At 39.0% G+C, this 72,089-nt stretch overlaps 1 long non-coding RNA gene across 1 annotated transcript; it reads right to left on the reverse strand.

Moving 5' to 3' along the window:
* Positions 1-20,352: 20,352 nt before the first annotated feature.
* Positions 20,353-59,261, reverse strand: LOC126912139 (uncharacterized). The gene is made up of 2 exons (XR_007706783.1): positions 59,113-59,261; positions 20,353-21,214 (listed from the first exon to the last, which is right to left on the reverse strand). It is a non-coding gene; the product is annotated as an uncharacterized LOC126912139 (long non-coding RNA).
* Between the last annotated feature and the right edge of the window lie 12,828 nt (positions 59,262-72,089).

Raw genomic sequence — 72,089 nt, forward strand, 5'->3', positions numbered from 1 at the left:
AGTGATGCAGTTCAGTCTAACAGAACTACATCATTACAGTGTTAGACCAGAACCCGTGACGTACATCAAGTCACAGCAGATAAAGAACGTGAAGAAAAGTAGGCGACATACATAAACAACGTGTGGCGAAGTAACAATGACTATAAGACCGAATTAAGACAATGATACACAGATGTCATGTTCAGACAATACCCTGTTTAATATCGCCAACTAACATAATAAAGACATCAGAAATGCTGTAAAAAGCTAAAGAAATTTATGAGAAAATTAACGGACCTGAGTAGCAGAGAGATAGATAGATTCTACAACGAGCCTTACTTGTTCTACAGGGCATCAATATAAGAATAGAAGTCAAGGAAACACTTGAAGCCGCGTGCCTCACTACAACTGCATAGAATAAAAGCTATCAACTCACACATGAGACAGCACATCAAGGATATTACTAACGAACAGCACATCAAGGTGATACATATATCAAAGTAATTCGTACTAAGTCATAGTGTACACGAAATATCTTTGATGTAGAAATGAACATAAAGAAAGAGTCTGTAACTCCCATCAAACCATCGTTGACAAAAACGGTACACTCAAGAACGAACTGGCTGAATTGCATGTCCAGTATATGGACGTGCTCGACCAACACAGTCGGCTGCAGTATACGATCTCAACATTCCAAGATTGCAGTAACACACATAAAGCTAATCTTCAAAGAATTACTGAAATTAGAGTCTGAATGGTGCGATGCCCATAGGATAATATCTTGCTCGCAGTCAACTCAAGTTGATACACAACACATTGACACGAACACACTGTATGACGAGTTAATTGGTAGTGGACTCCGGTGTAGGAAGCCAGTAACTATAGATTTGACTGGTGATGGTACCGTACACGTCTTCCCCTTTAGAATTTACACTAGCAAGTATGAAAATGTATACAAAAATTAAAAAAAATAATTTAAAAAACGAAATGACGAGTGATGCGTTTCTAATAGAAATGAAAAAACCCTAAAACAAGAAAGTAATCGTAAAATAAGTACAGTCGGGACGACATTCTGAATATAAAGAATTACGGTGTGAGGGCAGACGGACTTGCCAACTGTTTCAACAGCAATCAAAGTAAAATTAAAGTACGACATAATTTCATTTTAGTACATGTATAAATAAATCGCAGATAATTTTAAGACAACTTGGACTGCTTCCCGGTATGTCAATATTATGTTTAGTTATATTACAACTCATTTTGATATATCTACTGTCACTCTAGTAAATACAAATCAAACGAGATAATTATTAAACGGAAATCCATCGAGTCGAACAGGCTAGAGATGATGCAATATATGAACTGGCTACCAAACATCCGTTGTACTGTTTTTTATTATTTCAATATGTCCAGTGACTCTCACAGTAAACACGAATCTAACGAAGCTCTCAAGTCAAAATCCGTCAAGCCGTTTACTAGAGAGTAGAATATTCGAATTTTGCGCCAAAAATCCGCCATTGTTTTTTTTTTAAATCTTGATATATCCAGTGTCACTCTCAAGTTGATACGAATCTAACGACACCTCTCACGTCAAAATGTTGAAGCCGTTAATAGGTGCAGAGCGTGTAAACAATTAACATACATTTACATACATACATGTACATACATACATACATAACTAAATACATACAGACACTCGAAAAACATAACCCTCCTTATGGCGCAGTTAATAAACTAATTAAACGAATTCAGAAATCAAAAATAATTGTTAGTTTATACAAATAAACATCACGATTGCATCAACGGGTTACGGACCTGAGCAGCAGTAGCCTGTTACACTATAACACTAGTATTCGTGCAACCACAACACGGGGAGGTGCAGAGTAAATTAAAACAACGTCAAGTCTACTTACACTAATCTAATTATGTAGCACAACTGTATAGCACAGAGCGTACGAATCGATTGACATAAAAGCACATCAAGTATGTACATATACACCACAAGAGGTTATAATAGTCATTTGCCAGGTGAAACTCAAAGACGTTAAAATGACTGAATAAAGATAGAACAGCAGTAGATGCCAAATTCCAGGAATAAGTGACCTGAGTAGCAAGGGAGACTAGTATAGCTTACAGCTGACGAGTCACCCGTGGCGGTGAAACACCAGAAAAGATGCGGAACTCCATATAGACCACGTCGTCACCTTGACGTGCTGTAGACTGAAGAAGACTCTGCCAGCCGACGTCAGCTGTTCCCTCATCTTGAGTATCACTTGTAGGACGATGTGGTTTTCTATACAGTCTATAGAGTTCCGCAACTTTCTCTAGTATTCCACCGCGTGACTCTTTGGCTGTCAAGTCCCGTAGTACCTCAGTTAACTATAACCAAAAACGTCAAAACGCATTCCGAAACAATAGCCATTCCAGCAAAAAGGATAAAGCAAGATCTGTCAGTGCCAATAGACAGACCTAAGTAGCAGAAAGATAAACAAGAATGAAAACCATCACTGTTCTAAAGGGCATCAATAAAAGTCAAGGAGACATTTGAAGCAAAGTCCCTCAAGAGCAGAGAGTAACCAAACTGCACAGAGAGAAAGCACAGGGACTTTAGTTGTACGCGAGCGGGATACATACAATAGGAGCCGGTGTCTCACGTATATACAAGATACTTTTTTATATTGTCAAGCGCCCACAGTTCTACCAATATATATTATCAGAAGCAAAGACTGCGAAGATAACATGAGAAGACGACGGACCTGAGCAGCAAGGAGACAAGCTACCTCTATAGCCAGTTGACGCTGACAATGCCACGAGTCGTTTGGCAAAACGAGTGATTGTGGCGAGTACTTAAAAGGTATTAGTCTTTTTATGAAGAATGCTTGCTATTGGCAATCTACAGGTACAATAGTACTGTCAACACTAGACCGGTGATCAAAGGATTTACCGTAAAAGCGACAAACAGACGATGAACTATCACCAACAGCACGTCAAGGAGTGTGACTCAAGTTAAAAAGTCTTTTATAGATAAATTCAGTTACATTGGAGATACTCAAGATATGGGAACTGTACACCAGTAATACAGTGCAAGCTATGATTTACAGCATCACATACAAGTGCTACCAGAATCTGGTGTACCAAAATTGTGTTTTGAACTTTTTAATAATAAGCCGAGGTCCTCAAGAGTAGATAGTAACACGGTTACAATTATTACATGCACAAGATCAATGCTAGAATATTAACGATGCCGGTCATAAGACCTGAACCTGCAGTAAAAACATCCAGATTATGTAGAAATTCGATACGACAGAAAGTAAAGTAACGTCTGTACTCATGACAGATTCAAGTGATCGTTTGGCAGTGCCACAGCACGTCAAGGTTAAGTCTGTAAACGAAATGTGATATTCTACACATAATTGGAGTTGTTATTCAGGGCATTTAATTCTAGAAATTGAATTGTTAAAAGAAAAACTGACAGATGCAGTACTGGCGAATAATTATTATTAACACTTTAAAGTGTAAACACGAATGTTCTATGGATGGACCTGAGTAGGAGGAAATAGATTCATGTAGCACCCAGTTTGGACGCAGCGCTAGCAGTCGTGGAGGGCACAAGGGCACTTCTAAATATATAAAACGCGTGGTAGAGCAGATACGTTCTGATATATCAAAGACAATGGAACGGTTGCTGAACCTGTCAAGTGGACTAAATGGATGTAGTACAGCACGTAAAGGTGACATGCCACTAGCATTATGTAGTGGACGTCTGAACTTGTAATGAAGTCTAGGAACCACTGCGGGAGCTCCTGCAAATGTAATTTTGTTCCAAATTGTGAAATTGATTGTCAAACCAAGCGCACGACAAAGACCCACCAATTCTGGTCACCTGGATCTAATGTTCAGGTATCAAGCGCGAGACATAAAAAGTATCTACTTACTAGACCTTACAGCCGACGAGGCACCCGTGTCGGTGAAATACCAGAAAAGATGCGGAACTCCATATAGACCACGTCGTCACCTTGACGTGCTGTTAGACTGAAGAAGACTCTGCCAGCCGACGTCAGCTGTTCCCTCATCTTGAATATCACTTGTAGGACGATGTGGTTTTCTATACAGTCTATAAGTTCCGCAACTTTCTCTAGTATTCCACCGCGTCACTCTTTGGCTGTCGAGTCTCTTAACACCTCGGTTTACCTTTAACCAGAATGTTTTAAATTAAAAAGTAAGACAATAGAGACAACCTCTTGCAAATCTTAACGATCGCAACAAAACTAAACACAAGCTACTACGGACCTGAGTATTATAATCTAGAGATACAATTTATAGTACTGTCAATGTTAGATCAGTGTGTAGCTAAAAATGAAGGCACCTGATGGACCTGAGTAACAGGGAAGATAAACGATGTTTCATCACGCTATGAAACTTCAGGATACGGTTATTGCTGCGAATGTCAAGGAATACGGATCTGAGAGCAGTGAGACAGGTCAACACAGTGATCTCAGTGACTAAAGTTTAACAGTATAGTATGCAACTTTGATGACAAAAAATTACAGCACGTAAAGAGTTCGACTGTACTGACATCATCATGAGAATGACTGCCTGATTTGGCAAAATATATATTGTGATTTGAAAGACACAGCACATCAAGACAACGAATTATACTACTTAAACCTTAAATAGAAACTGCGGGCTACTCTTAAGGAACTGAACAAGTCAAAACAGCTGTGTAGTCAATTACTCCAGGAACGAGATGATAGTGAATTTATAAACAACAGTAATCCAACTTATTTTGACAAACATCTAATAGACAGATAATAATTGAAACAAAGATATTAATAACTTGAAAGATATACCATAAGTAACAAACACAGCACATCAAGGCTCAAACCCAAGACCGACTCTATAAGTAAAGCAACATCCTACACATGTCAACTAAAACTTACGTACGCAACTTAGACGACCAATCTGTGGCGCCGTATTAAAACTTAAAGCAAAATAAAACCTGGGACATACACTCTCCGACCCCGACACAACTCTATAACAAAAATGGAACATTCAACGAAGAAGAAGATCAGTTCAGACACTAAAATACCTGAAACAGACCTGAGTAGGTAGAGATAGATGCGCGCACGAAACTTTACTGTATACGATAACTCCAGTAAGTGACGTTTGTAAACGAGTACTTCGTATTTGACTTACAGCACGTTAAGGTACTAACACATAGTACGCGACATACATTGTACATGTGTAATGGTTAAGGCAAAATGTGGAGAAACTGTAAACTTCGTTAACACCTATATTTCTGTACCCATGTTTGCAATTGAATAAATTAATTTGAATTTAAGCAGCGATGTATGGACATCATGTAGTACAACCACTTACAAAATGACTCACGAGTGATTAGTTCTGTCTAATAGAACATATGTACTTTATTTAGGGACATTGAGTGGTAAAATAAGTACAGGTGGGTCGTTTTTTGAACACATCAGAATTTCCTGAGCTAGTCGCGAAAGGCGGTCGGACGGTGGTCGCGCAAGATCGACTTGCCAACTGTAATACCAACAGCACATCAAAGTACAAATCTAAAGTAAGCGACATACATAAAACATCTGTAACGTAGAAATAAATCTAGATAATTATAAGACGGAATGGAAGCAGTGATACACGTTGTGTAGGGAAGTTCCGCAGTACTGGCAATACAACTACGCGTCCGTATATGTGGGTAGTTGAATCACAAAAATAGTGCAAACAATGGTTTCATTCAACGGATCTGAGTAGCCTTGTCAATTAAGTGCCAGATACAACCACCTATTGTTATATTATTGATATATAGACAATGACATAGTAACAAACAGCACGTCAAGACGTTCGAACAAAGTGGGAAAAGCACTCCATTACTATCCACTACATATCAGTGAATAATGACGACGAATAGTAAGGAGCAAACTCTATTCAGCGACAAGAGAAACAGTTTCTCAAACCTTGATCACTCAATGTACACACTACCGACACTCAAACTGTGGGAACAACTGGTCAGTGCTTACAGAGTTTGCTTCGAGTCACACCAGATAAAGAACGTGAAGAAAAGTAGGCGACATACATAAACAACGTGTGGCGAAGTAACAATGACTATACGACCGAATTAAGACAATGATACACAGATGTCATGTTCAGACAATACCCTGTTTAATATCGCCAACTAACATAATAAAGACATCAGAAATGCTGTAAAAAGCTAAAGACATTTATGAGAAAATTAACGGACCTGAGTAGCAGAGAGATAGATAGATTCTACAACGAGCCTTACTTGTTCTACAGGGCATCAATATAAGAATAGAAGTCAAGGAAACACTTGAAGCCGCGTGCCTCAATACAACTGCGAGTATAGATAGTAAAAGCTATCAACTCACACATGAGAGCCCACACTCGACAACTGACGACTATGGTGGACATCATGACATGAACACGTGCCACTAACATTGATGACAGTTACAAGAAGCAAACAAAACTAAACACAACTACAAAATTGGTTTTACGAACAGCACATCAAGGTGATATATAAGTAATTCGTACTAAGTCATAGTGTACACGAAATATCTTTCAAGTAGAAATTAACATAAAGAAAGAGTCTGTAACCTCCAATCCACATTTCACAATTTCTGTAGAAGTTCCTTATTGTACGAATGAAAGGTGTTACTGACTCGCGCCATTTTGTTAAACGTACAAAAACAGTTGTGAAGATAGTGCCTAATGTAAACAACTTGAGGAGCAATACACGACAAAGAGCCACCTCCACCATTAATTGTGATGAGGAAAAATACTCCAGGAAGGGTAGCAGGTGGACAGACATTGCAAATATTGCACGGAATATTGTCTACGTACCTATTAACAAACATACGTCTCACAATATGTGTGGCACACTCAGCATAAAAGTGTGAAATAATAGCTTTAATAGCACCGCTAGACCTAACAAAAATAGAGGACATAATATTAAAACAAGATGTGGACTATGTTCAGTGTTGTACAGCATGTCAAGGTGTTAGACACAAGTCTAAGTCCGTAAATGGAAAGTAAGATTCCACACATGAACCAAACAGAATATATAAAGCGTTTCAATAGAAAACCCTGTCGTTCTCGAGTGATCCAGACAAGAGGGAATGACTGATTGACGTAGTGCGAGTACAATATTTACATAAACATAATGCTGAAATAATATTGATTGTGAGAACCAAGAAGAAAGAAAGACAAATGGGACGGATTCCCAACAAAAGTTAAGCTAACGTCTGCTTGAGGCCTCGGAGTAAACAATTAAACACAAATACCAAATACAAATGACACTCAAGATATGGGAATGACGAGTGATGCAGTTCAGTCTAACAGAACTACATCATTACAGTGTTAGACCAGAACCCGTGACGTACATCAAGGATCTAAGACGTAAGTCCAAGCAACCAAAATCTGAATACTAGGTATGGCAGAAGGAACATGTATAAATGCGGTAGAAATGAGTTTCTTGAGAATTATGAGTGGAGACACTTTGACAGATTACATGAACGTGTCAACATTTGGATAACGAAATTAGAAAAGATAGATTGCTTGGATTTCCACCTTAGGATACTTGAAATGTATATCAATATAAGAAAGTAAAGGCATAATGTAAGGGATATAAAGATGTTTATATTATTATGAAACAAAAAGTGTCTTGCGCTGGACCTCGAGTGCAGACACACGGAGAAGAATTCAGCAAACAGATAAACAATCTGTAAGTACGTATTACGACGCTGCTGGAGACGTAATGGGTTATATGTTGGCTCAACCAAGACGGTGGAATGGAGATGTCGACATAGCACAGTGCCACTAACATTGACGACAGATACAAGAAACACAGCACGTAAAGGTGACATGCCACTAGCATTATGTAGTGGACGTCTGAACTTGTAATGAAGTCTAGGAACCACTGCGGGAGCTCCTGCTGATGTAATTTTGTTCAAAATTATAAAATTGATTGTCAAACCAAGCGCACGACAAAGACCCACCGATTCTGGTCATCTGGATCTGATGGTCAGGCATCAAGCACGAGACATAAATGAAAAATCTACTTACTAGACCTTACAGCTGACGAGTCACCCGTGGCGGTGAAACACCAGAAAAGATGCGGAACTCCATATAGACCACGTCGTCACCTTGACGTGCTGTAGACTGAAGAAGACTCTGCCAGCCGACGTCAGCTGTTCCCTCATCTTGAGTATCACTTGTAGGACGATGTGGTTTTCTATACAGTCTATAGAGTTCCGCAACTTTCTCTAGTATTCCACCGTGTGACTCTTTGGCTGTCAAGTCTCTTAACACCTCGGTTAACATTTAACCAAAAATGCCTAAAAGCGCAAATAAACGCTATCTCACAATATGTGTGGAACACATAGCATGTCGACGTTTATGATAAATGCTGGCTATTGGCAATCTTCTGGTACAATAGTACTGTCGACACTAGACCGGCGATCAAATGAGTAAATCACTGGTAAAAGCGACCATCCACAACTAATTATCATCAACAGCACGTCAAGAAGTGTGACTAAAGTTTAAAACTCTATTATTGGAGAATTCAGTTACATTAGTGATAAAGAAATTGCCGGGAAACTATATCTATTAACGAGATGGAAAATCAAAGGACCCAAGGAAACATAGATGGAAGACAAAGTGGTGCAAATAGATGAATCAAACTCGTTGAAAAAGGAGAATCAAGTTACGGAGCTGAGTAGCAGGGAGACAGCATAGCTGATGGTTCACATTGCTGAAGACACCAAGAGGTGTTCTGAACGGCAGGAGTAGGAGGAACAAACACTTAAATAAAAATATATTTAAAATACATTTCTACGAATATAATAGATATATTAAACGCAGACCCATTCAAACATCGCAATGTACCCTCATTAGATGTAAGTGCACGACCAAGAGCCACCGATGCCGGTCAAAAGAAATCTGAACCTGAATTAAAAACATCCAGATTAATCGAAATTCAATTAAAGAAAATTAAAGAGAGTAACGTCTGTACTCATGACAGATTTAAGTGAAGGTTTCTCAGAGCTACAGCATGTCAAGGTCTTAGACACAAGACCAAGTCCGTAAACGAAAAGCGACATCCTACATATAATTGAAGTCGTTATTTGGGGCATTTTATCGAAATCACTAGAAAATAAAGGGTTAAATGAACTCAAGATGAGGGAATGACTGACAGATGCAACAAAAGCTAGTGATAGTTTTGGCACTTTAAAGTAGTAACATAAAAGTACCCTTGGACAGACCTGAGTAGAACAGGTCATACTGGATCTACAACAGATCATGTCATTAGAAAATAATGATAACTAACTTATGATCCCAAGAGATCTGTGTTTTTGGAGGAAGCGACATAAGCGAATGATTTAAAAACTCAATTATTGGAGAATTCAGTTATATCGGAGATATACTCAAGATATGGGAACTGTACACCAGTAATACAGTGCAAGCTATGATTTACAGCATCACATACAAGTGCTACCAGAATCTGGTGTACCAAAATTGTGCTTTGAACTTTTTAATAATAAACCGGGCACACCATGAGAGCTCACACTCGAGAACTGACCACTATGGTGGACATCATGACATGAACACGTGCCACTAAGTTGATGACAGTTACAAGAAGCAAACAAAACTATACAACTACACAATTGGTTCTATGAACAGCACATCAAGGTGATATATAAGTAATTCGTACTAAGTTATAAACCAAGATCAGTAAGCATCTCTATAAAATTGTACACGAAATATCTTTTATGTAGAAATGAACATAAAGAAAGAGTCTGTAACTTCCAATCCACATTTCACAATTTCTGTGGAAGTTCCTTATTGTACGAATGGAAGGTATTACTGACTCGCACCATTTTGTTAAACGTACACAAACAGTTGTAAAGACGATAACCAATCTAAAGGACATCACTGGGGAGCATAGCTATTGCCAAAGTGCACGACAAAGAGCAAATAAGAAACGCAAATATAAAACAATGTAAGAAAGTAAAGGCATAATGTAAGGGATATAAAGATGTTTATATTATTATGAAACAAAAAGTGTCTTGCGCTGGACCTCGAGTGCAGACACACGGAGAAGAATCCAGCAAACAGATAAACAATCTGTAAGTACGTATTACGACGCTGCTGGAGGCACTATGGGATATATGTTGGCTCAACTAAGACGGTGGAATGGAGATGTCGACATAGCACTGCTACAAACGACTAATGTCGATGTCAGAATATTAAAACAAGATGTGGAATCTGTTCAGTGTTGTACAGCATGTCAAGGTCCAAACATGTTGACTGAGGACACACAAATGTGGGAATGACAGACGCAGACGTACGTATCAAGTACAAAATACACAGTACAGTTAAACCAAGATCAGTAAGTTCCAGGAGTAAGTTGGAAATATAAACGAACACCTACAGATGGTCATTAACAAGCCAGAAGATCATCTGACACTAAAATACCTGAAACAGACCTGAGTAGAGTCATAAATGAAATTTACTTACTAGAGCTTACAGCTGACGAGTCACTAGAGACAGTGAAACACCAGAAAAGATGCGGAACTCCATATAGACCACGTCGTCACCTTGACGTGCTGTAGACTGAAGAAGACTCTGCCAGCCGACGTCAGCTGTTCCCTCATCTTGAGTATCACTTGTAGGACGATGTGGTTTTCTATACAGTCTATAGAGTTCCGCAACTTTCTCTAGTATTCCACCGCGTGACTCTTTGGCTGTCGAGTCTCTTAACACCTCGGTTTACCTTTAATCAAGAATGCTTAAAAGCGCAAGATATCGTTGCGTTTGTGGTACAGCATGTCAAGGTCTTAGACACAAGACCAAGTCAGTAAACGAAAAGCGACATTCAACACATGTATACAATCCTGTACTGGAGATATTTTAAAGGCTCTCACACCAAAAATTAGTACATATTACTAACGATAAGAGGGACGGGCAGATAAAGTTGTCGCGAAGAAAAGTAGGCGACATACATAAACAACGTGTGGCGAAGTAACAATGACTATAAGACCGAATTAAGACAGTGATACACAGATGTCATGTTCAGACAATACCCTGTTTAATATCGCCAACTAACATAATAAAGACATCAGAAATGCTGTAAACAGCCAAGGAAATTTATGAAAAAATTAACGGACCTGAGTAGCAGAGAGATAGATAGATTCTACAACGAGCCTTACTTGTTCTACATCAATATAAGAATAGAAGTCAAGGAAACACTTAAAGCCGCGTGGCTCACTACAACTGCGAGTATAGATAGTGGAAGCTATCAACTCACACATGAGAGCCCACACTCGACAACTGACGACTATGGTGGACATCATGACATGAACACGTGCCACTAACATTGATGACAGTTACAAGAAGCAAACAAAACTATACAACTACAAAATTGGTTTTACGAACAGCACATCAAGGTGATATATAAGTAATTCGTACTAAGTCATAGTGTACACGAAATATCTTTGATGTAGAAATGAACATAAAGAAAGAGTCTGTAACTTCCAATCCACATTTCACAATGTCTGTGGAAGTTCCTTATTGTACGAATGGAAGGTATTACTGACTCGCGCCATTTTGTTAAACGTACACAAACAGTTGTAAAGATGATAACCAATCTAAAGGACATCAGAACCAAGTATCCCTATTGCGATACTGCACGACAAAGAGCCACCTATACCAATAATTACCAGAAGAGAAAACATACTCCAGAAAGGGTAGCAGGTGGAAAGACATTGCAAATATTGCACGGAATATTGTCTACGTACCTATTAACAAACATACGTCTCACAATATGTGTGGCACACTCAGCATAAAAGTGTGAAATAATAGCTTAAATAGCATCGCTAGACCCAACAAAAATAGAGGATATAATATTAAACCAAGATATGGACTATGTTCAGTGTTGTACAGCATGTCAAGGTGTTAGACACAAATCCAAGTCCGTAAATGGAAAGTAAGATTCCACACATGAACCAAACAGAATATATAAAGCGTTTCAATAGAAAACCCTGTCGTTCTCAAGTGATCCAGACAAGAGGGAATACAAGACTGACGTAGTGCGAGTACAATATTTACATATACATAATGCTGAAATAATATTTATTGTGAGTACCAAGAAGAAAGAAAGACAAATATTCCCAACAAAAGTTAAGCGAACGCCTGCTTGAAGCCTCGGAGTAAATAATTAAACACAAATATCAAATACAAATGATACTCAAGATATGGGAATGACGAGTGATGCAGTTCAGTCTAACAGAACTACATCATTACAGTGTTAGACCAGAAACTAGGACGACCAAAATCTGAATACTAGGTATGGCAGAAGAAACATGTATAAATGCGGTAGAAATGAGTTTCTTTGACAGATTACATTAACGTGTCAACATTTGGATAACGAAATAAGCAATGATAGATTGCGTGGTGTAACGTTACACGTTATTTTCTGAACAAAGAAATAATAAATATCACAGCTACCCTATCTAAACAGAGAAAAAAAATAATCTTTACAATATACCTAAATACCCGCGCGCCGCGCGCTGCGATAGCTACCTACCGCGCCACGGTAACCGGTTTGGCAAACGATCCCCTCCACCTAGACTGCGACTCGCCGCGCTAGTACGTATTATTCTGTGGCGCTGGCGAGGAGCTATATTAGACAACCGAGTGGAATCATACCAGCTACCACGCAACCGCGAACAGAAGATAGTCACCTATCGTAACAGTGTCTCTAATTACGATTATTTTAATTAATTTAATTTATAAATTCAAACAAGTATCCTATTTTGTGGATTACCACCTTAGGATACTTGAAATGTATATCAATATAAGAAAGTAAAGGCATAATGTAAGGGATATAAAGATGTTTATATTATTATGAAACAAAAAGTGTCTTGCGCTGGACCGCGAGTGCAGACACACGGAGAAGAATTCAGCAAACAGATAAACAATCTGTAAGTACGTATTACGACGCTGCTGGAGACGTAATGGGTTATATGTTGGCTCAACCAAGACGGTGGAATGGAGATGTCGACATAGCACTGCTACAAACGACTAATGTTAGACACAAGACCACATTTTAATAAATGTCAAATCGTATGTTTTGGACTGGCATTAAGGAATAATAATAATCATATTTACTTACATACACAACTTTAAATCTCAATGGATATTATGAAATAGGTGCGTCAAGCACTGAGTAGTGGTTTATTATAAAACTACATCGTCCTACAAGTGACACCCACGATGTGGGACTAATAATATGTTTATATAATAAAGATTATCTGCAAATAACTTTCCCATAATGCTTACATATCGGGGGAAGGCATGGCTATACAGGTTACTTGTAACCTTTTTAGAAAGTCAGCAGTAAGTAGCGTTTGATATGTTGTTAGCCCCGGTATGTGTGTCGCAAGGAGCTGAACCAGTACCAGCCGGAGTCCCTGCTGTGCCGCGAGCGCACCTCCCCCTACACCAAGTAGCACGAGGAATCAAAACAGCGAGCTATTATTCACGTGAAAAATGTTCTCAAACGGACCTGAGCAGCAGTAGCGTGTTACACTATAACACTATATTCGTGCAACCACAACACGGGGAGGTGCAGAGTAAATTAAAACAACGTCAATCCTACTTACACCTTACACTAATATAATTATGTAGCACAAATCGTATAGCACAGAGCGTACGAATCGATGGACATAAACAGCACATCAAGTATGTACATATACACCACAAGACGTTACAATACATCACTTGATGCCAGGTGAAACCAAAGACGTTGAAATTACTGAATGAAGAAGAACAGCAGTAGATGCCACAATGCCAAAATGTTAAGTGACCTGAGTAGCAAGGGAGACAGAATAGCTTACAGCTGACGAGTCACCCGTGGCAGTGAAACACCAGAAAAGATGCGGAACTCCATATAGACCACGTCGTCACCTTGACGTGCTGTAGACTGAAGAAGACTCTGCCAGCCGACGTCAGCTGTTCCCTCATCTTGAGTATCACTTGTAGGACGATGTGGTTTTCTATACAGTCTATAGAGTTCCGCAACTTTCTCTAGTATTCCACCGCGTGACTCTTTGGCTGTCAAGTCTCTTAACACCTCGGTTTACCTTTAACCAAGAATGTTTAAAAATTAAAAGTAAGACAATAGAGACTTGCAAATCTAACGACCGAAACAAAACTATTAACAAGATACGGACCTGGGTATTGTAATCTAGAAATACAATTTGTAGTACTGTCAATACTAGATCAATGAGTAACGGCTAAAAATGGAGGCACCTAATGGACCTGAGTAGCAGGGAGATAAAATAGCTCATCACGCTATATCTTCAGGATACGGTTATTGCTGCGAATGTCGCCAAGATACGGATCTGAGTAGCAGTGAGACAGGCAACTCAGGGTCAGTGACTAAAGTTTCGACAAGACAACAAACAAGTCGACAGCAGGTCAAAGAGTTCGACTATACTGACATCATCATGAGAATGACTGCCTGATTTGGCAAAATGTATGTTGTGACTTGGAAGACACAGCACATCAAGACAACGAAATATACTTCTTAAATCTTAAATAGAAACTGCGGACTACTCTTAAGGAACTGAACAGGTCAAAACAGCTGTGCAGCCAATTACTCCAGGATCGAGATGACAGTGAAGTTGAAACAACAGTAATCCAACTTATTTTAAAGATTTTGTAAGCAAATTATTGGAAATACATAACATCTAATAGACAGATAATAATTGAAACAAAAATTAAAAACTTGAAAGATATACCATATCGAGTCAACACACACAGCACATCAAGGCTCAAAACCAAGACCGATTCTATAAGTAATGAGCAACATCCTAAACATGTCAACTAAGAACTTACGTACACAACTTAGACGAAAATCTGTAGCGCCGTATTAAAACTTAAAGCAAAATAAAACCTGGAACATACACTCTCCGACCCCGACACAACTCTATAACAAAAATGGAACATTCAACGAAGAAGAAGATCATCAGACACTAAAATACCTGAAACAGACCTGAGTAGGTAGAGATAGATGCGCGCACGAAACTTTACTGTATACGATAACTCCAGTAAGTGACGTTTGTAAACGAGTACTTCGTGTTCGAATTACAGCACGTTAAGGTACTAACACATAGTACGCGACATACATTGTACATGTGTAATGGTTAAGGCAAAATGTGGAGAAACTGTAAACTTCGTTAACAGATATATTTCTCATATTATTATTATTCTTCGTTAACACATAAAAGAAATAAAAACAAGTTCAGTTATAAACGAACACCTACAGGTGCTCGTTAACATAAATGATGAGAGGATTCATGGGAGCCACAGACCTGAGTAGGTAGAGATAGATGCGCGCACGAAACTGCTGCAAGCTTCGAGGACATGAAGGCGCTCTTACTTTGAGGATGACTGCCCATGAAGAGAAGCTCGAGGAAGCCACAGCCACAAATGCAGCCCTCGCCTGATATCGCAGAGTTGCAGTCTGAGTACTACGGGCTTTTCATTTAGAATGAATCAATATTAAAACATCCACTTCTGCAACGGCAGGAAGCAAATATTGCACAACACATTCCTACGTGTATTAAACGCATGGTATACGTAGGTACAAATCATACGATGCATGCAGTGAATGCATTGAGTGTAGCGCGCGAAGAACAACTGCGTCTAGTCATCTGAAAGCTTTATTCACAGTAATAAAGGTGACTAAAACCTTTCAAATTATAAACATCAAGTGTCACTTCTAAAGGGAAGATTACTTCTCTCACTCGGAATATAACGTAAACAATCCATGGATATTTCAAACGTACCGAAATTTTTCAATAACGGAACTGAGTAGCAAGGAGACAAGCTACCTCCATAGCCAGTTGACGCTGACGACGACACAAGACGTTGCGCGAAGCGGGTGATAGTGCAGTAGCTCGCTTATGACAAATGTTGACTATTGGCAATCTGGTGGTACAGTACTACTGTCAACCTTACGCCAGTGATCTAAGGACTAACAGTGAAATTGTGTAACATTGATGAAGATCACGTTGTGGAATTCGTCTAAAGTTAAAAACTATATTATAGGTAAATTCAGTTATATCGGAGATAAACTCAAGATATGGGAACTGTACACCAGTAATACAGTGCAAGCTATGATATACAGCATCACATAAAAGTGCTAAAAAAATGTATCATGTCCTGCCCTAATACGTTTTTATCGCTACAAAAAGCTAAACTTGACTATGAGGTTACTTTTCGTGGCGGTACTGGTGGAGATTCGGTTAACGAACTACGGAAACAGATAGTTAAATTATCTTCTATTTGACCTCCTGAGGACATTTTAGAATCTCATTTAGAGTCAACAGCGGAGCTATTCTTGGTTGCCATCATACTTAATTGTCGGGGGAAGGCATGGCTATACAGGTCACTTGTAACCTTTTTAGAAAGTCAGCAGTAAGTAGCGTTTGATATGTTGTCAGCCCCGGTATGTGTGTCGCAAGGAGCTGAACCAGTACCAGCCGGAGTCCCTGCTGTGCCGCGAGCGCACCTCCCCCTACACCAAGTAGCACGAGGAATCAAAACAGCGAGCTATTGTTGACGTAAAAAGGTCGACAAACGTTGTTAGTTTATACAAATAAACATCACGATTGCATCAACGGGTTACGGACCTGAGCAGCAGTAGCGTGTTACACTATAACACTATATTCGTGCAACCACAACACGGGGAGGTGCAGAGTAAATTTAAACAACGTCAATTCTACTTACACTAATCTAATTATGTAGCACAAATCGTATAGCAGAGAGCGCGCTAGGATACTGGTCTGGCAAATGTATACGAAATCCATCAACAGCACATCAAGTATGTACATATTGTACATATACACCACAAGACATTAAAATACGTAATTTGATGCCAGGTGAAACCAATGACGTAGGAATGACTGAATGAAGAAGAACAGCAGTAGATGCCACGTTAATATCGGAAGTAAGTGACCTGAGTAGCAAGGGAGACAGAATAGCTTACAGCTGACGAGTCACCCGTGGCGGTGAAACACCAGAAAAGATGCGGAACTCCATATAGACCACGTCGTCACCTTGACGTGCTGTAGACTGAAGAAGACTCTGCCAGCCGACGTCAGCTGTTCCCTCATCTTGAGTATCACTTGTAGGACGATGTGGTTTTCTATACAGTCTATAGAGTTCCGCAACTTTCTCTAGTATTCCACCGCGTGACTCTTTGGCTGTCGAGTCTCTTAACATCTCGGTTTACCTTTAACCAAGGATACAAAAAACAAGTAAACCCTATCTCACAAAATGTATGGACGATTGATACCAAAGTATCAAAGTGGCTTGCTCAGTACTACAGCATGTCAAGGTATTGAACACAAGTCCAAGTCTGTAAACACAGACATACAGACAATGTATACAGACTACTCAATCCAGTAAAGCAGGGACTGAGCTGAGTAGTAACATTTTGTCTTGTGCCGCTTCGCAAACCAGGCGATAGAGGTGTCTACTACAACGGCCAGCGAATATTATTTGAAATCTGATAAAACATTCGTAAATTGAAACATTACAGAGCAGATGGGGAACACATAAAACATGTTGTGGAATCATAATGGGATGGGAATGACGAGTGATGCAATTCAGTCTAATAGAACTACATCATTACAGTGTTATGTTATATGGATTACCACCTTAGGATACTTGAAATGTATATCAATATAAGAAAGTAGAGGCATAATGTAAGGGATATAAAGATGTTTATATTATTATGAAACAAAAAGTGTCTTGCGCTGGACCTCGAGTGCAGACACACGGAGAAGAATTCAGCAAACAGGTAAAAAATCTGTAAGTACGTATCACGACGCTGGAGACACGACAGACAGAACGACTGTCGACATCAACCATAGCAACAATTGTGACGATTATGTTTGGACATCGCACAACAGAACTACATCATCACAGTGTCACGTCACAGTAGAAATCTACTAATATATCTACTAATATATACTAATATATCTAATCTAACCTATTTAACGAATATTTCACAACAGTTGGATTAAACCCCAATGACACAAACCAAAGCCACAACAAAAAAGGTAGGCCGGTAGTCAACCCGCCCGAGTGTTCGATGTACCTACGTCCTGTAGACCGGAAGGAAATTATTAACATAATTAGCTCAATTAAAAATAAACACAGCTGCGGGGTAGACGATATCCCTCCAATCCTATTAAAACAATGCGCTATTCAATTATCTATCCCACTAACATATTTAATCAATCAAAGTTTTCAAGATGGTCAATTCCCCGACGCTTTGAAAATCTCTCTAGTAAAACCCATTCACAAAAAAGGCGACACAGACACCCCTAGTAATTACAGACCCATAGCCCTATTACCTACATTTTCCAAAATATTTGAAAAAGCAATGTGTAACCGCCTATATAACTTTTTAGAAAAATTTAACATCCTGGATGATTCCCAAAACGGTTTTAGACGCTCCAGATCCACCACGCTAGCTGTTTACAAGTATGTGCAAACCGCCCTTCAGTATATTAATGACAAGAAGTATGTGATTGGCGTCTTACTTGACATGACGAAGGCCTATGACAAAGTACTGTATCCCATACTTCTTGACAAACTACATGGCTCGGGCATTCGTGGCCCGGCCCACTCGTGGTTTAAATCTTACCTACAAAACAGATCCCAAATTGTTCAAATAGAAAATTACGACACAAAAACAAATGAAATAAAAACAATCCGATCGCAAGAAATAAAAATAACATGCTCAATACCACAAGGTAGTGTCCTGGGATGTATACTATTTCTATTATACATCAATGATCTACCAAAAATTCTAAATAAAGACCTAACCCTACCAGTATTGTTTGCAGATGACATATCCATTTTAATAAAATATGACAAATTAGAATTACCCACACCTATTTTGCAAGAAACCTTAGAATCAGTAACACGTTGGCTTGATGATCACAACTTAGAGATAAATTACACAAAAACAAAAACAATACAATTCAGATCTTATAAAACTCCTCCCCTTACAATAAACACTTCATTTAGAAATACAACACTGCAAAACGTAGACACATTTAACCTACTCGGCATAAACATAGACACCCATATAAATTGGAAAACCCACATAGAACATATAAAATCAAAATTATCCAAATTCACTTACGCTCTTTTTCAAATTAAATGCAGTACTAATGTTGAAACAGCACTATCAGCTTACTTCGCATATGCGTACTCCTGGTTGAGATACGGCATTATGTTATGGGGAGATAGTGTAAATATTCACGACCTATTTATATTACAAAAAAAAATGCGTACGAATCATAGCCCAAATAAATAACCAAGATAGCTGCAGGCCCTATTTCATCAAATACAATCTGCTAACACTTCCATCCATATATATCTATGATATATGTAAGTTTGTATTTAAAAACAAAAATAGTTTCACAAAAGTAGAAGACACCCACAATGTAAATACCCGACATAAAAACAGACTGTACCTACCACCATCTAGAATTAAAATGCTCAACCAAAGTCCCTACTACATGGCAGTCAAGATATTTAATAAATTACCTAAAGATCTACAAAATGAAACCAAAGAAACAATATTTACCAGAAAATTAAAAAAAATCCTGATACAAAAATGCTTCTACTCAATAAAAGAATTCTTCGAAGAAAAACAGAACAACAATATTAAATGCCAAAATTAAATGCCAACATAATAACATAATACACCCATACATAACCGCTTACACCTATAATTATAAATAAATACTACCCACCTATTTTTCACTAACCCACATAACATATTATAAGATTTACATACTACTATTATATATATATATACATATACTCACTACATATCAGATATACATACTACTATATATACATGCTCACTACATAATATACTACAATATATACACATAAGAAATTAATATTACTTTTAAGTTTATATTAAGTCCTAGGTTAAGGAAATGTAATCTAGGATAAGTTTGCCCTCAAATTTGCAACGCCTGAAAAAGGCAGTTAAGATGTACTTAACATTTAAACTAAGACCTGTAATACCTACCTTAACGTGCAAATAAATATTTTGAGTTTGAGTTTGAGTTTGAAATCATGAACTACAAAATGCTAGGTTTGGCAGAGGACGCAAAAAAATAAAATAAAAGAAATAAAAACAAGTTCAGTTATAAACGAACAGGTCCTGGTTAACGAGCCGACAAGAGCTTGAAACATAAAGAGACCCCAACATAAGCATTTCGGAACAGACCTGAGTAGGTAGAGATAGATGCGCGCACGAAACTTTACTGTATACGATAACTCCAGTAAGTGACGTTTGTAAACGAGTACTTCGTATTTGACTTACAGCACGTTAAGGTACTAACACATAGTACGCGACATATATAAAACTATCTGAGAGAATGCAGCGATATATAATGGAATACGTGCCTCATGAAGTGTACAATATAATACTTACAGTAATAGCTTGCCACAGGAAGAAAACAACCTTAGATATAACTTATGCAATATTTCAAATATTCATATTATTGATACCAACAATTATGTTGGTAAAAATGTATATATGACGAAAGATAGGTACTATCTTTCTCGTTATTATTTAAGACGAATAGCAGTGTCGCTATCATATTTTATTAGAATAACAGCCAAGAACTTGGCTAAACAGGTTGCTCCTATTGAGCAACCTTCTAATATTGACTTTAATAATAATGCAACATTAAATGTTGATATCTCTAATAATTTAAATTAAAAAGCAAGACAATAGAGACATCCTCTTGCATATTTAACAGTAATATCAATCTGGTACACCAAAATATTCAAGGTTTTATGAGTAAGGAATTAGAAATAGAATTATTTTTAAACTGTAATAATGTTGACATTTTGTGCATTACTGAGCATTGGCTGAAATCCCATCAGCTAATGTTCAATTTTGGTAATCATCAGATTGGTAGCTCGTTCAGCAGAGAAAACGCTATACATGGTGGTTCACTAATTTTAATAAATAACAAACTTAAATTTAAAGAACGCAAGGATATAGTTAGTTACTCTGTTGAACGTACTGTTGAAATAGCCTGTGTGGAATTAGAGCGGTTTATTGTTTTAAGTGTGTATAGACCACCTACTGGTTTGTATGACTGTTTTGAAACAGTATTAGATGAAGTATTAAATAAACTCAGCAGTTCAAATAAATTCATCATTACTTGTGGCGATTTTAATGTAACTTTGTTGGAAAATTCTAGTTTACTGAATAAATATCTGATGTTTATGCATGTGAGAATAGCTAAGGCAAAATGTGGAGAAACTGTAAACTTCGTTAACACCTATATTTCTGTACCCATGTTTGCAATTGAATAAATTAATTTGTATTTAAGCAGCGATGTATGGACATCATGTAGCACAAACTACAAGTGATACTCAAGATAGTATTAAGAAGCTAGTCGCGGCAGGGAGTACGGTGGACGCGCAAGATCGACTTGCCAACTGTAATTCCACTACAACACATCAAAGTACAAATCTAAAGTAAAGTAAACGACATATATAAAACTCGAGTGTGGTTTACAGTTCATGATACAGAGCCGTGGTAGTGGTGTAGTGCCAAAGTTCACGCAAATCAAGCCTGTAAAGTGCATTCGGGGTTACGAGAAATTCTTCCGCGTCGCGAGCGAGAAACTCCTACGTCACGCAATCTCGGACTACCGGCGCAAACTAGTGTTTACTAATAATCGTGTGTACGAGTTACACCTGCAGTTATCGCGGGCGTTGGATGTTGGGTTATGGAATGTGTTGGATGCGATGACGTACAACCGTAGACAAAGCATCGGGGAAAGCACTACAAGTAGGCAAAATGATAAAAAAAATGTCACTGCCGAGAAACTGTATCTATTATCGAGCTGGAAAATCAAAGACCCCAAGGAAATATAGATGGCTCTAATAAAGTGGTGTAGATACTCGAATCGAAATTCGGTAAAATATAGTACATTGTGTACACAGGTTTAAGTAAAGGTTTCTCAGAGCTACAGCATGTCAAGGTCTTAGACACAAGACCAAGTCTGTAAACGAAATGTGACGTGCCACACATAATTGGAGTCGTTATTCAGGACATTTCATTCTAGAAATTGAATTGTTGAAAGAAGAAATGGAATCTCAATATATTCAAAGAGACACAATAAGACTTTCCAGATTATAGAAACTTAAGGAGCAGTTGGAGACTTTGTCTCACCTCGCTTTATCTTTAAGAACGGATATACCTGCGTATGTCGCCAAGAAACGGATCTGAGTAGCAGTGAGACAGGCAACTCAGGGTAGGTGACTAAAGGTTTAACAGTTTCAGTGTACGACAACGAGGAAACCAAGTCGAGAGCACGACAATAGCACGTCAAGGACTTCGACTATAGTTAAAAACTCTATTATTGGAATATTCAGTTATGTAGAAAACATACTCAAGCAATGTACGTAGTAGTAATATAATATTTGCTGTCGAATCAAGTGAGTGAGGGAAAAAAAATTAACAGCTGACAGCACGTTAAGGTACTAACACATAGTACGCGACATACATTGTACATGTGTAATGGTTAAGGAAAAATGTGGAGAAACTGTAAACTTCGTTAACACCTATATTTCTATACCCATGTTTGCAATTGAATAAATTATTTTTATTTAAGCAGCGATGTATGGACATCATTCACTCTCGAGGTGTTCTAAGTGAAAGACATAGGGAAAGCGTCTCTCCCAAAATAAATAATTTATTTAAAATTTTTAAATTTTAATTTACAAAATAAGTACTTATTAAAAGGCACTACCTGCTGGTTTAGTGTGTCATATCTCCTATATACAATATCACAATATCAACAACATGGAGCCAGTGGAGGCAGTTAATGGAACGCTGGCGCAGATGAGGGCAGCGTTCCAGGAAAGGATGGATGTAGAATAAACCTCCTAATGATACTCAAGATATGGGAACGACGAGTGATGCAGTTCCGACTGATAGAACTACTTACAGTGAAGTATAAAAACATATACAAAGCACAAATCGTATTTAGCACAGAGCTATGCTATGCGATACTCTTGCTATGCACAAAAAATACCAAAAATACAGCTGACACTATAATGTGGGAACGACTGTCGACATCAACCACAGCAACAATTGTAACGATTATGTTTGGACATCGCACAACAGAACTACATCATCACAGTGTTACAGTAGAAATCATTTATTATCAATAAAATGCTAGGTTTGGTGGAAAACGCATAAAAATAAAATAAAAACAAGTTTAGTTATAAACGAACAGGTCCTGGTTAACAAGCCGACAAGAGCTTGAAACATTAAGAGACCCTAAAAGAAAAGTGACAGCAACAGACCCGAGTAGGTAGAGATAGATGCGCGCGCGAAACTGCTGCAAGCTTCGAGGACATGAAGGTGCTCTTACTTTGAAGTGTTTAGAGTTCCGATACTTTCTCTAGTATTTCACTGCATGACTCTGGGACTGGTATGAATACTAAACGTCATAGAAGAAACACTGAAGAGGTGGGACCGTCAGTATCAGAGTAAACAGCACATCAAGGTGTAAAATCTAAAGTAGACGAAATTACATAAAATAATCCTTACTAGAGATCTATTTAAGAGAAAAAGTATATATACATACCGTATATATGTAGGCATGTTCGTTGAAACAACTGGCATGCTGCGAATTCGTTGAAACAACCGACTATAATACTGGCAGAATTTTCTTCGATCTACATCATATCAAAGTGTAGAAATCTAAAACAGAAATAATTATAAGACAGAATGGAAGCAGTGATACACGCTTGCATATCTACATATATAGTTGAATCACAGAAACCACAATCGAAAAAAAGAAGATAAGACGGATCTAAGTAACCTTGTCAATTGTATCCATCGCGACTGTTTCCAACTACAGTTTGAGTTACAACAATAATTTCTGTGGGAGCTATGTGCTAGGCAACCTACATACAAAGAGAACCTACAAAAATTAAGATGCAATATGAAGAAGTAAAAAGAACGGTATTCACAAAATTTTAAGGTGTTGAGACCTAGAGAGAGATAACTTTCCCATAATGCTTACATATCGGGGGAAGGCATGGCTATACAGGTCACTTGTAACCTTTTTAGAAAGTCAGCAGTAAGTAGCGTTTGATATGTTGTCAGCCCCGGTATGTGTGTCGCAAGGAGCTGAACCAGTACCAGCCGGAGTCCCTGCTGTGCCGCGAGCGCACCTCCCCCTACACCAAGTAGCACGAGGAATCAAAACAGCGAGCTATTATTCACGTGAAAAATGTTCTCAAACGGACCTGAGCAGCAGTAGCGTGTTACACTATAACACTATATTCGTGCAACCACAACACGGGGAGGTGCAGAGTAAATTAAAACAACGTCAATTCTACTTACACTAATCTAATTATGTAGCACAAATCGTATAGCACAGAGCGTACGAATCGATGGACATAAACAGCACATCAAGTATGTACATATACACCACAAGACGTTACAATACGTCACTTGATGCCAGGTGAAACCAAAGACGTTAAAATGACTGAATAAAGAAGAACAGCAGTAGATGCCACAATGCCAAAGTATTAAGTGACCTGAGTAGCAAGGGAGACAGAATAGCTTACAGCTGACGAGTCACCCGTGGCGGTGAAACACCAGAAAAGATGCGGAACTCCATATAGACCACGTCGTCACCTTGACGTGCTGTAGACTGAAGAAGACTCTGCCAGCCGACGTCAGCTGTTCCCTCATCTTGAGTATCACTTGTAGGACGATGTGGTTTTCTATACAGTCTATAGAGTTCCGCAACTTTCTCTAGTATTCCACCGCGTGACTCTTTGGCTGTCAAGTCTCTTAACACCTCGGTTTACCTTTAACCAAAGATACTAAAAGCAACTAAACCTACAAAATCAAATGAAAAAAACCAAACACAAAACCTCAAATGTTGCAAGCAGAAGATTAATACAGTAAGACTCGACATTTCTGGACTAAAAGCTTAAAAATTATGTACTTTAAACTTGAGAACCATGACGCCATGATAATGAAGAACCATGACGGATCTGAGTAACAAGGTACTAGATTAACAGATTCATAACCAAAGGGTTGGTTTTTCGTACCTACTACAAGTATACCGTATTCGGTGCTCTGATTGGCTAGCTCCAGTGAAGGAACCAATAGTACGAAAAACAAATTCATACTTAGCATAGAACAGAATCAGATCTTTGCGTACGGCGTGTCGCGTTCCGCGCGCGCCTCAAGCCATGAGAGCCAGTCCGGCTGATCTCTGATATGGTTTTTAGTCAGTTAAGAGTCTGAAACTCCCTCTCACCTCACCCAAGGCGGGAGAAGACATTAGAGAAAATTCTGTATGCATTCACCATTTACTTCACCAACTAATCAGACTTCACACCGAAATGTTGGCAATAATGAACACAAAAAACCTTAAATTTTATTCCAGTGCACGACAAAGAGCCACCACTAACTTAGACTCTTCTGATCTCCGAGAACTGCTCGACGAAGAGCCACCTATGCAAGTACCTATATAAAATACAGGGAAACACACTCATCATTTTAGCCGTAATAGGGGGTGAGCCTTTTGCCATAATACTGGGCACACTTTTAGACTCCGTGCTACTACTGAGAATTTTTTACGAAAATCCGTAAAAAGCCCAGCATTACTTTGCCCGACCCAGGAAACGAATGAAATAGTACTTGATTCCCGGATGGCTACAGGCAACAAAACCACGATAGTTGAATTAACCCAGCAAGTCACAGGAATTGTCACGATTTTGGCCGTGAAATCGTCTTGCGTCGAAACTAAATTGTCGAACACGGAACGTGAGTTGGACAGGTGTAAATCATCATCTTGTGTGACAGTGGACAATAATAGGGTTTCTTCTCTATCCCCCACTACCATGGGCTCAGCAGACATCCGAGTACTGCGCGACAAAGAGCCACCGATGCAAGTACCTGAATAAAAACAGCGAAAAACACTCGTCATGTTAGCCAAGACGGCTAGCAAGGGTATTGCGTTCCGCGCGCGCCTCAAAGAGGCATCAGACCCAGTACAGGTGATCCCCAGGGCAATAACGGGAACTCAGCAGGAGTAGAAACGGGTCAACAAAACCACGATAGTTGAGTTAACCCAGCGAGTCACAGGAATTGTCGCGATTTTGGAAGTGAAATCGTCCTGCGTCGAGACAAAATTGTCGAACACGGAACGCGAGTTGGATAAATATAAGACGTCATCATGTGTGATAGCGTAAAATAAGCCTGTCAATAATAAAATCTCATATGCCGAATCATTAAAACTGCGTTTGCCCAAGATCGCGCCCGCGATGGAATCCCGCGCGCCGCTGCCGTGTGTTGTCGCCTACCCCACAACCGAGCGCTCGGCTGATTTCGCGTCGTCGTCGGCGACTAAACATCCGCTTATTGAAGGACCGCAAGACTTACACCATGTATAGCAGATTATATTTATGTTTCTTGGAAATCCAAATAAACAAAATAAAATAAAATTTACTGTTACATACGTGGTATAGAAATGAATGCTAGGTTTGGCTTAAAACATAAAAGTACTTAGAATAAATGCAAAGCAAATGCCTCACTTGAGAAGTAGGTGTAACCTACCTATGTGTGGTATTAGTGTAATTTCGTAAGGCGTCGAAAGTAAGAGAAGTGGTACAGCATGTCAAGGTGTTAGACACAAGTCCAAGTCAGTAAACGAAATGTGACATTCTACACATGTACACAATCCTGTACTGGAGATATTATAAAAGGACTCACACCTAAGTTCGAGCACATTACAAACGCTGACAGAGTTTTCTTCAATCTACAGCATATCAAAGTGTAAATCCAACATAAGCGACATGTTTAAACAATGTGTTACGTAGAAATAAATCTGGAAAATTATAAGACGGAATGGAAGCAGTGATACACGTTGTGTGGGGAAACATAATATTGACAATACAACTACGAGCCCGCTACTGGATAGTAGAATAACAAATGTCTTACTGCTTGAAGTGGCCAGTGTATTACGGACCTGAGTAATGTTTTCAATTATAACTATCGTGACCGTTTTAAACTACAGTCTGAGCCGTAGGACGAGTCGTGAGACATGAAGCTGCTATTGCAGAGATCAAGACTGGTGCTGTTCTATAGGATCATAGGAAGAACAAGATACAAGAAATACTATGAAACAGCTTTATACAGACTACTCAATCCAGTAAAGCAGAGACTGAGCTGAGTAGCAGGGTCTTGTCTTGCGCTGCACCTCGAGTGCAGACACACACGGAGAAGAATCCAGCAAACAGGTAGAAAATCTACATCAGTGAGTTCCAGAACTAAGAAATGTAAGGGATCTACAACAGATCATGTCATTAGAAAATAAAGATTATTAACTTATGATCAGACCACACTAAATAGGACTGGATTGACGGACCTGAGTACGTATCACGACACTGGAGACGCTATGAGTGACAGTTTCATGACGATGAAATACCAGAAACCATAGCATGTCGACATAGCACTGCTACTAAGGACTAATGTCTATGCCACAATATTAAACCAAGATGTGGATTCTGTTCAGTGTTGTACAGCATGCCAAGGTCCAAACATGTTGACTGAGGACACACAAATGTGGGAATGACAGACGCAGACGTACGTATCAAGTACAAAATACACAGTACAGTTAAACCAAGATCAGTAAGTTCCAGGAGTAAGTTGGAAATATAAACGAACACCTACAGATGGTCATTAACAAGCCAGAAGATTATCTGACACTCAAATACCTGATACAGACCTGAGTAGGTAGAGATAGATGCGCGCACGAAACTTTGTGCAGAGTGCCGTACAATATCTATGCGGCAACGATATTTTACACCGGGATCTCAAAACGACCAACATTCTACATTCTTCTAAAGGTGGCAGATTTTGGGATGATACTCAAGATATGGGAATGACGAGTGATGCAGTTCCGACTAACAGAACTACATCATTACAGTGTTAGACCAGAACCCGTGACGTAGACAGAACTACATATCTCCGGTATGTGGACGACAGTACACATTTGGGAATAACTGGAATTACAAATAAATGCCAGATTTGGCAGAAGGAGCATAAAGAAATACTACATACAAATAATTGACCCACCCCGAGGTTTCAATATAGAACTCAGTATGTAAACATTATATCCAGGACTACCGACTCCAACAGCACAGTAAGGTCGACGGGAAGAAAAGGTCTAAAACAGAAAATAAACCGACACAGCGGAATACAAACTGCACCAACGTATATAGCGCAGTGCTCGCTAGGACTAATACTGGTCTATAACATCGTTAACATTAAGAGATACTTACTGAGATATTGTCAAACCTGATAAAGAACCGGAAAACTCCGTTGGTTCAACGTGTTTATGATAGCCTGGCCAACAATTGACATTCCACGGACGGACCTAAGTAGCAGGGAGGTAGACTAGTTCACGGTTTCCCCCACACCCTTTCACGAGTCACCCGTGGCGGTGAAACACCAGAAAAGATGCGGAACTCCATATAGACCACGTCGTCACCTTGACGTGCTGTAGACTGAAGAAGACTCTGCCAGCCGACGTCAGCTGTTCCCTCATCTTGAGTATCACTTGTAGGACGATGTGGTTTTCTATACAGTCTATAGAGTTCCGCAACTTTCTCTAGTATTCCACCGCGTGACTCTTTGGTTGTCAAGTCTCCTTAACACTTCGGTTTACCTTTAACCAAGGATGCTTAAAAGCGCAAGAAAATATTGTTCTAGTCCAACAGCATGTCAAGGTGTCAGACACAAGTCCAAGTCAGTAAACGAAACGCGACATTCCACACATGTACACAATCCTGTACTGGAGATATTTTAAAAGGACTCACACCTAAATTCGAGCACATTACAAACGCTGACAGAGTTTTCTTCAATCTACAGCATATCAAAGTGTAAATCCAAAATAAGCGACATGCTTAAAGAATGTGTAACGTAGAAATAAATCTAGATAATTATAAGACGGAATAAAAGCAGTGATACACGTTGCGTGGGGAAATTACACAGTACTGGCAATATAACTACGTGCCTGTATGTCTCGATAGTTGAATGATAAATGTCATATTGGAAAGAACATAGTCATAGAGGAAATTTCACGGATCTGAGTAAACTTCAATTATAACCATCGCGACCGTTTTAAACTACAGCCTGAGCTGTAGGGCTAGTCAAGAAACATCAAACCGCTGTTGCGGAGTTCAAGACTGACGCTGCTCTATAGCAACATAGGAAGAACAAATCATAAGAAAGGCTCTATACAGACTACTCAATCCAGTAAAGCAGAGACTGAGCTGAGTAGTAGGGTCTTGTCTTGTGTCGCTTCGCAAACCAGGCGATAGTGGTGTATACTACAACGGTCAGCGAATACTATTTTCAATCTGATGAAACGAGTACTTCGTGTTCGATTTGCAGCACGTTAAGTACGTTACGTTACTAAAACAGATTACGCGACATATATAAATATACCTGATAGACTTAATTTGGTTAAAATAACTAAAATCTTGCTCTAACGAACTAGATATGAGTAGGATTACATTTGCTCATGGCATTAAGTCCACCTTATGTACAAGTTTTTGTGCACGGTTTGTGCATGAATGGTCAAAAATAACCTATAATGGAAAATAATAAAACACAAATACCAAATACAAATGATACTCAAGATATGGGAATGACGAGTGATGCAGTTCAGTCTAATAGAACTACATCATTACAGTGTTAGACCAGAACCAGAGCCGAAGAATATGCTGATACCGTTGACAGCACATCAAAGTAACCTGTGGTAATACAAAGTATAGAAACAAACGTAGACGAATTTAAGCAGCGATGTATGGACATCATGTAGTACAAACGATAAATTATACTCAAGATATGGGAACGACGAGTGATGCAGTTCCGACTAACAGAACTACTTACAGTGAAGTATAAAAACATATATTTTTTGCTGTGGCAACACTGGGGTAAACAGCTGGTTTGTTGCTGTCCGTGTTATTTTTTTAATAATTAATGTTTATTTGCATATTATTCCCTAAATCCATCTCAACACTGAGGAAATATAAAATATATAGTGTATACTATAAAGTTTTCCCATTTTTAAAGTAATTTTTGTGAAATTGGTGAAGTTACCGGCGTAAGGAATTTGCTAAACTGTCATCTCAATATCAGGTAAAATATTGTATAATTTGAACGAAATAGGCTATTTTGCGTTATAATAATCGTATTTACAACGATATCACTAAATAAAACTCAAGTATAAGGCCTGATAAGTTAAAAATATTTTGCGGTTGCTGACACAACTCCTTTATTTGAAACTACTTAACTTTTCTAGCAGTTTTCTTCAATTTCTCATATTATTAATATAATTTCCATCTTACTGTCTCTTTCTCTAACTTCCAATATGATTCTCACTCGCAAAGCCCCCGGTCTCCAAGAGAAGTCAAAACTCAACCTGGCTTTGAGTGAACTGAAGGCTTCAAAGGAGTTGTGTGATCAACTACTGAAGGAAAGAAATGACAATGAGAGGGAATTCTTAGACGTTTTAAATAGTAATAGAAAGCTGAAATGTGAAATGGTTCAGTTACATATTCAACACACTAAAGCCATTGAGGATAGGGATAGGCTCCAATTCGTTGTGGACAATTATGTTAGACTGGCCAACAAATGACATTCGAAGTAGCAGGACGGACCTAAGTAGCAGGGAGGTAGACTAGTTGACGATTTCCCCGCACTCTTTCACTTAACATTTAGCATAAATGTAAAGCTTTACTTTAGATGAGGAAATGGAGTTTACATAGATATACGAAAATAATCGGTAAAGTACAAGGACCTTTGGGCTTGTCACTTCGGGACAACTTAATACATACTTTTTAACATCGGAAACCACCTACATATGCATATATGTAAGTACCTAATCCAAATGCTAAAGAATTCATCGGACCTGAGAAGCAATCTAGTTCTGCAAATATTACACGTAACTATTAACACTGGGAGGTTCGGTTTGATGGGACTGGTAATCACAACGGTGACGATGACGTAGACACAAACTGCATCACATGCAGAGGTATGGACGATACTCAAGATATCAAATTAAAGTTAATCTATAGTCTATCCACTTCTGCATTATAGAAGCAGGCGTTGTAAATGAGTACTTCGTATTTGACTTACAGCACGTTAAGGTACTAACACATAGTACGCGACATATATAAAACTATCTGAGAGAATGCAGGGATATATAATGGAATACGTGCCTCATGAAGTGTACAATATAATACTTACAGTAAAAGCTTGCCACAGGAAGAAAACAACCTCAGATATAACTTATGCAATATTTCAAATATTAATATTATTGATACCAACAATTATGTTGGTAAAAATGTATTATATGACGAAAGATAGGTATTATCTTTCTCGTTATTATTTAAGACGAATAGCAGTGTCGCTATCATATTTTATTAGAATAACAGCCAAGAACTTGGCTAAACAGGTTGCTCCTATTGAGCAACCTTCTAATATTGACTTAAATAATAATGCAACATCAAATGTTGATATCTCTAATAATTTAAATTAAAAAGCAAGACAATAGAGACATCCTCTTGCATATTTAACAGTAATATCAATCTGGTACACCAAAATATTCAAGGTTTTATGAGTAAGGAATTAGAAATATAATTATTTTTAAACTGTAATAATGTTGACATTTGTGCATTACTGAGCATTGGCTGAAATCCCATCAGCTAATGTTCAATTTTGGTAATCATCAGATTGGTAGCTCGTTCAGCAGAGAAAACGCTATACATGGTGGTTCACTAATTTTAATAAATAACAAACTTAAATTTAAAGAACGCAAGGATACGAGTATAGTTAGTTACTCTGTTGATGTACTATTGAAATAGCCTGTGTGGAATTAGAGCGGTTTATTGTTTTAAGTGTATATAGACCACCTACTGATTTGTATGACTGTTTTGAAACAGTATTAGATGAAGTATTAAATAAACTCAGCAGTTCAAATAAATTCATCATTACTTGTGGCGATTTTAATGTAACTTTGTTGGAAAATTCTAGTTTACTGAATAAATATCTGATGTTTATGCATGTGAGAATAGCTAAGGCAAAATGTGGAGAAACTGTAAACTTCGTTAACACCTATATTTCTGTACCCATGTTTGCAATTGAATAAATTAATTTAATTTAAGTAGCGATGTATGGACATCGTGTAGCACAAACTACAAGTGATACTCAAGATAGTATTAAGAAGCTAGTCGCGGCAGGGAGTACGGTGGACGCGCAGGATCGACTTGCCAACTGTTAATCCACTACAGCACATCAAAGTACAAATCTAAAGTAAAGTAAACGACATACACAAAACTCGAGTGTGGTTTGCAGTTCATGATACAGAGCCGTGATAGTGGTGTAGTGCCAAAGTTCGCGCAAATCAAGCCTGTAAAGTGCATTCGGGGTTACGAGAAATTCTTCCGCGTCGCGAGCGAGAAACTCCTACGTCACGCAATCTCGGACTACCGGCGCAAACTAGTGTTTACTAATAATCGTGTGTACGAGTTACACCTGCAGTTATCGCGGGCGTTGGATGTTGGGTTATGGAATGTGTTGGATGCGATGACGTACAACCGTAGACAAAGCATCGGGGAAAGCACTACACGTAGGCAAAATGATAAAAAAAAATGTAACTGCCGAGAAACTGCATCTATTATCGAGCTGGAAAATCAAAGAGCCCAAAGAAATATAGATGGCTCTAATAAAGTGGTGTAGATAGTCGAACCGAAATTCGGTAAAATATAGTCCATGTGTACACAGGTTTAAGTGAAGGTTTCTCAGAGCTACAACATGTCAAGGTCTTAGACACAAGTCCAAGTCTGTAAACGAAATGTGACGTTCTACACATAATTGGAGTCGTTATTCAGGGCATTTCATTATAGATATTTTAAATCTGATAAAACAGTTGTAAATTGAAACCATTAGAAACACATTGTCTTACTAAAATAAACGGAATATTGAAATAATATTTATTGTGAGAACCAAGAAGAAAGAAAGATGTATTTGTTTCATCATGTTGTTGTAAACGACAACTGAAATGTACTGATAGGTATATTATACATGTACAAATGCGACGGAGCTGAGTACGTACCACGACACTGGAGACGCCACTGTGTGACTGTGACGGACCTGAGTAGCACGCTAGTTCTGCAAATATTACACGTAACTATTTCTACGTGAAACGACAACTGAAACAGGAAAAATTACTTAAACGGATCTAAGGAAAATCAATGCATCGTGATTGTTTAAACCTTCCGACAGCCGTCGTTACAGGTACAATTGGGAACGACAATGAAAATGAAAGGACTCAAGGAGAGAAAGGTGACCCTAATAAAGTGATGCAAATAGATAAATCGAAATTTGGTAAAAGAAAGTACACAGGTGTGGTGTTTGATCAGATTACAGCACGTCAATGTCTTAGCTATATTGTAAGGGATATAAAGATGTTTATATTATTATGAAAAAAAAATTGCGCTGGACCTCGAGCCGCTAACTAGGGGTAATGCACTGCAGCAGACACACGGAGAAGAATTCAGCAAACAGATAAAAAATGTACATCAGTGAGTTCCAGAACTAAGAAATGTAAGGGATCTACAACAGATCATGTCATTAGAAAATAAGGATTATTAACTTATGATCCCAAGAGATCTCAGTGTTTTCGGTGCAAGCGACATAAGCGAATGATTCAAAAACTAAATTATTGGAGAATTCAGTTATATCGGAGATATACTCAAGATATGGGAACTGTACACCAGTAATACAGTGCAAGCTATGATTTACAGCATCACATACAAGTGCTACCAGAATCTGGTGTACCAAAATTGTGCTTTGAACTTTTTAATAATAAGCTTAATAAGTGGCTTGCTCAGTACTACAGCATGTCAAGGTCTTGAACACAAGTCCAAGTCTGTAAACACAGTAATGGGTGCGCAGATATGCGGAGACGGGTGGAATTGAAAATTGCCGAGCTGGGCCGAAACCGAAGGCAAATTCATCTGCTCGGCACTACGACATCGTAGCCAGGCACAAGGCTGATCCGTTTCTTTCAACGTGCACTACAGCAACGGCACTCGATGTCTGCACGCAAACTATAAGGAGGCACCTGCATTTTGCTGGTTTAAGGTGCAGGAAGCCAGCCAAAAAGATACTTTTATCAAGAATGCACCAGGAACAGCGATTAAATTTTGCCAGAAATTTTATAAATTTTGATTGGGAAAATAATGTAGTCATATTTACCGACGAAAAGACTTTCAAGTCGGATAAGGATGGGCGTAAAATATTGTGGAGAAAGATACAAAAAATGCAACCTCCTTGCAGGACCAGTGGTCGTATTACTGTTACCGGTATTGCCGAGCTGGGCCGAAACCGAAGGCAAATTCATCTGCTCGGCACTACGACATCGTAGCCAGGCACAAGGCTGATCCGTTTCTTTCAACGTGCACTACAGCAACGGCACTCGATGTCTCCACGCAAACTATAAGGAGGCACCTGCATTTTGCTGGTTTAAAACAAAACAGAAACATTACAGAGCAGATGGGGAACACATAAAACATGTTGTGGAATCAAGCTACGGAGCTGAGTAGCAGGGAGACACCAAGAGGTGTTTTGAACGGCAGGAGTGGGAGGTAAGTGCACGACCAAGAGCCACCGATGCCGGTCAAAAGAAATCTGAACCTGAATTAAAAACATCCAGATTAAAGAAAATTAAAGAGAGCAACGTCTGTACTCATGACAGATTCAAGTGACAGAGTCTCAGAGCTACAGCATGTCAAGGTCTTAGACGAAGTCCATAAACGAAGCGACATCCTACATATAATTGAAGTCGTTATTTGGGGTGTGGCGACCTATTCTTCTTCTAAGGCATACTCTGGTCCACACAAGGTCATCGAGCGAGGGGACAAGGTGTACAAGATTGTGGTAAACGGTAAACAGGTTACAGTATCGATAGACCGTATTAAGCCGGCCTTCATACTGCGTGACCCAGACACTCCATACACACCACCTACCACAAACATGGGCAGATAAAGTTGTCGCGAAGAAAAGTAGGCGACATACATAAACTTTGTTTGGCTTTTTTGGCTGGTAGAAAATACCTACGGCATTAAGCCCACCTTTGTACACATTGATGTGCATAAAGAGTATAATAAATAATAAATAAATAAACAACGTGTGGCGAAGTAACACTGACTATAAGACCGAATTAAGACAACGATACACAGATGTCATGTTCAGACAATACCCTGTTTAATATCGCCAACTAACATGATAAAGACATCAGAAATGCTGTAAAAAGCTAAGGATATTTATGAGAAAATTAACGGACCTGAGTAGCAGAGAGATAGATAGATTCTACAACGAGCCTTACTTGTTCTACAGGGCATCAATATAAGAATAGAAGTCAAGGAAACACTTAAACCGCGTGCCTCACTACAACTGCGAGTATAGATAGTGGAAGCTATCAATTCACACATGAGAGCCCACACTCGACAACTGACGACTATGGTGGACATCATGACATGAACTCGTGCCACTAACATTGGTGACAGTTACAAGAAGCAAACAAAACGAAAATCAACTACAAATGGGTTCTACAGCACATCAAGGTGATATATAAGTAATTCGTACTAAGTCATAGTGTACACGAAATATCTTTGATGTAGAAATGAACATAAAGAAAGAGTCTGTAACTTCCAATCCACATTTCACAATTTCTGTGGAAGTTCCTTATTGTACGAATGGAAGGTATTACTGACTCGCACCATTTTGTTAAACGTACAAAAACAGTTGTGAGGATAGTGCCTAATGTAAACAACTTGAGGAGCAATACACGACAAAGAGCCACCTATACCATTAATAACCAGAAGAGGAAAAATACTCCAGGAAGGGTAGCAGGTGGAAAGACATAGCAAATATTGCACGGAATATTGTCTACGTACCTATTAACAAACATACGTCTCACAATATGTGTGGCACACTCAGCATAAAAGTGTGAAATAATAGCTTAAATAGCACCGCTAGACCCAATCAAAATAAACTACATAATATTAAACCAAGATATGGACTATGTTCAGTGTTGTACAGCATGTCAAGGTGTTAGACACAAGTCCAAGTCCGTAAATGGAAAGTAAGATTCCACACATGAACCAAACAGAATATATAAAGCGTTTCAATAGAAAACCCTGTCGTTCTCAAGTGATCCATCTGTGATGAACAATTTTTTTTTTGCTTTGGCAACACTGGGAGCCGGTTGTATTAGAAACTTCCTCCTAGATAATTTAATAAAATTAATTAATTGTAATTGTTTAAACCCAATAACTTATTGTTAATTAGTTAAATATAGTAATTAATTATTGTGTGTAAGTATTTTAGTGGAATTTTACGGCAAAAATAAACAAATAAATGTTAATTGTGATCACGATTTGACAACCTGTCAAAGGAACAACGACGGTGGATTTGAAATCATAAAACCAGGGGAGTATTGTGTTTTTCTTGTATTTATACTGTTAGAATTATAGTTAACGAAGTACTGTGTGGCTGTAATTGTAATACAAACCCCGCATACAAGTTTACCCTACTCAATTCTTTGAGTAAGGTTCCGTACACATCGGCACCGTTTATGTCTCCACATACATAAAACATCTGTAACGTAGAAATAAATCTAGATAATTATAAGACGGAATGGAAGCAGTGATACACGTTGTGTAGGGAAGTTCCGCAGTACTGGCAATACAACTACGTGTCCGTATATGTGGGTAGTTGAATCACAGAAACAGTATTACCGACATCATCGCAGAGCGGATCTGAGTAACTTTGTCAATTAAATCTATTGTGAATCTGTCATGGAAACAAGACAAACGACTGAAACGGATCTAAGTAACGTTGAAAATCAAATGCATCGTGATTGTTTAAACCTTGCAACAGCCGTCGTTACAGGTAATACTAAACAAGTGGGAACGACTGTCTACATCAACCACAGCAACAATGTTGTACACGTGTGGACACGGACAGATCATGACGAAGAACTAAAACTCTGTAGTAGTCATAAGTGTTTAGAGTTCCGAAACTTTCTCTAGTATTTCACTAGAAAACTCCGTTGGTTCAACGTGTTTATGATAGACTGGCCAACAATTGACATTCCACGGACGGACCTAAGTAGCAGGGAGGTAGACTAGTTCACGGTTTCACCTGCACTCTGCACCTCATCTCTTCGTCATCTTCATACAGCACATCAAGGTGTAAAATCTAAAGTAGACGAAATTACATAAAATAATCCTTACTAAAGATCTATTTAAGAGAACCAGTATACATACATACCGTATATATGTAGGCATGTTCGTTGAAACAACTGACATGCTGCGAATTCGTGGAAACAACCGACTATAATACTGGCAGAATTTTCTTCGATCTACATCACGTCAAAGTGTAGAAATCTAAAACACATGCTTTAATATTGTCAGAAATCATTATAAGGCACTTTAAAAGCTGAACTTGACTATGAGGTTACTGTTCGCGGCGATACTAGTGGAGATTCGGTTAACGAACTACGGAAACAAATAGGCTATCTTCTATTTTACCTGCCGAGGACATTTTGGAATCTCATTTAGAGTCGAGAGCGGAGCCATTCTTGGTTGCCACTTACTTACTTATCGGGGGAAGGCATGGCTATACAGGTCACTTCTAACCTTTTTAGAAAGTCAGCAGTAAGTAGCGTTTGATATGTTGTCAGCCCCGGTATGTGTGTCGCAAGGAGCTGAACCAGTACCAGCCGGAGTCCCTGCTGTGCCGCGAGCGCACCTCCCCCTACACCAAGTAGCACGAGGAATCAAAACAGCGAGCTATTATTCACGTGAAAAATGTTCTCAAACGGACCTGAGCAGCAGTAGCGTGTTACACTATAACACTATATTCGTGCAACCACAACACGGGGAGGTGCAGAGTAAATTAAAACAACGTCAATCCTACCTACACTAATCTAATTATGTAGCACAAATCGTATAGCACAGAGCGTACGAATCGATGGACATAAACAGCACATCAAGTATGTACATATACACCACAAGACGTTACAATACATCACTTGATGCCAGGTGAAACCAAAGACGTTGAAATTACTGAATGAAGAAGAACAGCAGTAGATGCCACAATGCCAAAGGAGTAAGTGACCTGAGTAGCAAGGGAGACAGAATAGCTTACAGCTGACGAGTCACCCGTGGCGGTGAAACACCAGAAAAGATGCGGAACTCCATATAGACCACGTCGTCACCTTGACGTGCTGTAGACTGAAGAAGACTCTGCCAGCCGACGTCAGCTGTTCCCTCATCTTGAGTATCACTTGTAGGACGATGTGGTTTTCTATACAGTCTATAGAGTTCCGCAACTTTCTCTAGTATTCCACCGCGTCACTCTTTGGCTGTCAAGTCCCGTAGTACCTCAGTTAACCTATAACCAAGAATGCTTAAAAGCGCAAGATATCGTTGTCTCAGAGCTACAGCATGTCTAAAGATATCAGAAGACATCGCAAGATATCGTTGCGTTTGTGGTACAGCATGTCAAGGTCTTAGACACAAGACCAAGTCAGGTAACGAAAAGCGACATTCAACACATGTATACAATCCTGTACTGGAGATATTTTAAAGGCTCTCACACCAAAAATTAGTACATATTACTAACGATAAGAGGGACGGGCAGATAAAGTTGTCGCGAAGAAAAGTAGGCGACATACATAAACAACGTGTGGCGAAGTAACAATGACTATAAGACCGAATTAAGACAATGATACACAGATGTCATGTTCAGACAATACCCTGTTTAATATCGCCAACTAACATAATAAAGACATCAGAAATGCTGTAAACAGCCAAGGAAATTTATGAGAAAATTAACGGACCTGAGTAGCAGAGAGATAGATAGATTCTACAACGAGCCTTACTTGTTCTACATCAATATAAGAATAGAAGTCAAGGAAACACTTAAAGCCGCGTGGCTCACTACAACTGCGAGTATAGATAGTGGAAGCTATCAACTCACACATGAGAGCCCACACTCGACAACTGACGACTATGGTGGACATCATGACATGAACACGTGCCACTAACATTGACGACAGTTACAAGAAGCAAACAAAACTATACAACTACAAAATCAGTTTTACTAACAGCACATCAAGGTGATATAATATAAGTAATTCGTACTAAGTCATAGTGTACACGAAATATCTTTGATGCAGAAATGAACATAAAGAAAGAGTCTGTAACTTCCAATCCACATTTCACAATTTCTGTGGAAGTTCCTTATTGTACGAATGGAAGGTATTACTGACTCGCACCATTTTGTTAAACGTACACAAACAGTTGTAAAGACGATAACCAATCTAAAGGACATCACTGGGGAGCATAGCAATTGCTAAAGTGCATGACAAAGAGCAAATAAGAAACTCAAATATACAACAATATAAGAAAGTAAAGGCTTAATGTAAGGGATATAAAGATGTTTATGTACAGATGTATGGTCATTAACAAGCCAGAAGATCATCTGACACTAAAATACCTGAAACAGACCTGAGTAGGTAGAGATAGATGCGCGCACGAAACTTTACTGTATACGATAACTCCAGTAAGTGACGTTTGTAAACGAGTACTTCGTATTTGACTTACAGCACGTTAAGGTACTAACACATAGTACGCGACATATATAAAACTATCTGAGAGAATGCAGGGATATATAATGGAATACGTGCCTCATGAAGTGTACAATATAGTGCAGGCAAGGCGTAGCAACAGACAAATATTTGGCCCCGAACACGTAAACTGTCTAATGACACAACTGCAGAGTGCCGTACAATATCTATACGGCAACGATGTTTTACACCGGGATCTCAAAACGACCAACATTCTACATTCTTCTGAAGGTGGCAGATTTTGGAATGGCCCAAGAATATGCTGGTACCGTCCGCCTGAACTACTGCTACTTAGCAACACATGCGGCACTCCTATACACATGTACAGTGTTGGATGTATATTTGCAGAATTTATCAATTTCCAGCCACTGCTTCCCGGTACATCTCAGTCGAATCAGTTGATAATCCGAAATAAATCGGTTTATAAAATTGATTGATCAGTCGACAGCACATTAAAGTAACCTGTGGTAGTACAAAGTACAGAAATACACGTAGATAATGGAATTGAAGCAGCGATGTATGGACGTCATGTAGTTACCACCAACAAATGATACTCAAGATATGGAAATGACGAGTGATGTAGTTCTGTCTAACAGAACATTATGTACTCTATTAGCACAAGGGACATTGAGTGGTAAAATAAGTACAGGTGGGTCGTTTTTTGAATACATCAGAATTTCCTGTGCTAGTCGCGACAGGCGGTCGGACGGTGGTCGCGCAAGATCGACTTGCCAACTGTTATTCCACTACAGCACATCAAAGTACAAATCTAAAGTAAGCGACATACACAAAACTCGAGTGTGGTTTGCAGTTCATGATACAGAGCCGTGATAGTGGTGTAGTGCCAAAGTTCGCGCAAATCAAGCCTGTAAAGTGCATTCGGGGTTACGAAAAATTCTTCCGCGTCGCGAGCGAGAAACTTCTACGTCACGCAATCTCGGACTACCGGCGCAAACTAGTGTTTGCTAATAATCGTGTGTACGAGTTACACCTACAGTTATCGCGGACGTTGGATGTTAGGCTATGGAATGTTTTGGATGCGATGACCTACAACCGTACAGAAAGCATCGGGGAAAGCACTACACGTAGGTAAAATGATAAAAAAAATGTAACAGCCGAGAAACTGCATCTATTAACGAGATGGAAAATCAAAGAGCCCAAAGAAATATAAATGGCTCTAATAAAGTGGTGTAGATATTCGAACTGAAAATCGGTAAAATATAGTACATTGTGTACACAGGTTTAAGTAAAGGTTTCTCAGAGCTACAGCATGTCAAGGTCTTAGACACAAGACCAAGTCTGTAAACGAAATGTGACGTTCCACACATAATTGGAGTCGTCATTTAGGGCATTTCATTCTAGAAATTGAATTGTTGAAAGAAGAAATGGAATCGCAATAAACTCAAAGAGACACAATAAGACTTTCCAGATTATAGAACATTAAGGAGCAGTTAGAGACTTTGACTCACCTCGCTATATCTTTAAGAACGGATATACGTGCGTATGTCGCCAAGATACGGATCTGAGTAGCAGTGAGACAGGCAACTCAGGGTCAGTCACTAAAGGTTTAACAGTATAGTATGCGACTTCGATGACAACAAATCCACAGTACGTTGAGTTCGACTATACTGACGTCATCATAAGAATGACTGCCTGATTCGGCAAAATATATATTGCGATTTGGAGGACACAGCACATCAAGACAACGAAATATACTACTTAAACCTTAAATAGAAACTGCGGGCTACTCTTAAGGAACTGAACAGGTCAAAACAGCTGTGTAGCCAATTACTCCAGGAACGAGATGATAATGAAGTAGAAACAACAGTAATCCAACTTATTTTAAAGATTTTTTAAGGAAATTATTGGAAATACATAACATCTTATAGACATTGAAACAAAAATTAAAAACTTGAAAGATGTACCATATCGAGACAGCACATCAAGGTCCTAAACCCAAGACTGACTCTATAAGTAATTATCGACATCCTACACATGTCAACTAAATACTGACGTATGCATCTTTGACGACAAATCTGTGGCGCCGTATTAAAACTTAAACCTGGGTCCCGGTGAGCTCGTGGAAATAGCGAGTCTCAGTAACAGGCATGATTACTTGGACATTTTACAAAATGTCATGTTGCCGACTGTGCGGGTTGCTTATCAGCACGAACATATTTATTTCGTGCAGGATAATAGCGCAGTCCACCGCGCACGGATCGTGCAAAACTGGTTCCAAAACCAAGTAAACATGACTGTTATTGATTGGCCAGCAAAAAGCCCCGATTTAAACCCCATAGAAAATCTGTGGGGTCATATGGTGCTAAACTGGGACTAATCGGAAATTAAATCTAAAGCCAATTTGGACGACGTAGTAATGTCGACCTGGGAGTCATTACGCGGTAGCAACATTTGCGCGAACATGGTACAAAGCATGAGCAGAAGCTTGCAAGAGGTAATAGACCGAGAGGGTTTACCCACTCACTACTAAACTTAATTCAGATTTAGACAGGCTCAGTAACTGATTCAGAAATCGAAACAAGTCAGCGCTGACCCAAAACATTCGTGTAGGAATTTAATGCTAGCAGCATGAAGTTCAAATTTATTTGTATTGTTTTTTTTTGGGTCAGTGCTGACTTATATCGATTTCTGAATCAGTTACTGAGCCAAATTATATACAGTCCAAATTGACTACAATGTTAATATTTTTAAAATAATATTAAAATGCAGTCTAGACAAAACCTGTGATAAAACGGTAAAGTGATTATATTGTTATGCGGTTAGAAATTGTTATAATTTCACAATCTGAATACAAGCAATGATATACATATGTAGCACAGGGATATGACATATTACTACAAAACATGGACAAAGTGCTACTGGCTCAGGGCATGGGGAGGTCCACTTACAGTTGTCATAGGCTAAAATACGTAGCAGTGTGAAGTACAATGTGTTTTATTTGATTGCAAAAGACATGGTTGACAGATACAACCATCGATTGATACGTAGAGAGTCACAAACAGCACGTCAAGACGTTCGAACAAAGTGGGAAAAGCACTCCATTACTATCCATTACATATCAGTGAATAATGACGACGAATAGTAAGGAGCAAACTCTATTCAGCGACAAGAGAAACAGTTTCTCAAACCTTGATCACTCAATGTACACACTACCGACACTCAAACTGTGGGAACAACTGGTCAGTGCTTACAGAGTTGTGCTTCGAGTCACAGCAGATAAAGGTCACGAAGAAAAGTAGGCGACATACATAAACAACGTGTGGCGAAGTAACAATGACTATAAGACCGAATTAAGACAATGATACACAGATGTCATGTTCAGACAATACCCTGTTTAATATCGCCAACTAACATAATAAAGACATCAGAAATGCTGTAAAAAGCTAAAGAAATTTATGAGAAAATTAACGGACCTGAGTAGCAGAGAGATAGATAGATTCTACAACGAGCCTTACTTGTTCTACAGGGCATCAATATAAGAATAGAAGTCAAGGAAACACTTGAAGCCGCGTGCCTCACTACAACTGCGAGTATAGATAGTGGAAGCTATCAATTCACACATGAGAGCCCACACTCGGCAACGAATGACTACGGTCAACAGCACATCAAGGTGATATATTAAAGTAATTCGTACTAAGTCATAGTGTACACGAAATATCTTTGATGTAGAAATGAACATAAAGAAAGAGTCTGTAACTTCCAATCCACATTTCACAATTTCTGTGGAAGTTCCTTATTGTACGAATGGAAGGTATTACTGACTCGCACCATTTTGTTAAACGTACACAAACAGTTGTGAGGATAATAACCAATCTAAAGGACATCACTGGGGAGCATAGCAATTGCTAAAGTGCATGACAAAGAGCAAATAAGAAACTCAAATATAAAACAATATAAGAAAGTAAAGGCATAATGTAAGGGATATAAAGATGTTTATATTATTATGAAACAAAAAGTGTCTTGCGCTGGACCTCGAGTGCAGACACACGGAGAAGAATTCAGCAAACAGATAAACAATCTGTAAGTACGTATTACGACGCTGCTGGAGACGTAATGGGATATATGATGGCTCAACCAAGACGGTGGAATGGAGATGTCGACATAGCACTGCTACAAACGACTAATGTCGATGCCAGAATATTAAAACAAGATGTGAACTATGTGCAGTGTCGTACAGCATGCCAAGGTCCAAACATGTTGACTGAGGACACACAAATGTGGGAATGACAGACGCAGACGTACGTATCAAGTACAAAATACACAGTACAGTTAAACCAAGATCAGTAAGTTCCAGGAGTAAGTTGGAAATATAAACGAACACCTACAGATGATCAATAACAAGCCAGAAGATTATCTGACACTCAAATACCTGATACAGACCTGAGTAGGTGGAGATAGACGATTATGTTTGGACATCGCACAACAGAACTACATCATCACAGTGTTAGGCTAGAAACATCAACTACAAATCAAATGCTAGGTTTGGCAGAGGACGCATAAAAACAAAATAAAAGAAATAAAAACAAGTTCAGTTATAAACGAACAGGTCCTGGTTAACGAGCCGACAAGAGCTTGAAACATAAAGAGACCCCAACATAAGCATTTCGGAACAGACCTGAGTAGGTAGAGATAGATGCGCGCACGAAACTTTACTGTATACGATAACTCCAGTAAGTGACGTTTGTAAACGAGTACTTCGTGTTCGAATTACAGCACGTTAAGGTACTAACACATAGTACGCGACATATATAAAACTATCTGAGAGAATGCAGGGATATATAATGGAATACGTGGCTTATGAAGTGTACAATATAGTGCAGGCAAGGCGTAGCAACAGACAAATATTTGGCCCCGAACACGTAAACTGTCTAATGACACAACTGCAGAGTGCCGTACAATATCTATACGATGTTTTACACCGGGATCTCAAAACGACCAACATTCTACATTCTTCTGAAGGTGGCAGATTTCGGAATGGCCCAAGAATATGCTGGTACCGTCCGCCTGAACTACTGCTACTTAGCAACACATGCGGCACTCCTATACACATGTACAGTGTTGGATGTATATTTGCAGAATTTATCAATTTCCAGCCACTGCTTCCCGGTACATCTCAGTCGAATCAGTTGATAATCCGAATTAAATCGGTTTATAAAATTGATTGATCAGTCGACAGCACATTAAAGTAACCTGTGGTACTACAAAGTATAGAAATAAACGTAGATAATGGAATTGAAGCAGCGATGTATGGGCATCGTGTCGTTACCAACAACAAATGATACTCAAGATATGGAAATGACGAGTGATGTAGTTCCGACTAACAGAACATTATGTACTCTATTTGCACAAGGGACATTGAGTGGTAAAATAAGTACAGGTGGGTCGTTTTTTGAATACATCAGAATTTCCTGTGCTAGTCGCGACAGGTGTTGCCAACTGTTAATGCACTACAGCACATCAAAGTACAAATCTAAAGTAAAGTAAACGACATATATAAAACTCGAGTGTGGTTTGCAGTTCATGATACAGAGCCGTGATAGTGGTGAAGTGCCAAAGTTTGCGCAAATCAAGCCTGTAAAGTGCATTCGGGGTTACGAGAAATTCTTCCGCGTCGCGAGCGAGAAACTCCTACGTCACGCAATCTCGGACTACCGGCGCAAACTAGTGTTTACTAATAATCGTGTGTACGAGTTACACCTGCAGTTATCGCGGGCGTTGGATGTTGGGTTATGGAATGTGTTGGATGCGATGACGTACAACCGTAGACAAAGCATCGGGGAAAGCACTACACGTAGGCAAAATGATAAAAACAAATGTAACTGTCGAGAAACTGCATCTATTATCGAGCGGGAAAATCAAAGAGCCCAAGGAAATATAGATGGCTCTTATAAACTGGTGTAGATAGTCGAACCGAAATTCGGTAAAATATAGTCCATGTGTACACAGGTTTAAGTGAAGGTTTCTCAGAGCTACAGCATGTCAAGGTCTTAGACACAAGACCAAGTCTCTAAACGAAATGTGACATCCTACATATAATTGAAGTCGTTATTCAGGGCATTTTATTCTAGAAATTGTATTGTTGAAAGAAGAAATGGAAGCTTAGGACACTCAAAGAGACACAAAAAGACTTTCCAGATTATAGACCATTAAGGAGCAGTTGGAGACTTTGACTCACCTCACTATATCTTTAAGAAACGGATATACCTGCGTATGTCACCAGGATCTGAGTAGCAGTGAGACAGGCATCTCAGGGTCAGTGACTAAAGGTTTAACAGTTTCAGTGTACGACAACGAGGAAACCAAGTCGAAAGCACGACAATAGCACGTCAAGGACTTCGACTATAGTTAAAAACTATTATTGGAATATTCAGCTATATAGGAGATATACTCAAGACATGTAGGTAGTAGTAATATCATTTTTGAATCAAGTGAGTGAGGAAAACATACAAAATTATCAGCTGACAGCACGTTAAGGTACTAACACATAGTACGCGACATACATTGTACATGTGTAATGGTTAAGGCAAAATGTGGAGAAACTGTAAACTTCGTTAACACCTCCAGCCGACGTCAGCTGTTCCAGTGTAAAAGGTACATACATACATACATACATACATAACCTCACGCCTGTCTCCCATGGGGGTAGGCAGAGACAATGAACGCCAATTGCCACGGTTCTTACACACTTCTTTCGCTTCATCAACAGTCATCAGTCTTTTCATGCATTTCATGTAAAAGGTATTAGTCTTTTTATGATGAATGCTAGCTATTTTTTTTTTTTTTTTTTTTTAAATAAACAAACAATCCGCAGACATGTCGTCCGCGCCCTTTTTCATGCATTTATTAGAATTATAATTGCGTTGGTTACAAAATTATTGTGTTCGGCTCTTTTTCTTAAAATTAAACTTATTAATCTACGTGAGTCCATTTTTTTTTTTTTTTTTTTTTTTTTTTTTTTTTAAAACTTTATTTCATGCTTATACTACCACTAAAAATACCACTTCTTAATTCTAGAGGACAATGTCTGCGTGGCAGAGAGTGTCGTTCACATCCTCGAATGAGTGCGATCGACAAACTCTGCGGCGCAGTTACAATTTGATTTTATACTAAAGAGGAGGAGAAAGGATGTCAAGTTGTTTGTCTTTTTGCCAGGGACTCAGCCAGCTTCAGCAGAGGTTCTATGACGCTGGCGTCCCGATGTTGCATGGCCGTTTTTAAGTTGTATTCGACGACCGTTTTCGTCGGCAATGCTTGCTATTGGCAATTTACAGATACAATAGTACTGTCAACACTAGGTCGGTGATCAAAGGATTTACCGTAAAAGCGACAAAACGCGCTGTTCTTTCACCAACAGCACGTCAAGGAGTGTGACTCAAGTTAAAAACTATATTATAGGTAAATTCAGTTACATAGGGGATATACTCAAGATATGGGAACTGTACACCAGTAATACAGTGCAAGCTATGATTTACAGCATCACATACAAGTGCTACCAGAATCACCAGATTCTGGTAGCACTTGGTACTCTGGTACACCAGTACCAAAATTGTGCTTTGAACTTTTTAATAATAAGCCGAGGCCCTCAAGAGTAGATGTAATAATTTACAATTATTACATGTACAAAATCAATGTTAGAATATTAAAGAAAGATGTGGAATCTGTTCAGTGTTGTACAGCATGTCAAGGTGTTAGACACAAGTACAAGTCCGTAAACGAAACGCGACATTCCACACATGTTAACTGAGGATCCACAAAATGTACGAACGGCAGAGATGAACAATGTATGGCACAGAATGATATACATATGTAGCACAGGGATATGACATATTACTACAAAACATGGACAAAGTGCTACTGGCTCAGGGCATGGGGAGGTACACTTACAGTTGTCATAGGCTAAAATACGTAGCAGTGTGAAGTACAATGTGTTTTATTTGATTGCAAAAGACATGGTTGACAGATACAACCATCGATTGATACGTAGAGAGTCATAAACAGCACGTCAAGACGTTCGAACAAAGTGGGAAAAGCACTCCATTACTATCCATTACATATCAGTGAATAATGACGACGAATAGTAAGGAGCAAACTCTATTCAGCGACAAGAGAAACAGTTTCTCAAACCTTGATCACTCAATGTACACACTACCGACACTCAAACTGTGGGAACAACTGGTCAGTGCTTACAGAGTTGTGCTTCGAGTCACAGCAGATAAAGGCCGCGAAGAAAAGTAGGCGACATACATAAACAACGTGTGGCGAAGTAACAATGACTATAAGACCGAATTAAGACAATGATACACAGATGTCATGTTCAGACAATACCCTGTTTAATATCGCCAACTAACATAATAAAGACATCAGAAATGCTGTAAAAAGCTAGAGAGATTTATGAGAAAATTAACGGACCTGAGTAGCAGAGAGATAGATAGATTCTACAACGAGCCTTACTTGTTCTACAGGGCATCAATATAAGAATAGAAGTCAAGGAAACACTTGAAGCCGCGTGCCTCACTACAACTGCGTGTATAGATAGTGGAAGCTATCAACTCACACATGAGAGCCCACACCCGGTAACTAACGACAGTGGTCTACAGCGCATCAAGGTGATATATTAAAGTAATTCGTACTAAGTCATAGTGTACACGAAATATCTTTGATGTAGAAATGAACATAAAGAAAGAGTCTGTAACTTCCAATCCACATTTAATAACAGATAAAAATAAAAGCAACATATTGTTGCAGGATAATAATATTTCACAGTACCTGAGATAAAACACAAACCGATCGACAAAGAGCTACGTAGAAATACATACATATATATCGCCATGCCTGTCTCCCATCAGGGTACGTAGAGACAACGGAACGGTTGCTGAACCTGTCAAGTGGACCAAATGGATGTAGTACAGCACGTAAAGGTGACATGCCACTAGCATTATGTAGTGGACGTCTGAACTTGTAATGAAGTCTAGGAACCACTGCGGGAGCTCCTGCTGATGTAGTTTTGTTCAAAATTGTAAAATTGATTGTCAAACCAAGCGCACGACAAAGAGCCACCGATTCTGGTCACCTGGATCTGATGTTCAGGCATCAAGCACGAGACATAAATGAAGTATCTACTTACTAGAGCTTACAGCTGACGAGTCACCCGTGGCGGTGAAACACCAGAAAAGATGCGGAACTCCATATAGACCACGTCGTCACCTTGACGTGCTGTAGACTGAAGAAGACTCTGCCAGCCGACGTCAGCTGTTCCCTCATCTTGAGTATCACTTGTAGGACGATGTGGTTTTCTATACAGTCTATAGAGTTCCGCAACTTTCTCTAGTATTCCACCGCGTGACTCTTTGACTGTCGAGTCTCTTAACACTTCGGTTTACCTTTAACCAAGGATGCTTAAAAGCGCAAGAAAATATTGTTCTAGTCCAACAGCATGTCAAGGTGTTAGACACAAGTCCAAGTCAGTAAACGAAACGCGACATTCCACACATGTATACAATCCTGTACTGGAGATATTTTAAAAGGACTCACACCTAAATTCGAGCACATTACAAACGCTGACAGAGTTTTCTTCAATCTACAGCATATCAAAGTGCAAATCCAAAATAAGCGACATGCTTAAAGAATGTGTAACGTAGAAATAAATCTAGATAATTATAAGACGGAATGGAAGCAGTGATACACGTTGTGTAGGGAAACATAATATTGACAATACAACTACGAGCCCGCTACTGGATAGTAGAATAACAAATGTCTTACTGCTTGAAGTGGCCAGTGTATTACGGACCTGAGTAAACTTTTCAATTATAACCATCGCGACCGTTTTAAACTACAGTCTGAGCCGTAGGACGAGTCGTGAGACATGAAGGTGCTATTGCAGAGATCAAGACTGGTGCTGTTCTATAGGATCATAGGAAGAACAAGATACAAGAAATACTATGAAAAAGATTTACACAGACTACTCAATCCAATAGAGACTGACCTGAGTAGCAGGGTCTTGTCTTGCGCTGCACCTCGAGTGCAGACACACACGGAGAAGAATCCAGCAAACAGATAAAAATGTACATCAGTGAGTTCCAGAACTAAGACATATAAGGGATCTACAACAGATCATGTCATTAGAAAATAAGGACTAACTTATGACCCGATATCGACAGACGAAACGACAGACCTGAGTACGTATCGCGACACTGGAGACGCTATGGGTGACAGTTTCATCATGACGGTGAAATACCAAAAAAACTTAGCATGACGACATAGCACTGCTACAAACGACTAATGTCGATGCCAGAATATTAAAACAACATGTGGATTCTGTTCAGTGTTGTTCAGCATGTCAAGGTCCAAACATGTTGACTGAGGACACACAAATGTGGGAATGACAGACGCAGACGTCCTCGCAGACTCAGGTCTGTTTCAGGTATTTGATCTGACACTCAAATACCTGAAACAGACCTGAGTAGGTAGAGATAGATGCGCGCACGAAACTTTACTGTATACGATAACTCCAGTAAGTGACGTTTGTAAACGAGTACTTCGTATTTGACTTACAGCACGTTAAGGTACTAACACATAGTACGCGACATACATTGTACATGTGTAATGGTTAAGGTAAAATGTGGAGAAACTGTAAACTTCGTTAACAGATATATTTCTCATATTATTATTATTCTTCGTTAACACATAAAAGAAATAAAAACAAGTTCAGTTATAAACGAACACCTACAGGTGCTCGTTAACATAAATTGAGAGGATTCTTAGGAGCCACAGACTTGAGTAGGTAGAGATAGATGCGCGCACGAAACTGCTGCAAGCTTCGAGGACATGAAGGCGCTCTTACTTTGAGGATGACTGCCCATGAAGAGAAGCTCGAGGAAGCCACAGCCACAAATGCACCCCTCGCCTGATATCGCAGAGTTGCAGTCTGAGTACTACGGGCTTTTCATTTATAATGAATCAATATTAAAACATCCACTTCTGCAACGGCAGGAAGCAAATATTGCACAACACATTCCTACGTGTATTAAACGCATGGTATACGTAGGTACACATCATACGATGCATGCAGTGAATGCATTGAGTGTAGCGCGCGACTGAGAGCGACTGCGTCTAGTCATCTGAAAGCTCAATTTGCAGTAATAAAGGTGACTAAAACCTTCCAAATTATAAACATTAAGTGTCACTTCTAAAGGGAAGATTACTTCTCTCACTCGGAATATAACGTAAACAATCCATCCATGGATATTTCAAACGTACCGGAGTTTTCTGAGAACGGAACTGAGCAGCAAGGAGACAAGCTACCTCCATAGCCAGTTGACGCTGACGACGACACAAGACGTTGCGCGAAGCGGGTGATAGTGCATTAGCCCGCTTATGACAAATGTTGACTATTGGCAATCTAGTGATACAATACTACTGTCAACCTTATGCCAGTGATCTAAGGACTAACAATGAAATTTGTTATGGAATTCGTTTAAAGTTAAAAACTCTATTATTGGAGAATTCAGTTATATCGGAGATATACTCAAGATATGGGAACTGTACACCAGTAATACAGTGCAAGCTATGATTTACAGCATCACATACAAGTGCTACCAGAATATCTGGTGTCCCAAAATTGTGCTTTAAACTTTTTAATAATAAGCTTAATAAGTGGCTTGCTCAGTACTACAGCATGTCAAGGTCTTGAATCAAGTCCAAGTCTGTAAACACAGTAATGGGTGCGCAGATATGTGGAGACGGGTGGAATTGAAAATTGCCGAGCTGGGCCGAAACCGAAGGCAAATTCATCTGCTCGGCACTACGACATCGTAGCCAGGCACAAGGCTGATCCGTTTCTTTCAACGTGCACTACAGCAACGGCACTCGATGTCTGCACGCAAACTATAAGGAGGCACCTGCACTTTGCTGGTTTAAGGTGCAGGAAACCAGCCAAAAAGATACTTTTATCAAGAATGCACCAGGAACAGCGATTAAATTTTGCCAGAAATTTTATAAATTTTGATTGGGAAAATAATGTAGTCATATTTACCGACGAAAAGACTTTCAAGTCGGATAAGGATGGGCGTAAAATATTGTGGAGAAAGATACAAAAAATGCAACCTCCTTGCAGGACCAGTGGTCGTATTACTGTTACTGTCGGGTATTGGGGTTGGATGTCTTCCCTGGGTCCCGGTGAGCTCGTGGAAATAGCGGGTCGCAATAACAGTCATGATTACTTGGACATTTTACAAAATGTCATGTTGCCGACTGTGCGGGTTGCTTATCCGCACGAATACATTTATTTCTTGCAAGACAATAGCGCAGTGCATCGTGCACATATCGTACCAGTATATCTGGGTAGTTGAACCATAAAAAAGATATCACAGAAATTACCGCGGAACGGATCTGAGTAACTTTGTCAATAAAATCTATTTTAAATCTGTCCGATCGATGGTTTCCAAATTGTAGGAGTAAAAAAACCGCGAAGTCGGGTGTCGTATTGCGTGTTGCTAACGAGCAGCAAATAAAGAAGCTTGAGTCCGTAGCAGCGATTCGTACCGCCGGTTTGCGTTTGGAAAAACCAAAAGGTCGTAGGCCGCGTATCCTCGTCAAGGACGTCCCTGGTTCTATGGAGGACGCCGCGTTTTTGACCTCCCTTTACCGTCAAAACATTAGTGGGGAATTCGAAGTTAAGGAGCAAGATTTTATTAAATCTTGCAAAATTACCCGCCGTCGTACATTACAAAACGGTCGCAAGTGGATTGGCGTTGGAATAGACGCTAATATTCGTAAACGCCTAGTTTCAACGAAAGATAAACTTTTTATCGATTGGGCTACCTGCCGTTTCATAGATGATGTCGAGGTAGTCAAGTGTCATTTGTGTCAGTCAGTTCGGCAGGAAGTAAGGAAACATTGTCAACCCGGGTCACAGCACATCAAGGTGATATATAAGTAATTTGTACTAAGTCATGGTGTACACGAAATATCTTTGATGTAGAAATGGACATAAAGAAAGAGCCTGTAACTTCCAATCCACATTTCACAATTTCTGTGGAAGTTCCTTATTGTACGAATGGAAGGTATTACTGACTCGCACCATTTTGTTAAACGTACACAAACAGTTGTGAGGATAGTGCCTAATCTTAGAAACTTCAGAAGCAATACACGACAAAGACCTCTATAATTAATTGAGAAGAGGAAACATACTACAGGAAGGGTAGCAGATGGACAGACATTGCAAATATTGCACGGAATATTGTCTACGTACCTATTGACAAACATACGTCTCACAATATGTGTGGCACACTCAGCATAAAAGTGTGAAATAATAGCTTAAATAGCATCGCTAGACCCAACAAAAATAGAGGATATAATATTAAACCAAGATATGGACTATGTTCAGTGTTGTACAGCATGTCAAGGTGTTAGACACAAATCCAAGTCCGTAAATGGAAAGTAAGATTCCACACATGAACCAAACAGAATATATAAAGCGTTTCAATAGAAAACCCTGTCGTTCTCAAGTGATCCAGACAAGAGGGAATGACTGACTCACGTAGTGCGAGTACACTATTTACATATACATAATGCTGAAATAATATTTATTGTGAGAACCAAGAAGAAAAAAAGACAAATATTCCCAACAAATGTTAAGCGAACGCCTGCTTGAGGCCTCGGAGTAAATAATTAAACACAAATACCAAATTCAAATGATACTCAAGATATGGGAATGACGAGTGATGCAGTTCCGACTAACAGAACTACATCATTACAGTGTTAGACCAGAACCCGTGACGTACATCGAGGATCTAAGACGTAAGTCCAAGCAACCAAAATCTGAATACTAGGTATGGCAGAAGAAACATGTATAAATGCGGTAGAAATGAGTTTCTTTGACAGATTACATTAACGTGTCAACATTTGGATAACGAAATAAGCAATGATAGATTGCGTGGTGTAACGTTGCACGTTATTTTGTGAACAAAGAAATAATAAATATCACAGCTACCCTATCTAAACAGAGAAAAAAAATAATCTTTACAATATACCTAAATACCCGCGCGCCGCGCGCTGCGATAGCTACCTACCGCGCCACGGTAACCGGTTTGGCAAACGATCCCCTCCACCTAGACTGCGACTCGCCGCGCTAGTACGTATTATTCTGTGGCGCTGGCGAGGAGCTATATTAGACAACCGAGTGGAATCATACCAGCTACCACGCAACCGCGAACAGAAGATAGTCACCTATCGTAACAGTGTCTCTAATTACGATTATTTTAATTAATTTAATTTATAAATTCAAACAAGTATCCTATTTTGTGGATTTCCACCTTAGGATACTTGAAATGTATATCAATATAAGAAAGTAAAGGCATAATGTAAGGGATATAAAGATGTTTATATTATTATGAAACAAAAAGTGTCTTGCGCTGGACCTCGAGTGCAGACACACGGAGAAGAATCCAGCAAACAGATAAACAATCTGTAAGTACGTAGTGCGATGCTGGAGGCACTATGGGATATATGTTGGCTCAACTAAGACGGTGGAATGGAGATGCCGACATAGCACTGCTACAAACGACTAATGTTAGACACAAGACCACATTTTAATAAATGTCAAATCGTATGTTTTGGACTGGCATTAAGGAATAATAATAATCATATTTACTTACATACACAACTTTAAATCTCAATGGATATTATGAAATAGGTGCGTCAAGCACTGAGTAGTGGTTTATTATAAAATTACATCGACCTACAAGTGACACCCACGATGTGGAAATAATAATATGTTTATATAATAAAGATTATCTTTCAAACTGCACCATCAAATAACTTTGCCATAATGCTTACATATCGGGGGAAGGCATGGCTATACAGGTCACTTCTAACCTTTTTAGAAAGTCAGCAGTAAGTAGCGTTTGATATGTTGTCAGCCCCGGTATGTGTGTCGCAAGGAGCTGAACCAGTACCAGCCGGAGTCCCTGCTGTGCCGCGAGCGCACCTCCCCCTACACCAAGTAGCACGAGGAATCAAAACAGCGAGCTATTGTTGACGTGAAAAATGTTCGCAAACGGACCTGAGCAGCAGTAGCGTGTTACACTATAACACTATATTCGTGCAACCACAACACGGGGAGGTGCAGAATAAATTAAAACAACGTCAATTCTACTTACACTAATTTAATTATGTAGCACAAATCGTATAGCACAGAGCGCGCTAGGATACTGGTCTGGCAAATGTATACAAAATCCATCAACAGCACATCAAGTATGAAGAAGAACAGTAGTAGGTGCAACATCATTTACAGAAGTGAGAATGACCTGACCTGACTAAGGGAGACAGAATAGCTTACAGCTGTCGAGTCACCCGTGGCGGTGAAACACCAGAAAAGATGCGGAACTCCATATAGACCACGTCGTCACCTTGACGTGCTGTAGACTGAAGAAGACTCTGCCAGCCGACGTCAGCTGTTCCCTCATCTTGAGTATCACTTGTAGGACGATGTGGTTTTCTATACAGTCTATAGAGTTCCGCAACTTTCTCTAGTATTCCACCGCGTGACTCTTTGACTGTCGAGTCTCTTAACACCTCGGTTTACCTTTAACCAAGGATACTAAAAGCAACTAATCCTACAAAATCAAATGAAAAAAACCAAACACAAAACCTCAAATGTTGCAAGCAGAAGATTAATACAGTAAGACTCGACATTTCTGGACTAAAAGCTTAAAAATTATGTACTTTAAACTTGAAAACAATAACGAAGAGCCATGACGGACCTGAGTAACAAGGTGGTGGTGAGGTTTTTAGTCAGTTAAGAGTCTGCCTCACCCAAGGCGGGAGAAGACATTGAAAATGATTCCCATAAAACAAAAAATAATAGTGAAAGAGGTTACAAGTGTAGCTGTATGCATTCACCATTTACTTCACCAAACAATCAGACCTCTCATTGAAATGGTTGGCAATAATATCACCAAAGCAACTTTAAACTTTTTACGAGTGCACGACAAAGAGCCACCGACACAACACGTATCCGCATTGTTGCAAGCAGAAGATTAATACAGTAAGACTCGACATTTCTAGACAAAGACATTGAAATTAAGCATTTTGAATTTGGAAGGAATAATGGTTGAGGTAGATCAACGGACCTGAGTAACAAGATATAGATTAACAGATTCATATCCGGCCTCATCTAGTTATTTATGAGATTGACGTGTAAAAGAGTTACATTGTAACCTATTTGCAAAAATAAATATCATTCAGGAGTAGGAACGGGGTGGTTTTTGGTCAGTTAAGAGTCTGACACTCCCTCTCACCTAAGGCGAGAGAAGTCATTGGAGATGATTCCCATAAAACAAGAAATAATAGTGAAAGAGGTTACAGGTGTAGCTGTATGCATTCACCATTTACTTCACCAACTAATCAGACTTCACACCGAAATGTTGGCAATAATAAACACAAGAAACCTTTAAATTTTATTCCAGTGCACGACAAAGAGCCACCACTATCTTAGACTCTTCTGATCTCCGAGAACTGCTCGACAAAGAGCCACCGATGCAAGTACCTCAATATAAAACAGGGAAACACACTCATCATTTTAGCCGTAATAGGGGTGAGCCTATTGCCATATACTGGGCACACTTAACAGTGAAATCGTCTTGCGTCGAAACTAAATTGTCGAACACGGAACGTGAGTTGGACAAGTATAAGACGTCATCTTGTGTGATAGTGGACAAAAATAGGGTTTCTTCGCTATTCCCTACTACTACTACCATGGACTCAGCAGACATCCGAGTACTGCGCGACAAAGAGCCACCGATGCAAGTACCTGAATAAAAACAGGGAAAAATACTCATCATTTTAGCCAAGACGGCTAGCAAGGGTATTTCGCCACCCGAGCGTACGGCGCATTGCGTTCCGCGCGCGCCTCAAAGAGGAATCAGACCTAGTGCGGTAACGCAGCAAGAGTAGGAACGGATAAATAAATCCACGATTGTAGAATTAACCCAGCGAGTCACAGGAATTGTCGCGATTTTGGAAGTGAAATCGTCCTGCGTCGAGACAAAATTGTCGAACACGGAACGCGAGTTGGATAAATATAAGACGTCATCATGTGTGATAGCGGAAAATAAGCCGGTCAATAATAAAATCTCATATGCCGAATCATTAAAACTGCGTTTGCCCAAGATCGCGCCCGCGATGGAATCCCGCGCGCCGCTGCCGTGTGTTGTCGCCTACCCCACAACCGAGCGCTCGGCTGATTTCGCGTCGTCGTCGGCGACTAAACATCCGCTTATTGAAGGACCGCAAGACTTACACCATGTATAGCAGAAATTTGAAATCCAAATAAACAAAATAAAATAAAATTTACTGTTACATACGTGGTATAGAAATGAATGCTAGGTTTGGCTTAAAACATAAAAGTACTTAGAATAAATGCAAAGCAAATGCCTCACTTGAGAAGTAGGTGTAACCTACCTATGTGTGGTATTAGTGTAATTTCGTAAGGTGTCGAAAGTACGAGAGGTGGTACAGCATGTCAAGGTGTCAGACACAAGTCCAAGTCAGTAAACGAAATGTGACATTCTACACATGTACACAATCCTGTACTGGAGATATTTTAAAAGGACTCACACCTAAATTCGAGCACATTACAAACGCTGACAGAGTTTTCTTCAATCTACAGCATATCAAAGTGTAAATCCAAAATAAGCGACATGCTTAAAGAATGTGTAACGTAGAAATAAATCTAGATAATTATAAGACGGAATGGAAGCAGTGATACACGTTGTGTGGGGCAGTTCTACAGTACTGACAATACAACTTCGAGCCCGCTACTGGATATACGAAAGACAAATGAGTTATTACAAAAAATGGATTTACGGACCTGAGTAATGTTTTCAATTATAACCATCGTGACCGTTTTAAACTACAGTCTGAGCCGTAGGACGAGTCGTGAGACATGAAGGTGCTATTGCAGAGATCAAGACTGGTGCTGTTCTATAGGATCATAGGAAGAACAAGATACAAGAAATACTATGAAAAAGCTTTATACAGACTACTCAATCCAGTAAAGCAGAGACTGACCTGAGTAGCAGGGTCTTGTCTTGCGCTGCACCTCGAGTGCAGACATCGGAGAAGAATCCAGCAAACAGATAAATAATCTACATCAGTGAGTTCCAGAACTAAGAAATGTAAGGGATCTACAACAGATCATGTCATTAGAAAATAAAGATTATTAACTTATGATCAGACCACACTAAATAGGACTGGATTGACGGACCTGAGCACGTATCACGACACTGGAGACGCTATGAGTGACAGTTTCATGACGATGAAATACCAGAAACCATAGCATGTCAACATAGCACTGCTACTAAGGACTAATGTCTATGCCACAATATTAAACCAAGATGTGGATTCTGTTCAGTGTTGTACAGCATGTCAAGGTCCAAACATGTTGACTGAGGACACACAAATGTGGGAATGACAGACGCAGACGTACGTATCAAGTACAAAATACACAGTACAGTTAAACCAAGATCAGTAAGTTCCAGGAGTAAGTTGGAAATATAAACGAACACCTACAGATGGTCATTAACAAGCCAGAAGATCATCTGACACTAAAATACCTGAAACAGACCTGAGTAGGTAGAGATAGATGCGCGCACGAAACTTTACCGTGCAGAGTGCCGTACAATATCTATACGGCAACGATGTTTTACACCGGGATCTCAAAACGACCAACATTCTACATTCTTCTAAAAATGGCAGATTTTGGGATGATACTCAAGATATGGGAATGACGAGTGATGCAGTTCCGACTAATAGAACTACATCATTACAGTGTTAGACCAGAACCCGTGACGTACATCAAGGATCTAAGACGTAAGTCCAAGCAACCAAAATCTGAATACTAGGTATGGCAGAAGGAACATGTATAAATGCGGTAGAAATGAGTTTCTTGAGAATTATGAGTGGAGACACTTTGACAGATTACATGAACGTGTCAACGTGTGGAAAACGAAATAAGAAACGATAGATTGGGTGGATTTCCACCTTAGGATACTTGAAATGTATATCAATATAAGACAGCAGAGGCATAATGAGATATAAAGATGTTTATATTATTATCTATTATCTGAGGCATAATGTAAGGGATATAAAGATGTTTATATTATTATCTATTACTATTATCTGACTTTCAAAACAGTCATACCACCTACTGGTTTGTATGACTGTTTTGAAACAGTATTAGATGAAGTACTAAATAAACTCAGTAGTTCAAATAAATTCATCATTACTTGTGGCGATTTTAATGTAAATTTGTTAGAAAATTCTAGTTTAAGTACAAAAATTGTAAGTTTATTTGCCTCATTTAACCTCACGAACCTGTTTCTGGAGCCCACTAGGATAACTCCTACTAGTGCCACTTGCCTAGATAATATTTATACTGACATTGTACCAACTAATAAACAAATAATATCATTGCTTGATTCAGATCATTGTGGACAATTAATTTCAATAACAAATAAAGTAAATAAAGTGTCGAAACCACATATTATTGTTAACCCAAAGACTGAAAGACGCATTGAAACTTTCAAATCTAAACTCACTGACAAAATACCTTTATTATTAAGGAATAAAAATTCTAATAACTTGTGTGATGAATTTTTTAACATTTACCATACCGAGTTTAACCCTTTTGCAGTTAGAGGGAATATTTTTCCCACCAATGAAAACCAATAAAAAAGGAACAAAATTTCTATTTGCAATTTTATTTTTCGACCTGAAACCAAATCTTTCTATCTCATCTAGATCCTTATAACCGTTAAAGGGTTAAGTCCACCTTCACACCTAAAACCATACCAGCTCATGGCAATGCGTCTTTCAATCAATGGGCAACTACTGGCATCTATAAGAGTAGGAAACGCCTATATGAACTTTATAACGAGAGAACATATATTAATACAACTGAATTTAGTGAATATGTAAAGAAATATTCTAAATTATTTAAAAAAGTTTGCTCAATTGCAAAATCGTTATACTTGAGCTCTAAAATAAAAAACAGTGACAATGTAATTAAAGCGACCTGGAGTATTATTAACAGTGAAACAGGGAGGTCTAAAGAGAAGAGTAGTGAATTTAGTCTTATAATTGATAATAATGTAATTAAATCGGATGCAGAAGTCGCAGCTGCATTTGAAAACTTCTTTTCGGACGTTCCTGTATCCACTACTAAGTCTTTGAACTCATCTTCCACAGTTGCAGAATCTTTACTAAAAGAAAATGTTGCAGCTTGCAATTTAGGCTTCTTTTTCGAACACATAGATTATACAGATATTGTCAAAACGTTCCATACCTTGAACAAGAAAAAGACTGCAGATCTGTGGGGTAATTCTGTGTACATTACCGGCTCTGTAATAGATATTGTAGCACCCGTATTAGCTCTAATCTTTAATAACTGTGTCGATCGTGGTGTGTTTCCTGATCTCATGAAGAATAGTAAAATAACTCCGTTATTTAAATCGGGTAGTACTTCTGACCCCACTAACTTTAGACCTATTTCAGTACTACCTACATTCAGTAAAATTTTTGAAAAAATTATTCTATATCAGTTGCAAAGATTCTTTAATAGAAATAAATTATTACATGGAAACCAGTTTGGTTTTACAAGGGGTCGTTCAACAACTGATGCCGGTGTTGAACTTCTTAATAACATTTATGATGCATGGGAGGACTCGGCCGACGCATTGGGTATTTTTTGTGACTTATCCAAGGCGTTCGATTGTGTCTCTCATGAAACACTGATCAGGAAGCTATCCCATTATGGAATACGGGGCAGCTCTCTGGATCTTCTTATTTCATACTTGAGTGATAGGATTCAGAGAGTCGACATTAACGGAAAAGTTTCCTCCGGGTCTATTGTTAGGATGGGTGTTCCGCAGGGGTCAATTCTCGGCCCGTTTCTCTTTCTTATTTATATTAATGATTTGCCTTACCTTGTGAAGGATAACCATGGGATAGTACTGTTTGCTGATGATACATCTTTATTGTTTAAACTCAAACGTGGACAATTAGTCAGTGATCACGTAAATAGTGCTCTCTCAAAAATAGTACGCTGGTTTAGTGCCAATAATTTATTACTTAATGAATCAAAAACTAAATGCATTAAATTCACAACACCAAATGTTAGACATGTGAAAACCAGCGTGCTAATCAAGGGCGAGGAGTTGGACCCTGTAGATTCAACTGTCTTTTTAGGTATAACTCTGGACGCTAAGCTACAGTGGGCTCCACACGTAGATAAGTTGTCGAAAAGACTCAGCTCTGCAGCATATGCCGTTAAAAAAATTAGAAATTTGACCGATGTAAATACAGCGCGATTAGTATACTTTAGTTATTTTCATAGTATCATGTCATATGGCATCCTCCTGTGGGGAAATGCTGCTGACATTCAGTCTGTCTTTGTGCTGCAGAAAAGAGCCATTCGATCAATTTATAATCTTAGTCCGAGGCACTCTCTTAGGGAACTATTTAAAGAAATTAATATATTGACTGTTCCTTCTCAATACATTTATGAAAATGTAGTGTATGCTCACAAAAACATTAATTTATTCAAAAAGTATTGTGATATACATAATATAAACACTAGAAGTAAAAACAAATATATTGTTCCCACTACTAGACTTAAGAAAATAAGTGGTTCGTTCAGATGTCAATGCATACGCTTTTACAATAAAATTCCCAGCGATATTCAAAGTTTGAGCCTGAATAAATTTAAAAATGTTATTAAAGAAAAACTGTATAGTAAAGCTTTTTATAAAATTAAAGACTACTTAGATGATAGTCAGGCTTGGGAGTGAGCCGCTATAATGTCCACACAGGTCATGTTGACATGTTTGTAACACAAGTTACATTTTTATACAATTTGACATGATATACATTAATATCATTCGATATTTTTTTGTTTTCACATATTATTTTTAAAATTGTTAGTTTGAGGACCGTGCGAGAGTTTGCCTAGTCATTTCACTTTTAGTTAATTATGTTCTGACAGTGTGAGCATTTGTGTGGCCTACCCAAATGTTCTTTTGGTAGGTATTGTTCGTCGGATCATTCAGCAACAGCCGTCAGCTGAGCTCATTGTATACTGACACATGCGTGCTGCCATCTGAACAGGTCCGCTCAAACTGCTGTGGTTCTTTCCTCAAAAGACCACTACAGAATAAACTTGCACGGTTCTCCGACATCTTTAATTGATTTTGTCTGGACTTTAAAAGAGACTATGACCTCTGAGTTTGTTTCGGCATTTCTTCTCAGAGTAGTCGGATAGGAAATGCCGGCCTCATCTAGCTATTTGAAATATTGACGTGTAAAAGTGTTATTTTATAATCTATTTACAGAAATAAATATCATTTATCATTTATCATTTATCATTTATCATTGTGAAACAAAAAGTGTCTTGCGCTGGACCTCGAGTGCAGACACACGGAGAAGAATCCGGCAAACAGATAAAAATGTACATCAGTGAGTTCCAGAACTAAGACATATAAGGAATATACAATAGATCATGTCATTAGAAAATAAAGATTACTAACTTATGATCCGAAGCGACGGACCTGAGGACGTATCACGACACTGAAGACGCTTTGGGTGACAGTTTCATGACGAGTCAACCATGTCAAGGTCCAAACATAGTGACTGAGGACACACAAATGTGGGAATGAGAGCCCACACTCGACAACTGACGACTATGGTGGACATCATGACATGAACACGTGCCACTAAGTAGACGATAGTTACAAAAAACAAACAAAACGAAACTCAACTACAAAACTGGTTTTATGAACAGCACATCAAGGTGATATATAAACTTAAAGCGAAATAAAACCTGGGACATACACTCTCCGACCCCGACACAACTCTATAACAAAAATGGAACATTCAACGAAGAAGAAGATCATCAGACACTAAAATACCTGAAACAGACCTGAGTAGGTAGAGATAGATGCGCGCACGAAACTGCTGCAAGCTTCGAGGACATGAAGGCGCTCTTACTTTGAGGATGACTGCCCATGAAGAGAAGCTCGAGGAAGCCACAGCCACAAATGCACCCCAACTAAATTAAAACAACGTCAATTCTACCTACACTAATCTAATTATATAGGACAAAGAACCGCTAAAACACATGTCTTTCTAAAAGGTTGTAGAAATAATCTATAAGAACAATAAGAATAAATAGAATAAATGAAAACCAACGGACCTGAGTAGGTATTGTAGGTATTTCATTACCAGTAATGACAGAACAATTCTATAATAACAGCACATCAAGGTGATAATAATTCGTACAAAGTAATTCGTACCAAGTCATAGTGTACACAAAATATCTTTGATGTAGAAATGAACATAAAGAGTCTGTAACCTTCAATCCAGATTTCACAATTTCTGTATAAGTTCCTTATTGTACGAAAGGAAGGTATTACTGACTTGCACCATTTTGTTAAACGTACACAAACAGTTGTAAAGACGATAACCGAAACTTTACTGTATACGATAACTCCAGTAAGTGACGTTTGTAAACGAGTACTTCGTATTTGACTTACAGCACGTTAAGGTACTAACACATAGTACGCGACATATATAAAACTATCTGAGAGAATGCAGGGATATATAATGGAATACGTGCCTCATGAAGTGTGCAATATAGTGCAGGCAAGGCGTAGCAACAGACAAATATTTGGCCCCGAACACGTAAACTGTCTAATGCCACAACTGCAGAGTGCCGTACAATATCTATACGGCAACGATGTTTTACACCGGGATCACAAAACTACCAACATTCTACATTCTTCTGAAGGTGGCAGATTTTGGAATGGCCCAAGAATATGCTGGTACCGTCCGCCTGAACTACTGCTACTTAGCAACACATGCGGCACTCCTATACACATGTACAGTATTGGATGTATATTTGCCGAATTTATAAATTTCCAGCCTGAGTCGACTGCTTCCCGGTATATTTCAGTCGAAATCAGTTAATAATCCTTAATAAATCAGTTTATAAAATTGATTGATCAGTCGACAGCACATTAAAGTAACCTGTGGAAATACAAAGTATTGAAATAAACGTAGATAATGGAATTTAAGGAGCGATGTATGGACATCATGTAGTTAAAACCACCTACAAATGATACTCAAGATGTGGAAATGTCGAGTGATGTAGTTCCAACCAACGGAACATTATGTACTCTATTTGCACAAGGGACTTTGAGTGGTAAAATAAGTACAGGTGGGTTGTTTTTTGAATACATCAGAATTTCCTGTGCTAGTCGCGACAGCACGCGACAGGTGGACGGACGGTGGTCGCGCAAGATCGACTTGCCAACTGTGATAGCAACAGCACATCAAGGTACAAACCTAAAGTAAGCGACATTGTTTATTAACAATCGTGTGTGCGAGTTACACCTGCAGTTATCGCGGACCTTAGATGTTGGGTTATGGAATGTGTTGGATGCGATGATGTACAATCGTACTGAAAGCATCGGGGAAAGCGCTACACGTAGGCAAAATGATAAAAAAAATATAACTGCCGAGAAACTGCATCTATTATCGAGCTGGAAAATCAAAGAGCCCAAGGAAATATAGATGGCTCTAATAAAGTGGTGTAGATAGTCGAACCGAAATTCGGTAAAATATAGTACATGTGTACACAGGTTTAAGTGAAGGTTTCTCAGAGCTACAGCATGTCAAGGTCTTAGACACCAGATCAAGTCAGTAAACGAAATGTGACGTTCTACACATAATTGGAGTCGTTATTCAGGGCATTTCATTCTAGAAATTGAATTGTTGAAAGAAGAAATGGAAGCTCAGGATACTCAAAGAGACACAAAAATGTTTCCAGATTATAGAACATTAAGGAGCAGTTAGAGACTTTGACTCACCTCGCTATATCTTTAAGAACGGATATACGTGCGTATGTCGCCAAGATACGGATCTGAGTAGCAGTGAGACAGGCAACTCAGGGTCAGTCACTAAAGGTTTAACAGTATAGTATGCGACTTCGATGACAACAAATCTACAGCACGTCAAAGAGTTCGACTATACTGACATCATCATGAGAATGACTGCCTGATTCGGCAAATATATATTGCGATTTGGAGGACACAGCACATCAAGACAACGAAATTTACTACTTAAACCTTAAATAGAAACTGCGGGCTAGGCTAAAATAGGTACGTCAAGCACTGAGTATTGGTTTATTATAAAACTACATCGTCCTACAAGTGACACCCACGATGTGGGACTAACAATACGTTTGTATAATAAAGATTAATAACTTTGCCATAATGCTTACATATCGGGGGAAGGCATGGCTATACAGGTCACTTCTTTTTAGAAAGTCAGCAGTAAGTAGCGTTTGATATGTTGTCAGCCCCGGTATGTGTGTCGCAAGGAGCTGAACCAGTACCAGCCGGAGTCCCTGCTGTGCCGCGAGCGCACCTCCCCCTACACCAAGTAGCACGAGGAATCAAAACAGCGAGCTATCGTTGACGTAAAAAGGTCGACAAACGTTGTTAGTTTATACAAATAAACATCACGATTGCATCAACGGGTTACGGACCTGAGCAGCAGTAGCGTGTTACACTATAACACTATATTCGTGCAACCACAACACGGGGAGGTGCAGAGTAAATTAAAACAACGTCAATTCTACTTACACTAATCTAATTATGTAGCACAAATCGTATAGCACAGAGCGTACGAATCGATGGACATAAACAGCACATCAAGTATGTACATATACACCACAAGACGTTACAATACATCACTTGATGCCAGGTGAAACCAAAGACGTTAAAATTACTGAATGAAGAAGAACAGTAGTAGATGCCACAATGCCAAAGTGGTAAGTGACCTGAGTAGCAAGGGAGACAGAATAGCTTACAGCTGACGAGTCACCCGTGACGGTGAAACACCAGAAAAGATGCGGAACTCCATATAGACCACGTCGTCACCTTGACGTGCTGTAGACTGAAGAAGACTCTGCCAGCCGACGTCAGCTGTTCCCTCATCTTGAGTATCACTTGTAGGACGATGTGGTTTTCTATACAGTCTATAGAGTTCCGCAACTTTCTCTAGTATTCCACCGCGTGACTCTTTGGCTGTCAAGTCTCTTAACACCTCGGTTTACCTTTAACCAAGGATGCTTAAAAGCGCAAGAAAATATTGTTCTAGTGCAACAGCATGTCAAGGTGTTAGACACAAGTCCAAGTCCGTAAACGAAACGCGACATTCCACACATGTATACAATCCTATACTGGAGATATTTTAAAAGGACTCACACCAAAAATTAGTACATATTACTAACGATAAGAGGGACGGGCAGATAAAGTTCTCGCGAAGAAAAGTAGGCGACATACATAAACAACGTGTGGCGAAGTAACAATGACTATAAGACCGAATTAAGACAATGATACACAGATGTCATGTTCAGACAATACCCTGTTTAATATCGCCAACTAACATAATAAAGACATCAGAAATGCTGTAAACAGCCAAGGAAATTTATGAGAAAATTAACGGACCTGAGTAGCAGAGAGATAGATAGATTCTACAACGAGCCTTACTTGTTCTACAGGACATCAATATAAGAATAGAAGTCAAGGAAACACTTGAAGCCGCGTGCCTCACTACAACTGCGAGTAGAGACAGTAAAAGCTATCAACTCACTCATGAGAGCCCACACTCGACAACTGACGACTATGGTGGACATCATGACATGAACACGTGCCACTAACATTGATAAACAAAAAAATTAGTAACGCACAGCACATCAAGGTGATATAATATAAGTAATTCGTACTAAGTCATAGTGTACACGAAACATCTTTGATGTAGAAATGAACATAAAGAAAGAGTCTGTGAGTCTAATATTTCACAGTACCTGAGATAAAACACAAACTGATCGACAAAGAGCTACGTAGAAATACATACATATATATCGCCACGCCTGTCTCCCATCAGGGTACGTAGAGCCAACGGAACGGTTGCTGAACCTGTCAAGTGGACTAAATGGATGTAGTACAGCACGTAAAGGTGACATGCCACTAGCATTATGTAGTGGACGTCTGAACTTGTAATGAAGTCTAGGAACCACTGCGGGAGCTCCTGCTGATGTAATTTTGTTCAAAATTATAAAATTTATTGTCAAACCAAGCGCACGACAAAGAGCCACCATTTCTGGTCATCTGGATCTGATGTTCAGGCATCAAGCGCGAGACATAAATGAAGTATCTACTTACTAGAGCTTACAGCTGACGAGTCACCCGTGGCGGTGAAACACCAGAAAAGATGCGGAACTCCATATAGACCACGTCGTCACCTTGACGTGCTGTAGACTGAAGAAGACTCTGCCAGCCGACGTCAGCTGTTCCCTCATCTTGAGTATCACTTGTAGGACGATGTGGTTTTCTATACAGTCTATAGAGTTCCGCAACTTTCTCTAGTATTCCACCGCGTGACTCTTTGGCTGTCAAGTCCCGTAGTACCTCAGTTAACCTATAACCAAGAATGCTTAAAAGCGCAAGATATCGTTGTCTCAGTGCTACAGCATGTCTAAAGACATCAGAAATGCTGTAAAAAGCTAAAGAAATTTATGAGAAAATTAACGGACCTGAGTAGCAGAGAGATAGATAGATTCTACAACGAGCCTTACTTGTTCTACAGGGCATCAATATAAGAATAGAAGTCAAGGAAACACTTGAAGCCGCGTGCCTCACTACAACTGCGAGTATAGACAGTAAAAGCTATCAACTCACACATGAGAGCCCACACTCGACAACTGACGACTATGGTGGACATCATGACATGAACACGTGCCACTAATGTTGATGACAGTTACAAGAAGCAAACAAAACTAAACTCAACTTCAAAATTGGTTCTATGAACAGCACATCAAGGTGATATATAAGTAATTCGTACTAAGTCATAGTGTACACGAAATATCTTTCATGTAGAAATGAACATAAAGAAAGAGTCTGTAACTTCCAATCCACATTTCACAATTTCTGTGGAAGTTCCTTATTGTACGAATGGAAGGTATTACTGACTCGCACCATTTTGTTAAACGTACACAAACAGTTGTGAGGATAGTGCCTAATGTAAACAACTTGAGGAGCAATACACGACAAAGAGCCACCTATACCATTAATTGAGAAGAGGAAACATACTCCAGGAAGAGTAGCAAGTGGACAGACATTGCAAATATTGCACGGAATATTGTCTACGTACCTATTAACAAACATACGTCTCACAATATGTGTGGCACACTCAGCATAAAAGTGTGAAATAATAATTTAAATAGCACCGCTAGACCCAACAAAAATAGAGGATATAATATTAAAACAAGATATGGACTATGTTCAGTGTTGTACAGCATGTCAAGGTGTTAGACACAAGTCCAAGTCCGTAAATGGAAAATAAGATTCCACACATGAACCAAACAGAATATATAAAGCGTTTCACTAGAAAATCCTGTCGTTCTCGAGTGATCCAGACAAGAGGGAGTGACTGACTGAGTTGGTGCGAGTACACTATTTACATATACTTGCATAATGATGAAATAATATTTATTGTGAGAACCAAGAAGAAAAAAAGACAAATATTTCCTACAAATGTTAAGCGAACGTCTGCTTGAGGCCTCGGAGTAAATAATTAAACACAAATACCAAATATAAATGATTACTCAAGATAAGGGGATGACGAGTGATGCAGTTCAGTCTAACAGAACTACGTCATTACAGTGTTAGACCAGAACCCGTGACGTACATCAAGGATCTGAGACGTAAGTCCAAGCAACCAAAATCTGAATACTAGGTACGGCAAAAGAAACATGTAGAAATGTGGTAGAAATGAGTTTCTTGAGAATTATGAGTGGAGACACTTTGACAGATTACATGAACGTGTCAACATGTGTGGATAACGAAATTCGAAAAATAGATTGCGTGGATTTCCACCTTAGGATACTTGAAATGTATATCAATATAAGAAAGTAGAGGCATAATGTAAGGGATATAAAGATGTTTATATTATTATGAAACAAAAAGTGTCTTGCGCTGGACCTCGAGTGCAGACACACGGAGAAGAATTCAGCAAACAGATAAAAATGTACATCAGTGAGTTCCAGAACTAAGACATATAAGGGATCTACAACAGATCATGTTATTAGAAAATAAGGATTACTAACTAATGATCCGACGCCGGAGGCGGCGGGAGCGACAGACCTGAGTACGTATCGCGACACTGGAGACGCTATGGGTGACAGTTTCATCATGACGGTGAAATATCAGAAAACTTAGAAATCAACGAAAATACTACACAGCATGTCAAGGTGTGACTGGCATTAAGGAATAATAATAAAAATATTTACTTATACACAACTTTAAATCTCAATGGATATTATGAAATAGGTACGTCAAGCACTGAGCAGTGGTTTATTATAAAACTACATCGACCTACAAGTGACACCCACGATGTGGGACTAGGAATTTTCAAATGTATGGACGATACTTTTTAAAAGAGTAACGATGGAGCTTCTTGCTGGTGGGAACAACTGGTCAGTGCTTACAGAGTTGTGCTTCGAGTCACAGCAGATAAAGGTCGCGAAGAAAAGTAGGCGACATACATAAACAATGTGTGGCAAAGTAACAATGACTATAAGGTCGAATTAAGACAATGATACACAGATGTCATGTTCAGACAATACCCTGTTTCATATCGCTAACTAACATAATAAAGACATCAGAAATGCTGTAAAAAGCTAGAGAGATTTATGAGAAAATTAACGGACCTGAGTAGCAGAGAGATAGATAGATTCTACAACGAGCCTTACTTGTTCTACAGGGCATCAATATAAGAATAGAAGTCAAGGAAACACTTGAAGCCGCGTGCCTCACTACAACTGCGAGTATAGATAGTGGAAGCTATCAACTCACACATGAGAGCCCACACTCGACAACTGACGACTATGGTGGACATCATGACATGAACACGTGCCACTAAGTTGACGACAGTTACTAGAAGCAAACAAAACTAAACTCAACTTCAAAATTGGTTCTATGAACAGCACATCAAGGTGATATATAAGTCAAAAGAAATCTGAACCTGAATTAAAAAATCCAAATTAATCAAAATTCGGTAAATGAAAGTAAATGAGTACAGATTCAAGTGACAGAGTCTCAGAGCTACAGCATGTCAAGGTCTTAGACACAAGACCAAGTCAGGTAACGAAAAGCGACATCCTACATATAATTGAAGTCGTTATTTGGGGCATTTCATCGAAATCTCTAGAAAATAAATGGTTGAATGATTATACTCAAGATGAGGGAATGACTGATAGATGCAACTAAAGCTAGTGATAGTTTTGGCACTTTAAAGTAGTAACATAAAAGTACCCTTGGACAGACCTGAGTAGAAGGAGATAGATGCGCGCTGTATTCGCCGGCAGGACACGCTAGCACAAGCGCTGGACGAGCTCCTTCTCTGTCTACGTTGAGAGAAGGAATGGTAGAAGGAAGGTGTGGTGAATACTCACAAACAACACTCCTATAAAACAATATAAGAAAGTAGAGGCATGTACATCAGTGAGTTCCAGAAGTAAGACATATAAGGGATCTACAACAGATCATGTCATTAGAAAATAAGGACTAACTTATGAGCCGACGCCGGTTGCGGAAGACGACAGACCTGAGTACGTATCGCGACACTGGAGACGCTATGGGTGACAGTTTCATCATGACGGTGAAATATCAGAAAACACGGCAAACATGTTTGTATTACACACTATGTCAAGGTGTTAGGCGCAAGACCACATTTTAATAAATGTCAAATCGTATGTTTTGGTCTGCCATTAAGGGATAATAATAAAAATATTAACTTACATACACAACTTTAAATCTCAATGGAAATTATGAAATAGGTACGTCAAGCACTGAGTAGTGGTTTATTATAAAACTACATCGACCTACAAGTGACACCCACGATGTGGGACTAACAATACGTTTATATAATAAAGCTTCTCTGTAAATATTGGTTTAATTAGGATTCGTTTCTGATCCCCACGACTTGTAACATATAGGATAAACATAATGCTGAAATAATATTTATTGTGAGAACCAAGAAGAAAGAAAGAAAGTTACTGCCGAGAAACTGTATCTATTATCGAGCTGGAAAATCAAAGACCCCAAGGAAATATAGATGGCTCTAATAAAGTGGTGTAGATACTCGAATCGAAATTCGGTAAAATATAGTACATTGTGTACACAGGTTTAAGTAAAGGTTTCTCAGAGCTACAGCATGTCAAGGTCTTAGACCAAGTCTGTAAACGAAATGTGACATTGTACACATAATTGGAGTCGTTATTCAGGGCATTTCATTCTAGAAATTGAATTGTTGAAAGAAGAAATGGAATCTCAATAAACTCAAAGAGACACAATAAGACTTTCCAGATTATAGAACATTAAGGAGCAGTTGGAGACTTTGACTCACCTCGCTATATCTTTAATAATGGGTATACGTGCGTATGTCGCCAAGATACGGATCTGAGTAGCAGGGAGACAGGCAACTCAGGGTCAGTGACTAAAGTTTCGACAAGACAACAAACAAGTCGACAGCACGTCAAAGAGTTCGACTATACTGACATCATCATGAGAATGACTGCCTGATTTGGCAAAATATATATTGTGACTTGGAGGACACAGCACATCAAGACAACGAAATATACTACTTAAACCTTAAATAGAAACTGCGGGCTACTCTTAAGGAACTGAACAGGTCAAAACAGCTGTGTAGCCAATTACTCCAGAAACGAGATGATAGTGAAGTTGAAACAACAGTAATCCAACTTATTTTAAAGATTTTGTAAGGAAATTATTGGAAATACATAACATCTAATAGACAGATAATAATTAAATCAAAAATTAAAAACTTGACAGATATATCACATCCAGTAGATGAACAGCACATCAAGGTCCTTAACCCAAGACGGACTCATGCCACACATGTCAACTAAATACTGACGTATGCAACTTAGTCGACAATCTGTGGCGCCGTATTAAAACTTAAAGCGAAATAAAACCTGGGACATACACTCTCCGACCCCGACACAACTCTATAACAAAAATGGAACATTCAACGAAGAAG

This window comes from Spodoptera frugiperda, chromosome 22 (assembly GCF_023101765.2).
Source record: "Spodoptera frugiperda isolate SF20-4 chromosome 22, AGI-APGP_CSIRO_Sfru_2.0, whole genome shotgun sequence".
Taxonomy (NCBI): Eukaryota; Metazoa; Arthropoda; class Insecta; order Lepidoptera; family Noctuidae; genus Spodoptera; species Spodoptera frugiperda.